The 61,258-nt window shown below is 40.5% G+C and overlaps 2 protein-coding genes across 2 annotated transcripts; one reads left to right on the plus strand and one right to left on the minus strand.

Annotated features, from left to right (window-relative positions):
- Window positions 1–2,314: 2,314 nt before the first annotated feature.
- LOC123827410 (soma ferritin-like) lies at window positions 2,315–12,049 on the minus strand. Its single transcript, XM_045851900.1, has 5 exons — window positions 11,984–12,049; window positions 10,460–10,516; window positions 5,024–5,167; window positions 3,937–4,062; window positions 2,315–2,608 (listed from the first exon to the last, which is right to left on the minus strand). The coding sequence occupies exons 1-5, from the start codon at window positions 12,047–12,049 to the stop codon at window positions 2,456–2,458; spliced, it is 546 nt and encodes a 181-aa protein (XP_045707856.1). The 3' UTR covers window positions 2,315–2,455.
- A 9,831-nt stretch (window positions 12,050–21,880) lies between these two features.
- CPOX (coproporphyrinogen oxidase) lies at window positions 21,881–35,826 on the plus strand. Its single transcript, XM_045852016.1, has 7 exons — window positions 21,881–22,822; window positions 25,033–25,176; window positions 25,443–25,553; window positions 26,680–26,821; window positions 28,733–28,951; window positions 31,978–32,082; window positions 34,375–35,826. The coding sequence occupies exons 1-7, from the start codon at window positions 22,312–22,314 to the stop codon at window positions 34,460–34,462; spliced, it is 1,320 nt and encodes a 439-aa protein (XP_045707972.1). The 5' UTR covers window positions 21,881–22,311; the 3' UTR covers window positions 34,463–35,826.
- The last annotated feature ends 25,432 nt before the right edge of the window (window positions 35,827–61,258 follow it).

Below are 61,258 nucleotides of genomic sequence, written 5' to 3' on the forward strand. Positions count from 1 at the left end.
AGAATAAAGTTGAAGGAATCATGCTGCCTAATATCAAACTATACTACAAGGCCATAGTAATCAAAACAAAATGGTACTGGCATAAAAACCAACACACAGATCAGTGGAACAGAATATAGAGCCCAGAAATAAACCCACACATTTATAGTCAATTAATGTTCAACAGAGGAAGCAAGCACATACAATGGGCTAAAGATAGTTTATTCAATAAATAGTGTTAGGAAAATTAGACAGATATGTGCAGAAAAGTGAAACTAGAGCACTTTCTTACACCATACACACAAATAAACTCAAAATGTATCAAAGACTTAAATGTTAGCCCAGAAAAAGCATTAAAATCATAGAAGAAAACATAGGCAGAAAAATCTCAGACATTGCTTGTATAAATTTTATATCAGATATATCTTCCCAGGCAAGGGAAGCAAAAGAAAAAATAAACATATGGGACTTTACACAAAAAAGTTTTTGCACAGCAAAGGCAATCATCAACGAAATAAAAAGGCAACCCACAGAATGGGAGAATGTATTTGCCTCTGATAAAGGGTTAATATCCAAAACTTATGAAGTGCTTAAAAACTCACAAAAAAAAAAACCCAATTTAAAAATGGGCAATGGGCCTAGATAGACACTTCTCCAAAGAGGACATACAGATGGTCAAGAGACATATGAAAACATATTCCATGTCCATATTCATCAGAGAAATGCAAATTAAAACCACAATGAGATGCCGTCTCACACCTGTCAGAATAGCTATCATCAATGAATCCACAAACAACAAGTGCTGACGAGGATGTAGAGAAAGGGGAATCCTTTTGCACTGTTGGTGGGAATGCAGAGTGGTGCAGCCACTGTGGAAAGTAGCATGGCGATACCTCAAAAAATTAAAAGTTCTGCCTTTTGACCCAGCAATCCCACTTCTGGGAATATACCTGAAGGAACCCAAAACACTAATTCAAAAGAACATAAGCACCCCTATGTTCATTGCAGCATTTAGAATTACCAAGATATGGAAGCAGCCCAAGTGTCCATCAATAGATGAGTGGATAAAACAACTATGGGACATTTACACAATGGAATTCCACTTGGCTGTAAAAAAGGAAATTTTACCCTTTGCCACAGTATAGTTGGATCTGGAGAACATTGTGCTAAGTGAAATGAGCCAGTCAGAGAAGAACAAATACCATATGATTTCACTCATATGTGGCATCTAATGAACAAATTGAACTAACAAGCAAAACAGAGACAGACTCATAGATAGGGCAGATGGCAGCTAGTGGCAGGAAGGAGGTTAAAGGGTTGAGGAACTGAACAAAAAAGAAAAAGGACTCATGGACATGGACAACAGTGTGGTGATTGTTGGGGGTAAGGGGGTTTAAGGGGTCTAAATGATAATGGAAATAATATAAAGATAATTTTTAAAAAAGATTAAATGTTTTAAGATTCTGTCTCAATTTCAGTTATCTATTGTCTTAATGCAAATTCCATGTATTGGCTTTTCTCAAATTTAAGAAGTGGCACTATCATATAAACTATAATATGTAATCTGAACAGGTGCTGTTCTAGATACTTTACATATTTATTTACTTAATCCTTTTGTTATCATTATGAACTAAGTACTATTAACCACACTTTAAGGATGACTAAATTGAGTCAATAAGTGAGGTAAAAACTTTGTGAAGGCCATGGAACTAGGAAGTTTTGGAGCCAGGACACAATCCTACAGAGCCCCTTTCTTCCCAGGTGGTACTAGCCCCCATGCTTGTGTGCTCATTTCTTACCCCCGAAAGCAATTACCTGAGTAGCTGCTAGTTTGCCCACAGTGGAGGGGACAGGTACATCCACACATGTGTTCACTGTCTTAGGTGCCTGTGTACCCTGCTATTCCCTATGCATCCCTTGGGCTATGAAAGGGCACTTGGGTTGCAGCTACTTGTCCACTGTTAATCTTCCAGGTGAGTCACCAATTCTACACTAAGATACCTTGTTTTCAAGTTTAGCTTTACACTAATTAGAAGAAAATCCCACTATTTTGTAAACTTAATATATGTAGTACATAAGTTGAGGGGGCAGAAAGCATTAGTGAGAACTAAGGTTTCACTAGTTAATTTCCTCTGTATCTACCCTGGACTGGTTGAAATTCCCAAATCCTGACTCTACATCTGAGTGTTGTTGGGATCAAGAGGGTGGCAGGGGCTCTGTTTTTTTTTTTTTAAGTCTAATGCACCCACTGTCCTCAAGAACCTTTCTCCAAACCCACATTGATAGAATTAACTGTTTTTTATGTGTGCTCCAATAGTAATCTCTTTACACACAGTTATAATGCAAAAACAGATTTATTTGTATACACAACAATGAAGAAAAGCAGTCTTCTGCCCAATGGAGAAGATTAAGATTCTTAAGTAGCTGATTTGGGGATCTACTGCAGTGGGAAGACTTGCTTTGTTGCCTTCAGATGTTAGTCTTTACCTGACACTTCAGCTGGCTTTTTAAATGGGTCTTCTTTCTGCTGGGCCTTCTTTTCTTCATGCTTATGATATACAATCTGGTGTTCCAGATAGCTTGTGTTCCTCTTCTGTTTATCCAGGTACTTTCCCAGGAAGCGTACAAGCTACACAAATAAAATAGGGAAGGACTCTTAAGGACATTGTCTGCAACAGGAGGCCATCTAAAATCTTGCTACCTTTTCCCTGGCTGGTGTGGCTCAGTGGGTTGGAGGTAGGAGCATTGTCCCAGATGCCGAAAGGTTGTGGCATGCCTAAACTGCAGGTTCAGTCCCTCGTCAGGGTGGGTGTTAGAGGCAATCAATCAATGTTTCTCTCTCCATCCCTTCCCCTCTCTCTAAAATCAATAAGCATGTCCTCAGGTGAGGATAAAAAATTAAAATAAAATAAAATCTTGCTACCCAAATTATAGCTCATGGACCAACAGTCCTGGGAGCTGGTCAGAAGAACAGAATCTCAAGTTCCATTTCAGACCTTCTAAATCAGAACCTGCATTTTAAGAAGGGACTAGGTAGTTCATATGCACCTAGGCATTCAAAGAGCACTGATCTAAGACATTCACAACCTCCAGGTAAATACAAATATCTTTTTTCAGTGAATATGAGTGTAAGGGCAATTCATCAAAAGCACAGATTAATTTAAACAGGCTGCTACTGAAGTGGTTTTCCACCCTGTTTTTGTTTGTTTGTTTGTTTTAATCACATTGAGCTTTCAAGTAGGGGTCCCGACTCAATTCCCAGAGATTAAGTTTTAAGTAGCCTGGCATAAGGCTCAGGCATTTGTACCTCTTCGCAGCTCCTAAAGAAGTCCAATATGCATCATAACTTGTACAAAGATGCTAAGGGGTTACTGAGAAAGATGTTATAATTGCAAGGTGGAATGTTCTCTGTTAACCTGGGAAACTTCAGAGAGGTCTATAGAATAGTAAGTCACCATTAACATTCACTTTTGCAGGGGCCGTCTAGGACAGTGGTTCTCAAAGGGTGGCCCTTGGCCAGCAGCATCATAACCTGGAAACTTGTTAGAGATGAAAGTTCTTGCATGCCTCATGAAACTAGTTGAATTAGAAACTGGAGGTGAGGCCTGGTTTGTTTTAGTAAGCCCTCCAGGTGATTCTGATACCATTAAAATGTAAGCACTTCTTGTCTAGGAGATTTAAAAGCTAGCAACGAGAGTTATTTTGTTAAGTTGTTTAATTATCCAGAGTGCATTTTTCCTGGGACATCTCCCCCATCTTGCGTTGAGTTGCATTCCTTTTAACCGGGGCATCTACTCCTCCCACCTCTAATCTACTCCCAGCAGTAAATTCATATGCTTCCTTGGGGGAAAACAAGCACATGTTGGATGGTCCACTGCCTTAGACCCACTTCCCAGAAGCAAATCCTAATCCAGAAGTGAAAGATGACACTGCGCTCAGAACCATTTAACAACTTACTTCCTTCTCACTCTTCTCATAAGCATTATTCTTCAGGTCTTGCAGAAGCTTGGTTAACTCTTTCTCCATCTCCAGAGCAGACTCTAGAGCCTTTACGCCAGTTGCCCAGTTATCTATATCAGGCCTCTGTTGAAGAGAAACAGGGAAGTCACCTCAGGCACAGCCTTATTACATCCTACACCCTGGGTGGGCTTATGACTAGGTTTCTATGGCCCAATTGTTTGTAAACTTTGTGGCAAATGGAATCATCCAAGCATCTTCAATACTGATGTCTGCATTTCCCTTGCAGACATTAGAACTTAAGTGATATGCAGTACAACCTTGGCATCAGGATTTTTAAAAGCTCCCCATGTAACTTGAAAGTGTTTACAAGTCATGGGTGCCACCAGCACAGTTACGTGCACGACTCCATTAGCTTTGGAATTCCATGAGGGTGCTTTACTTCAGTTACTACCAGACATTTACTAGTTCTCTCTATAAAGCTAAAGTTCAAAGAATCCCTCAGATAAGTGGGGGTAATTCTAGATGTAATACCCCCAACTAAGGTTTAAATTAGTTCTTCTAAGTGTCTGTCCCAACGAACAAAAGTTTGTTTCACTTCACTGAAGAGATAGCCATTTTAAATACCTGAACATGCACCCAAATTAGACTAAAGATCTGATATAGGATGTTAATTGTTTTAGGAAGAGGCCATTACAGTTGTGCTTCTCAAGCTATGCAGAGCATCAGAATCACCTGGGGAGCTTGTTAAATTACAGCTCCTAGGACCCCACACCTACAGAATCTGATCCGGTTTGACTGTGAATTTGCGTTTCTAATGAGTTCCTAGGTGATGCTGATGCTGCTGGTCCAGGGACCACACTATATGTAGCTCATTGAGAAAAGCTAAATGAGCATCTAACGGCTACAAGTTACTCAAAATGATATGAAGAGGCTACAGAGAAAACATACGCTTGCCCTCAGAGTCAGTTAGTATAATCCCATGTATACTATGAGTGACCCAACAAGTTCTATAGCAACTAATGACTTACTTCTCTGGACCTGGCAAAGGCCCCATGGAAATCGTTATGACAAATTACATAGTCACCTTAATCACCGGAAGGCAGATTTTACACTCACGTCTTCTTAGATATCTTAGGAATTGCTTCCCATGTTCCCTCTTCACCTCAGCTTGGTCTTCGAAGAATGCGGCAAAGAGAGGTGCTCCCGTGTCTTCATTGTAATAGCAGGCCTGGGACAGGGGTGAGAATGGGGAGAAATTGGAGGTGAGACACGCTGACTTTTAAGACTAGAAATCATTTACAAACTCACTTTATTGTCTCTGTGCTTGCCCGAGAGAGGCCTTTGTTCAGCCTGGGGTCCTTGGTTTGTCCTTTGACTTCCAGAAGGCCCCAGCTGTCTTTCACACCCAGGACACCTCAAAGAGAAGCCACCCAGATTTTAAAATGCTGAGGCCTAATCTTTGGCTCGGAGTTGTGAAGCCCATATGCTAGCACTTATATCCAGTAGTTGTGTAGACACAGCAGAAGTCCAGCATAAATTGACCTTTTAAAGCCAATCTATCGTACCAATTCTAACATATGTATATTAACTCTAAAAGAGAATGCGTGTGAAAAATTATTTTTTCACTCTACCATCAGTGTCTGATGCCCATATAGTTTTGGGAACCCACTGGAAAGAACTGTAATTCTTCCTATCTTAGCCCATACTTTACAATCATAGCTCTAAATCATTAGGCCACAAAGCAGCAAAATCCTAGCCACCAAGCTGCTGTTACATCTAGCATCATAACACAAACGTGGCCAAAACCACCACTACTAAGGATGTACAAGATATATATGTCATCACCCAGATCAGAGCTGAAACCTCCTTCACAGTGGCTGAAGAACCCATACTAACCATAGATAAATAAGCATCACTGATGTGCAGCTCATAAGATGCCACATGATTAATAGCAACCTGAGATGCTTCAGAGATGCGGGCCTGGGATGCCATCTCAGCTCTAGAGAAAACCAGGCATAAACAGTGCTACCCAGCAACCTATAGGACTTCTTAAATACTAGTAGGCAGCCAGCCCACTTTCATACAGCTGAAAACTAGATGAAATTCCATACAGCTGAGATTAACAACTACTGACCCACTAATGAGGACATTGTTGCTGTGTGAATGAACCAATCTGACCAGGGAAAAAGGTGAAGAAAAAAAAGTTAATTCTCCTAAATATCCCAGCCAGTGTGGAGTACTCTCTCATGTTTTCTCTGTCATTTGAGAAGACTGATCCACTTTCTGAATAGAGAGGCAGTAACAGAGTAGATGCATTGGCTTTAATTTATTCCTTTCTTCAAAAACTATTTATGGCACACCACGCCAGGTCCTCCGGAGAATCTAAGACTAAAATACATTCTTTGCCCATAGGGACATATCTCCCACCCCATAAAGCTGCAACACACATAATTGATCTTAACACAGGATATGATGGGAGTTCTGAAGTGTCAAAGCATATTTAGCTGAGGGGATTAGGGCAGATTTTATTGATAAATTGGCATTTGGAATTGACCTTGGGAGGAGGGAGAGAATGTAGATGAACAGAAATGGAAGAAGGGAGTTCCACGTGGAGAATGCCACACCCAGGCTGCAGGGAAGACCTAAGAACGGTTTCTCCACGCTGCGGTGAGACTGCTCCACGTGGGGACCTTCGGGCTCCTTCCTCAGTTGGCCTTCCAGAAGTTCTCAGTGGCCTCAACATGCACCTTCTCTGAGAAGGTAGTCCCACAGCTCATACATAATAGGTGTGGACTCAACATCTGTTACATAAAAATATAGTTTACGTGTACAGCAGTGTGATTGCCCATAGCCTGTGAGTCCTTACATTGAGCCTAAGCCATGTCTGGCTGAACTGAAATAGAAGTGGCAGGTCTCCAAAGTGCATCCCTTGGAGGCGGTGAGGAGTGAGGAGGTTTCCCGAGGCCCAGCTCTTCCTGAGAGAAGGGGCCACACATTCTAACTTTGGCCCAGTCACAAATTAAAGTCATCAAAAGGAAGAGATAATTACAAAAAGTCCTATTATTAGTCACTTTTGTTTCTTGACCCAACCCTGCCATTGTCCCTAATTGAATTCATGCTTTTAGTCCCTGAAGGTGCTTTAAGTAAGTGTTTCCCAAACTGTAATTTGTATATAAATCACTGGCAGCTCTTGTTAAGATATAGATTCTAAGATATATAGTCCTGAGGGTTCAAATTTCTAACAATTCTGCCAAATGTTTCTGGTCCACGGACCAAATTTTGAGTAATAAGGGTTTAAGTATGGCTTTTAGTAATAAGCCATTTAGTAATATGGCTTAAGTAATAAGGCTTTTAAGTATCCTAAAAAGTTATTTGACTAAAAGTTTGGTAAGACATGGGACACAAATGGTACCACTGGGGAACCCTCTCGTAGGGGAGGAGAGGAGACCCATCTGCTGCCTCTCTACGGCCGCTGCGCCGCTTGGCTCATCGGAGCCCCCAGGCCACCCTCCACACTTAGTACCTCATATAATTACTTGCAGTTCATCCTGATAATTCACGATAATCTCCCTATCCTAAATTCAGCAGATTGTTAACCTTGATTCCATCTTTACCTTAACTCCCCCTTTTCATATTACCTAGTATGTCAGTGGCCTGGGGTTTGAGACATGGACACCTTTTACTGACTGTATCTCTTAAAAATGGCCGTGGCTCTCTTCCTGCTTTAGTTTTCATGCCAAAGACCCCTTATGTAAACTCTCTTTGTTTCAGAAGGGATTGTTAAATCCTCAATTTTCAAGAGGACAAACAAAACACCTCCACACATTTAGTTATACTCATGGCCTCTTTTATATTGGAAAAAATGAAAATATAGCAAATAAAATATAAAATTTGATGAATAGAAAATAATCCTGTGTAAAATGTAAGATAGGTGAAATTTGTCCTTTAGTTCTCCGGATGCCTTTTTTTCCTAAATTGCTTCCTATGGGCTGAAACTTTATTACATACAATTCTGGTAAGAGTATGTAAAATTATAGCTTTTAAAATGAATACAGTTTTTGTGATTGAATAAAAGATCACTGTATAAACTTAGTGTATCCTACAGAAATTATAAAGCATCTACTTTCAGTGGGCCCAAGAAAATAGCAATAAGCAGGTATTGTGATTGATATGATAATGGCTGTATACATAAATATACTTCATCAGAAATGAAATGCAGAATGAATAGGAATACATTAGTATTTGAGACTGCATAGTTTCCCTGGAGACATAATCACAAGTGCCAAAAGAACTTGTATCTAAAGTCACTATAATAGGCCCTGGCTGGGTAGCGCAGTTGGTTATAGCATTGCCCCAATACACCAAGGCTGCGGGTTCAGTCCTTGGTTGGGGCACAGACAGGAGTCAACCAGTGAGTGCATGGGTAAGTGGAGCAACGAATTGACATTTTCCATTCTCTGTCTCTCAAATCAATAAATAAAATTTTAAAAATAAAGCCACCATAATAGCCACTTCTATTATCTCAATTGACAAATCTGTGGTCCTTAATTTAAATGCATATTTCAATGAAAAATAGAAATAATACTTTTTAATATTCCTCTCACCCACCAAAACAACCTGGCCACTTTCCAACAAAAGGGCAAGTGTGATTTCTTAAAAGAGACTTTAGTGTCTTTATTATATGAAATTGTACTCTAATCATTTTTGTTAAAATGAGAGCACACCATTGCATGAACTTTTCTACATGGGTTTTAAGGACACTAATCATTAATCATCATCATCATCTCACCACCACCACCACTAGCACTACGACTACCAACAGCAACAACAAAAAAAAACTTCTAGACAATGATCTCTAGTCTGGACAATGCATTTCTTGATCGGCATCCCTGTGCTGTGAGAGCTCCTGGCCTGCGGGAACATGATGCTGAATATTGACTATGAAAGCCTGGCTGTCTGTTTCTTGGAGGAATATGTGTTTAGTTTTGATTTCAGCTTAATATGACTCAGTGCCTGGAAATACGGCTGCTGATCTTACAGCCAACACTTAAAGCTTGCCTTTCAGCTGGGAGAAGGTTGTGCAGGGATTAGGCATGGGTGTTGGGAGAAGGGTTATAAGGTGGGTTTCTGTAATCTATAAAGTTCATTTGCAAAAGCTAAAGTGTTGACTGTCGATGTCAGAGATATGATCTTACACAAACCTAGTGGGGAAGAGAAGTATTTTTAAACATTCTTCAGGTCTTTGGTTCCCCCATCCCTTTTTACTCTAAGAAATATAGATTAATGAATAAAATTTTAAAATTAATGTTTATTTTACTATACTTTTATTAGCTTTATTCTTCTTTAAAGAAATTTTATTTATTTATTTTTAGAGCGAAGCAAAGGGAGAGAGAGAGGGAAGAGAAACATCAATGTGTAGTTGCTTTTCGAATGCCCCCTACTGGGGACCTGGCCTGCAACCCAGGCATGTGCCCTGACTGGAATCCAACTGGCAACACCTTGGTTTGCAGACTGGCACTCAATCCACTGAGCCACACCAGCCAGGGCTATTGTCTTTATTCTTATAGCCTGGACCTGAATATGGTATTTGAAATTAATGAGTGACATTATGAGCAATAATAATAATGATAAGTCTTGGTTAAGAAAGCAGGCTTTACTAGAGAGAGTGTGGGTTTGAATCCTGTCTTTGCCACTTTATTTAGTTAAGAGGTACTTTTCTAGGCATTAGGAATGTAGCAATAAACAAAACAGACAAAAATCCCTCCCTTCATGAGCAATACTTAGTAACATTAGGACATTAACTACTCTGTAACTCAGCTTCCTCCTCAGTGGGGATACTGTGATAATTTAAAGATAGGTAATATGATCATGAGCATACCACTTTAAAAAAAGGCAAAGAAGTATAGCTAAAAATGCAGTTGAAAATTAGAATATTAAAGTTGTTTATAAATTCAAAAAAGGAAACAAAGTTTCCAGTTCTAGGATTTCCACTTCATAACAGATTGATTTCAGCTGGATTTCAGCTGGATCGACCATATGCTTATCTGCAGAGATACTTACACTTGGCCAGTGCTATAAAATTTATTATATAAAGATAAATTTTCTTTTAGGGAAAGCAATTTTTAAAATTTTACAGCTAAAGGCAAACTATGGTAGTGAATATGGGTATCTGATTTATTTTCCACTTTTACTCTCTTTTTGAGTTAATTACCACATTAATGAAAGTTGATCATAGTAATTTCAGAATAAAAAGAAAGGAAGGTGGAGGGAAGAAATAAAATATAACAGAGCCAAGAAATTAGAGTGGATTCTAAAAATAAAAAATGAAAAGACACCTAAAGAGAAATTTAACCTCTTTCAAATTCTTACGAATTTGACATGGTCTATTGGAGATCCATGCCAGAAAAGAAACTGATAGTTTTAAAATAATTGCTATGTATCAGGCACAGTGCTAAACTCTTGATATCTTATTTCCTCTCATTCATAAAAAAAAAAAAACTTGAGAAATCTTTCTTCTTACCTGTGCTTTACAGGTGAGGAGCAGAGGTTCGGGGAGGTAAGTGAAGAACAGAAGCTGCTAAGCATAATAATGAACCGAGTCAGGTGGGTAGATATTAGCTGGACCAGGTAAGTCTTGAATTTGATTTTGAGCACAGAAAGGAAAGAAAGTTTGGAACTGAACAGTGTTTCTCCCATGAGTCACCGGGGAGTTGCTATGCTGTTGTCTGCCTAAACTATTGATTTGCACAACTGGTGTCCCAGGGTTGGAAAGCCCCTGTGTGTTTAACTTGTAAAGTCCTTTAATGGGTGTCTGGCAACGCCAAGGATAATGATGACTAATGGCTGGAGGGTTGAAGGTCTCCACCTCCAGGCAGTGTTGAAATTAAAAGCTAGCTTTGATTCTAGACAGATAATCAGCTTGCTACATTGAACAGATTCCAAGCCACAGACTTTGAAGCTCCAACATTTGCACCCATTTCTATTGAAATCTATCTCTGGATCTATGTTAAATCTTCTTCTCGCCCCCACACATTCCAATTTCACAATGGGAAGGAAGAAATAAATGTGAGTGTTCTGCACTCATGGATCTAACTGCAAAGAAACCATGAAGAAAATCTGTTTCCAACTCTGTTCACTCCCATCACTTTGAATTGTAACCTTCAATTTAATTACTAGGCATCCTCCAATTGCTTTTACACTGTGCTCAACTAATTATTAACCCTCAAACTCATTTTTGTTCCCTAAAAAATGGAAGAATTGATTTAATTATACCTTTCAGACTTTGCCCCTCTAGGTATTCATAGATCAATTCACTTGGTAGGCTATCAGAGGCAAGACAAACAGGAGGCATTGCTCAGTCAGAAACATCCTTGAATGGAGGCAAGTCTGCTTTCTGTTCACATGTTAATTGGACTTCTTTGCTGGATTTTGTTTGAAGGGATTTGGTAATAAAACAAATTGGCAAACCATTGGACTAGTTTCTTTCTACCTCATACAGTCTAAGGTAGTGATCCCCTGTGGTTCTGCCACCTTAACAACTCTAACAGAGGCAAGAGCTCTTCTATCTATTTACATTTTGCATGCATTCAGAGACTTAGAAACAGACAGGTACTAAGTGACTTAGAGACATAGAGGCCAGATCTGTGGGTGATATGTAACACTCGGCTGCATGCACGCACAGGAACTGATTCTGGTAGAGGGACCTCCAGGGATAAATTCCTTTGTCATGAAGTCATTCATAGGCACTTCTCAGGTACTAGGGAAAACAAAATAAAACAAACAAAAAAACCCCTCATACACCTATTTTCCCTGGCACTGTTGACCCTGCTAATTTGATATCGCAGAACAGTGTTGGTGAATTCTAAGCAGAGCCCAAGAGCAGCATATAACCTTAGCTCTCCCCTGCTCCTCCGCCCTCCCCTGCTCCCTTGGCAGCCTCTCCCATTCTGCCTGAGCACTTGAGAGAGCAGAAGTTTATTTCAATAGGTCTTAGGTCAGACACTCAAAGTTACCATGGTTAGTGGAAATCAACTCCAACGCCTACAGGATCACCGGGTGAGGCGTAGAATGTGCCCCTCCCAGCTTCCGAGGCTGTGGAGAGCAGCCCCATGCTTGCTTGGTGGCTGTGTAGCTCACAGGAGGCCTCCCTGCTGCCTCAGTGCCTAAGGAGGGTGCCTGCTGGGGACCTGTGTATAGATCAGGGTGGAGTTGGGGCAGGGTGTTCTAGTACAAACTTGGTTCTACTTTGAGCTCCTAAAAAGAAAGAGTTTAAAAGGTTCAAATTGTTAATAGAGTCACTAATGTTGTTACAGAACAAACAAGGGGGGCCTGGGATGATATACTATTATTGAAAGAAGCCCCTGGGTCTGTTATGTCTGCCGCCAGCGCAAAGACGTCTCTCAATGCCAGAGATTCGTGAAAAGGAAAGGAAATGTTTATTTAATGCTATACAAACTTAAAGTAGTGACCTGATGTCTTTATCAAAAATCCTAAAGTCCCTTAAAACACCCACAAACAGAGTCCTTCCTTCCTTCCCCCTTTGCCCAGTCCAGAGTACTGTATCTCAGGAAAGGAAATAGAAGTCCATGGCTCAGGCAGTCCTCTGGTTATTCCCAGTTAGTACTCCATCTCGACTGGGAGACCTCCCTGGGTTCCCAGCACCCTCAGCTGAGTCGCCAGGATCTCTGCTAAAACCAGGTGGTGGTTCCCCCTTCTAAAGCTGTGGGGGTCCCCACTCTGGCAAAGGCACGTGGTCCTCTCTCCCAGGGCCACGGGAGTCCCCACTCAGCCAAAACCGAGTGCTTCTCCCCCTGCGCAATGGCTGCAAGGAGGGGTGGGGGCGGTTGCCAACTCTGCCAAAGCCAAGTAGCGGTTCTCTGCTAAAGCCGCATGGTGATTCTCTCTTGCAGGGCTGTGGGAGTCCTCACACTGCTAAAGCTGCATGGTTCTCCCCTCAATGGCTGCAAGGGGGAAAGGGGTGAAGACATCTTAAAATCTCCTGGACACCTTAAGTTTTGGACCCCATTTCAAATGCCTATTTGGGGTTCCCCCCTCTTGGCTGCACCCTGTAACAATGTGAGTAATTGGAATGCTTTCTGGAGACGTTCAGAGGGTGGAAAAGGTGTGACAGTGTATCTGCCCAAGCTGTCCTATCCATCTGCTTCCAGCCTCACCCCTCATATTCCATCCCCTGCTTACAAAGTGACCTATCTCAGATGTGAACTTGATCACGCCATCTTCTGCCTCAGTGCCTTCCATGGTGTTCCATTCACTCCTGAATACAGTTCAAGGTTTATGGCACAACATACAAAAGAGCAGCCTCATCATGCTCTATTCACTCTGCACCTTTGATTCCTGCCATTCCATTACCACTCCAGCTGAGGGTCAGGACCCAAAATCTTAGCCTGGCTGGGTAGAGAAGACTGTGAGAGTACCTTCTTTTTTACTTTTAAAAATACTCTGTGTTTCTCAAGTCTCCCTGCAACAAGATCAATGAATGCCTCTATTAAAAATAATGTTTGTGGGGAGGGCTGGGATCAGAGTAAAAGGCAGAAAACTGTACTTGAACAACAATTGAAATTCAAAAAAATATTTCTGGCATACGAAGAAAAAAATAATGCTTGTAAAAATAGAGTGAATATTCATTGCCAGGCACTACTGTATTCGAAGTTAACTCATTTAATCATTACAATAATCCTAAGTGATAGGTACTATTTCTAACTTAATCTCTTGGATGAGGAAACCGAGGCACAGAAAGGTTCAATAGTTGCCCAAGGTCACAAGTCCCAAAGCCAGCTTTCAGACTCTGGCAGTCAGGTTCCAGGAGTCATCCTCTTAACCAAGCTCGAGTACAGCCTCTCATTAAAAATGCAGATTCACGGGCCCCTCCACAGCCCAAGGGTACACGTTTTAGACGAAATCCCAAGGTGAGTCTTCTACACAGGAGTTTGAAAACTATTATTGTAAACGTGCTCAAATAGAAAATGGTGGAAGGTGAGTGCCCTCTAGTGTATACACATGAGTGCCACACATTTATTTGTTGGTGTTGAACTAGATCTTATATTTATTTTTTAATAGTTTATTTGTATTGTATTTTTTCTATCACCAATTATCCCCCTTACACCCTCTTACACCTCCTGCACTCCCTTCTGTTCCAAATCAGATCTTTCACCTGTTCCTCACAAACAAGCCAGATTTCATGCTGTACAAATCGTAAGGGCTGTATCAAGATAATTTCCATATCAATGGCTTAACTGATTAATACTAACTTAAATTTATTTTTGTCACAAAAGCATTATATGAACATAGCCAGCTAACTGTCATTCTTCACACCTCAGCAGCCTCTGCAGATTCAATTTAAATATTGGAAGACTCCATCCCAACAAGTCCAGTTATTAGGGATGCAGGCTCGTATCCGTAGTATACAATAACTGCTAAGTGAGAAGCACCAAATCCATCCTGTGCAGGTGGCAGACTTTAGTCATCTTACCTGTGATGGCTGCCTTACAGTGTTAATTGTCTTTGATAGGTGCTGCTCAATTTACTACCTCAGAAGGGAATTAGACTTTCAGCCTTCTGTTCTCTTTAAATGAAAGCTGGAGGGGAGGAGAATCCATTAACTATTTAGTATGACGTGTATAAATCCTCTATGTTACTATGTTAGGCTATTGTTATTTCCCAAACAGCAAAACATCCATATATTTTTGAGGTTGCAGTTAAGTGTCTATAGCAAAAAGACCCCAGAACATAGTGGATAAAACAAGATTGAAGAGTATTTTCTCTGATATAAATGTGCAGAGACAGTAAGTAGTCCCAAGAGTAGAGCTCTTACATCTGCACTCAACACACAGATTCCATTTCTGGGTTCAAAGTGGCCGCTCTACAGCCTGCTCTCACATCTGTATCCCAGCCAGCAGAGAAAAGGCCAGGGAAGGGCATGTCCATTCCTTTTAAGAACAAACTCAAAAGTGGCATGCAATGGTGTTGTTCACATTCCACTGGCCATAATTTGGTCATATGTTTCAAGAGAGGGTGGACATGTCTTTAGTGAGACAGCTATATGCCCCCACTGAAAACTGGAGTACCATGATTAAAGGAAGAGAGGGAAAATGGATTTTCAGTGGACTGGCTGTCTCTGCCATAATCCATTTTATATATTTGGACATGTTAAATGTGATTCTCTAGGCAGCCAGTACTTCACAGAAAAGAGACAAGAAAATAAGTACCAGGAATTTCAAGAACACCAGTTAATGAAATGATAGAAGTTTTACACAGATGCTGCTGATTCAGTTGAGAAAGTTATTTTTTTTTCCTTTAAGGTCCTTCATGGTAGGGACTTCTGAATTATGGATCTAGACAATTGGTTGAAAATGAAGTACAGGCAGTCCTTGCACTGCATGGTTTCAATATTTACAAAGTTGAGTGTTACCATGGTTTAGTTAAATACCACTAGTTCCCCAGCACCACAGTTCACATTTCCATGACCACGTTATGTAACCGTGGGTAATTGCATCAAGCACAAACGTTGTGCTAGCTCTTCAGTCCACAGATCACTACAGAAGTAACAGGAGCATTTAATGGTCACGGACCAATCATGTTACTGTTTTCAAAGCCTGTCAGTGATTGGTCACTGCACATCCGTTATTCAGTTCACACACAGAGAGTGGTGTGTAGCTATCTTGCTTCCTTGTTTACCAGTGAATAAACCCATGTGATATTTTTAGAAAAGTGAATAACTGAAACAAGTAATTGGGCAACAAAGATGAAAGTGCAGCAAGGAAAAAAGTGCTAACAATGGAAATGAAATTCTAATCAAATATAATGGAATTATAGAAGAAATAGCTGACCACAGAAATATCAGCATTGTCATCTTTTGAGGCAATTAAATCTTCAGTCAGAGGAACTGTATTTGTCGGGGTTCTCCAGAGAAATAGAACCAACAGGGTGTGTGTTTGTGTGTATGTATAGAGAGAGAGTGGGAGGGAGAGGGAGAGGGAGAAAGAGAGAGTCATAGACAGAGACAGAGACAGAGACAGATGCACACACACACACACACAGAGGGAGAGAGTTGTTTTAAGGAACTGGCTCACATGTTTATGGATGTTGTCAAGTTCAAAATCTGCCAGGTCGTCAAGCAGGCTGACTGCCCAGGGAAGAGCTGATGTTACTATTCAAGGTTTGACCAAAACTCTAGGCCCCATGGCCCAACCAAGCTGATACATAAAATTAAGCATCATGGGAACTTAGGGAAGGTGAACTTATTGACATAAATGAAGAAAGTGGTTATGACAAGCCAGATAAAGATGTCCCAAAGGAAGTGATGGTGGTAAAAACAACAAAATTCACATTAAAGGAACTTTTGGGGTGTTGCACAACATTTAAACCACAAAGAATAGAATACTGGAAGCTAAGACAGGTCACCAAGGCGTAGACAAGATGCTCTCCCACATCATGAGTTATACAATAATAAGAGGAAGGCAAGCACTGTTCAAACTATTTTGACAAGGAAAAAGAAATAAAACACTTTAATTCTGAATGTTCCTAATTCTTTAAATTTCAGTATACTTAATTAGTATTAGTTTTGATATTTTTTCATTTTGGACAGAAATTTCAAAGATCACAGAATGATCATAATTATTTAATATTGATGATTAAGATTTATTTGTCAGCCCTGGCCGGTGGGGCTCAGTCATTGGCGTCTTGTCCCGTAACTGAAAGGCTGTGGGTTCAATTCCCTATCAGAGCACATGCCTGGGTTGTAGGTTCATCCCTGGTCTGGATGGGTATGACCCCCATTTCCCATGTGGATCCCTGGCCTGGGCATGATGCCTCTCTTGCATCGATGTTTCTCTCCCTCCCTTCTTCTCATCCCTCTTTTCTCTCTAAAAAAAGCAACTTTTTATCCGTGGACAAGGATAAAAATAAAATTTTAAAAAAAGATTGATTTGTCTGACTTCAGTTTGCACAGTCATTTTTACCATCCTTAAGTATCATGCAAAGTGGGACAACTTGTATATTTCATTTAAAGAGATTATCTGGTGGCCCAAATGAAAACTCTGTTTCTAGGAGAATAGGAGAAGGGTGGTACCTTCTTTGTGCACTCTAAATTCCTAGTAAGGTGTTGGTGTTTAGAAAATACTGGCCTCATTTTTTTGGTGGACAATGACTCTGAGTCAGATGAAGAACAGGGGGGTACTGTTAAGAGACCATCAGAAACAAAGTCTATACTTGGTCTGTGCCTAAACCCCTAACCCGAGGCTTCAGTTTCCTGATCCATCACATGAGGGTAATACTAGCGGTCCTGTCTATGCTACGGTTGTTATGGACACAGCCCATAGGAAGTGCTAAGTAAGTGTCCATTTGACCAAGACTAGTTAATCCCCAAAAGTTCTCATAACCTGTTGATTACAGTTGAGACTAGGACATTAAGGCTGCCTAGGTTCTGGCTAGGGTGAGGCTAAGCGTGGGGGCCAATATTTGGACCAAGAAAGCCAGGTCCTTCAAAGGTACGTACATACATACATTCGAACCAAACATATGTAATACTTTGCCCCAATCCTCATTCCCATTCCCCTTGACCTTTGTGCTCTCTAAAGGGAGGCTGAGTGGCTCCGTGCGGGAAGAGGAATAAAGAGAAAAATCTTAAGTCTAGTCATGGCATCTCCTAGTGGTGCATTGCATATTCTTGCTGTTTTAGTTTCTCTCTGTTGTCTATACTCCTTACCACTAAACAAATAAATAAACAAATAAATAAAACTAATAAAATAATAAAATAAAATAAAAACATGCTCAAGTCTCCACCTCAAAAAAAAAAAATCAATCCTATAACTAACTGCCCACCTTGAGCCACTGTTGTTCTATATATTCTGTCAATTTCAACTTAGCTGCCACCTCTTCCAGTTTTCTGAAGCTCTTGTCTCAGAGGTAGCAGTAACTTCCTAATTTCCAGCGTCTGGGAGTTGGCACTCAGATTCTCTGATCAGAGAGTACAGCATTCTAGTCTCTGAGTACACTGTCCTCCTTGACCCCCTCTTCCCCCAGGCTTTGGTGATATAGCACCAAATGTCCTAAGACTTCTTGTTTCCCTTGTCCCCCAATGTCTCTGGTGTCTGGTCTTCTGAATTTGAGCCCTTTATCATTTTGTTCTAAATGTTCTTTTATGTACTTTTCATCATTCCAGCTATGGGTATCTCACATATCTACCCTTCCAGCCCTCACCCCTCTCCGGACCCACATTTCTATTTATAGAGTCCACCAGCATCTCAAATTCAAATGTGCATCTCCCTCCTTATGCATTCATTCAATCTCTTCACTTTCAGAAACAGGTCCTGGTCCCAGATAAACAGTTATACACAGGGGGAAAGGTCACTCTAGATAGCTACAGAAAACAAAGGGAACTGACTTTTTACTCCTAAGTTTATAAAAATGTTGATATGGGTTTAAGTTAAAAGGTTTTAAATGTGTATGTATATTCCCAAAGGGTACTCTAGTTTACCAGATGAAATAATTCTCCATGACATGAATAAAAGCAGCTTTTCATCTCTCCTGCGAATACCACTGGTTGCAAGCACCATGAAGTCATTGTGGAGGCAGGTACCCAGGAGCAATGTTGAATGTCTTTGTTATTGCCGTCTGATGAGGACTGCTCCCAACACTAGCCCAATGCTTATTGTTCCTTGATTGCATAACTGAAGGGACTCCTGCATGTATCCCAACATCTTATTCCCAACATTTTTTTAAATGACGCCCCCAACCCCCACCAACCTTTTCAGTAGACCCATGACATCCTTAGGTCTCCTAGAACAGATGTTGAGAGCATTGTATAGCAGAGGGGTGGATGGCCAGGAAACTCTTGTATTCAGGCAAATGGACGACTGGAGAGTTTTTGGCTGTTTGGTGGAGATAATTTTTAAATCTCTGGATCACACTGATTACTTCTTGTCCCCCCTATATTTCGACTTCTTCCTTCTGAATCACATATTTCTGTGAATCTTAGATCCACAGGCTCAATACTCTGGAATCATCTTCAAAAATTTCTCTCTATAATGGGCACCTATGAAATTGCCTGCTCACCGTATTTCCCCCTTTTTTAGAAATGACATTCCACACTCACCACCCACCCTCCCCAACGCTGATTACAGTGGGATGTTCCTATGTTCTAACATAGTCTCATCCCTCCCCTACTCCTGGCCATTGTTGACTGGTTCTAGGGAGGGCATTTGAACCAACATGGAATAATTAGAGTATTAGGAGGACTTAAGTTGCAAGTAGAAGAAAACCTGATGAACAGTACCTTAATTTACTTCTTTCCCCATATAACATGAACTCCAAAGGTAGGCAGCCCAGGGCTGGTGCATCTGCGCAAGGATGCCATCAGCACCCAGCCTCCTTCTATCTTATTTTTCTACAGACTTTTTCACTGGACTTTTATAATCTTGATTACAAAATGGTTGCTGGAACTCCAGATACCATACGTGTATTACTGTAGGGAAGATTTATTTTTTGGGGGGAGGGGGAGGCTAAAGGCAGAGAAGGTAAAGAACTTAAAGGACTTACAAAGGCTCTCTTTTATAAAATGTTTCTAGAATAATTAGGTGGTATATATACCTCTATGAAAAATTAATTTTAAAATTACTTCATTAGAATTCATAACCCTCATTAGAATTTCTAAGAAATTGCCAGAAGTGTGCCAAGGCAAAGATATCTCTTTGGCAATACTTTGTTTATAATTAGCCTGAGTTTTTTATCTAGCCAAAAGTAACTGAGCTGAGTCACTATGATAATACATTTCTTAAGTTTGACTTTCAGAATTTGAGAATTGGTGAAAACAGTACAATTCAGTAAAGCTGGTGGGAATTATGGATGTGTGTGTGCGTGTGTTTAGAAGGTAGTAAAGCTATCTGTCAGAGGGATGTCAGAGTGCCTTTTAATTCTCTTTGGAAAAGGGCAAATTAATATACCATCAGCAGGCCCAAAGTCAGTTATGTTCAACAGGGCTTTGGAGAATAGAGGAGGGGCAAAGTTCATAAGGATTCTGAGGAGCATGTGTATTTTGAAAAATGATACTTAATATACCTATACCTCTTGAGTGTGTATGAGGCTAGTGAGATTCTTTTTGGCTGGTAGGGTCACATAGAACATAAAGCATTGTAGGAAACTGGGTTCAAAAATCAATGAGAACCCCTATCTTCTAGTTATATGTTTTATGACTTATTATAAACTTTTTACTTGTCCCTGCTAGCTTTCTGATACTTGAAATTGATTAATGGGGGATCCCTTTTACTCTCCACCCGCAAATCAGGCTTGAATACAAGTATCCTTCCTGTAGACAATTTCAACCCCCCAGGAAATGATTTAAACTCACATTAACCAGACTCTCAAGCTCTATTTTAAACACAGGTATCTGTGAAGGTGAAGGGAGGGAGAGTGTTGGAAGCCAGGGGAGGAAGTGAGAGAGGCCCTTTGTATAGAGCGGTTAAAGATGGGAAGGGATGGAAACCTTGAGACTAGTGCACAATTGGCTCAATACCAGCCTATCTGACTAGGTTCAGAATGGCCTATGCCTATCTTTCACTAACTTTATGGGTAGTCTTAAAATCAGAGCAATAATGAAAAGGGTTCTTTCAAATGGACCAGAGAGGTTTCTTCTTGATGAGATTCATGTTATCACCAGGCCCAGCCAAACCTCACCACAGGCATCTAGAAGAGGCAAAACGACACTCCTAGAGTGATAGTTCTTATCTTTCCTTTCCTTCCCCAACTCAGCCTCTCATCGAGCTACACCATGGTGAGAAGCTTCCTCCAAGGTAGTTTATTCACTTCACAGTCCAGACCTTTACTTTTCACTAAGAGTCAGCTGTGCCCATCCAGCTAACATCATGTCCACATGTGAGAGCTGTCAGGTGCAGTTGTAGACGGATAAACTACACTGTCCCGAACAGTTGGTCTGCATATAGCTGTTGAAGTTCCATCACTACATCTAGCCGTTAAGAAAAACCTGTAGAAACCACCACCAGTGACTTAAATATCTACTACTAGAAATTAAAATCAGCCCTTACCAATGTGGCTCAGTTGGTTGGGCATTGTCCACAAAGTGGAAGGTCACCAGTTGGATTCCCATCAGGGCACATGCCCTGTCTGTGTGCATAAGAACCACATGGATGTTTCTCTCCCTCTCTGTCACCTTCCCTTCCCCTCTTTCTATAAGTAAAAAAAATAAAATCTTAAAATAAAAAAGAAATTAAAAACATCCTGGAGACTGAAAGGGCAAATTAGCTCAGGACAATCACTTTTACACTTTTATGTTCAGACAACATGGAACTGTGATATGGTTACAGGAACAAAAAAAATCTGTCCATCAGATCTGCATTAGCTTCCTTTCTCATTTTTAAAAGTGTGTGTATGTGTGCGTGTTTGGGAGTGGGGGTAGAGGGAGTATAAATGTTTTTCCTGCCTAGTGTACAGGAATTGTTAGAAGTACTAAACCTGAGAAATAGTTGGCAGCATCCTACAACTGCAGGATGATGATAAATGTTTAAATCTTATTCCTTGTCCACCCAAACACACCAGGTCATGAACTTTATGCTGGTCTAGTAAAATAGTTACTTTTCCTGTCTTAATCGTAGGAAAAGCAAGGCCTGAGAATATTTTAATGATAGAACTGTGATATCAAGTTGATCCCAGGAAGTATATTCCTAGGAATTCTTAGGAAGCTTCCACGGTTTTTTTCAGACTTCTTTAGAAACTCGCCACTAGGCAAGAAATTTCTCGGCCACCCCCGCCCCCGCCCCGCCCCGCCCCCCAACCAATCCTACAAGTTCCACAAACTCTGCGGAACTAGAACCAGGTACCCAGGAACGAAGCGGCCTTCTATAGAGGAGTCAGGATTTGCAACCCTGTTGGAAAGTGTAGGTGGGGGCGGGGGGCGGGTCTTCAGGCTTTATTTCTGTCCCAGTCATTCCCCCGGGTCCAGTCCTCCTTGGTCTTCTGCCCGTGGCTGATTGAACGGCATACCAGGGACGTAATTTACAAGAAAGTCGCTTTTATCTCTCTGCTTACGCCCCCACTGTAATCTGGCACTTTCTGCGCCCCAGCTCTCTTTCCAGTCGAGCACACCCTGGTGCGGAAGACGGATTCTTTATCTTTCTCGGGACCGCTCCTGCGGGCGGCGATAGCAGCCGCACTACAGCTCCCAGAATCCCCCGCTCGCCAGCCGCGGCCCGCCGCCCCAGCCGGCCGCCCGGAACAGACCTGGTGGAAGGACTCCGCCAAAAGTTCGCCGTCCCATTGCGGCTCGTGGGCTCGGGACTCTTGGGAACGCTCAAGGGCCGATCTCCGGGACGCGGGCACGGCCCCGGGTGACAGTGCGGGAGCATGGCCTTGCACCTGGGCCGACTGGGCGCGGGCCCCTGCTGGCACTGGTCTCGTGGCGGCTGCAGGGAGCTGCACGCATGGTCCCGACGCTGCACAGCGGGACGCGTCTGCCGCCCCCCGGGGGCTTCCCGCACCGAGCAGAGCCGCGGGCTGGGGAGTGGCTGGACAGCCGGAGGAGGCTCCCGGCTGGGTACAGGGCTGGCGGTGGCCCTGGCGGGGCTAGGTGCCGCCGCCTTTGGTCACGTACGGCGGGCGGAGATGGTGCCCAAGAGCTCGGGGACGCGCGGCCCCTCTCCTGGTAGGCCGGAGGAGGAGGATGAGCTGGCCCGCCGTTGCAGCTGCTTCATGGCCTTGCCTGTGACCGACCTGCACGAGCTGCGGAGGAGGCCGGGCGACATGAAGACCAAGATGGAGCTTCTGATCCTGGAGACCCAGGCCCAGGTGTGCAAGGCGCTGTCACAGGTCGACGGGGTTGCCAGCTTCTCTGTGGACCGGTGGGAGAGGAAGGAAGGTGAGGTCGGCGCGTAGCTGGAGGTGAAGATGGGCAAAAGAGAGATTGGGCTTTAAGTTGCCGGCAGAAAATGATTCAGAAAAGAGGGTGGGAGTAGCAAAGGGGTATCTGCTAGATTAGAAGGGACACCGTTAGAAAGATTGACACTGAAAGTGGCTTCAGCCTTTTTCTTGCAGGTGTGGAACCAGATCTGCTGTCACTCTAGAGTAATGGACATTTCAAAATCTTTGCAGTTGTATAGTGGCGTTTTTTCATAGAACTCTCAGGGTTATTTTAGCCAACAGTGGATGTCCACATTTGTAACTGAGCGTAGATTTCCCCGATATTTTATGTCTTTCTTTTGGTGCCTTTATACCTTCCCTTCCAATGGAGATGGAAAGAGAAACTTGCCCGCTCTTTGCTAAGTGTCAGCCAGAGTCCTCCAGCCAAGGGTGTAATTGTGTCGCTTTCCCAAATTGCACAAGATATGTTTTATCAGTTTGTCAGTAGTTATACAAAATGCACCAATCTGTTTCCTGCTAGGGTAATCTTTCCTTCCAATGGCAAATACCTCATATTACAATCCAGTACTTACATATTCATGATCATTTTATTCCCGGTACAGTGAAACCCAACGTCTTGGTCCTAAACTTGAAGGATTTCTGACTTTGCTCTCATCAGCTGGTCTTGGGCTTTGATACACCCATATTCATATTAAGTGAAGTTTAACCTGGTTTTCCATCTTGTAATGTTTTTAAGTGAAGACCATTGAACGAGGACACAGAATCTCAAGTATTAGACTGTGTGATCTTCAGAAGTAACTTTTTCAGTGTCTCTGTTTCCTTAGCTATGAAACAAGATTAGAAATAACATATGAGGGTACTATAAGGATTAAATGAGATAAATAAATGTCAAGTGTTTAGAATAGTGTCTGATGCATATTGGATTGGCCAAAAAGTATGTTACATTTTTCCCATATGATGGCTCCAGAAACAATTTTGTTAGATTGTATTGTGACAGCTGTCACATCAGCATGCATTTAAAAAAACTTATTAAAATTGGTGAATTTTTGTACAGCCATTTTAATATTAAAGATGGAAGAAAATACACAACATTTTCAATGTATTATGCTTTACATTTCAAGAAAGGTAAAAACGCAACTAAACCACCAAAAAAACTTTTGTGCAGTGTATGGAAAAGGTGCTGTGACTGATTGAATGTGTCAAAAGTGGTTTGTGAAATTTCTTGGTACTGTTGACATTTTGGCCAAATAATTCTTTGCTGTGGGGTTGTCTTATGCATTGGAAGATGTTCAGCATCACCTCTGGCCTCTGCCCACTAGAAGCCAGTAGTGGGAGATAACCAACATACTCAAAATATCCAAATCAATAAAGTCATTGGTGAAAATGCAAAATATGTCTTTTATTTTACGGAAAAAATGTAACAGACTTTTTGGCCAACCCAATAGAAAACACTGAGGCAAATTGGGCCATTTGCCAGTTATGTGTTCTTAGATAAAGTGTTGGCCTTTCTGTGCATCAGTTTCCTCATTTGAAATATACAGGAGTTGTATTTGATCATTGTATGTCTTTTCCAGCTCATAAAAGTCTTAGAAATAAAACAAGCCAAACATGAACCTTTATGAAACAGTTGCTCATGTGGTACCTCTAGTGTCTTAAAAAACCAAGAGACCCACTACTAATAGTAAAGCTTATGTACCTAAATGTCACTGTGTGTCTCACCCAGTTTAAGGTTCCAAATCCCTTAAGTGATTGGATATTTACTGTTTTTCAGTTGCCTGTAAACAAAATTAAAAGGCAAACAGCACACTGAGAAAAAAACAGTTGAAACAATATGGGGCTCTTTAATTCGGTGATAATACAATGTTCAGGTATACCTATGCTGGTTTTTAACCTTAGCTTTCTCTCGTTGATTATAACAAGAGAACTAGTATTTGAAGAGAAGACATTCTGGCAATTGATTTTAGATGGCAGCATAAAATGTGGAAGAAATACTGATTTTGGTGATTTGGGGAGGTAATATTTGCCTGTGATCAGTAGCAAATGTTATAAAGCTAAGCTAATTATCTAATTTTATTGCACCTGAAAATCATAAATACTCAGAAATTATGGAAAATAACTCCTAATCCTACCACCCCACCAAGGGTTGTTTTCAATTTTGCATTTTGTTTTCAGTTCCATTCTCTCCTCATTTTACATTTCTGTGAACAGGAGGTGGTGGCATCAGCTGTGTGCTTCAAGATGGGCATGTTTTTGAAAAGGCCGGCGTGAGCATTTCTGTCGTTCATGGAAATCTTTCTGAGGAAGCAGCAAAGCAAATGAAAAGCAGAGGAAAGAATCTGAAGAGTAAAGATGGTAAACCAGTCTCCATAGCCTTTAATAGTTGCTGCAAACCATTTTCCCCTACAAGTTTTATTTGTAAAATAAATGTTCCTTCTGTAAAAAGCCATTTGGGTGCATATGCTCGATAAACATGTTCATACTTACTTTTCTAAAATTATATTTTAAGGAAAAATTAAAAAGCAGCTTTTGAAAATTGATCAGGAAACCATGTTGGAGGTATTTTCTATCAAGCCAGGTGGCTTGGCTTGATACAAAACACTCTGTGTTTTACTTTCCAGGTAAACTGCCATTTTCTGCTATGGGTGTGAGCTCCGTTATCCACCCCAAGAATCCTCATGCCCCTACTATCCATTTCAACTATAGATACTTTGAAGTCGAAGAAGCTGATGGTAAGTGTGCCCAGAGCTATGGAAAGTATAACTGTGCAAAATGTGTATTTTAAAACAGGTTTGTGTGCATAATACCTAATAATGTGAATGAATAAATACAGTTTTAACTAGGTTTTTCAGGCTTATTCCTTGGCAAGAAAATGGATTATGCACTGGCCATGAAAAGTGAAAATGATATTGGCTGGACTTTGTCCTCCTCCATATTTCCTCCAGCACAGAAGGAATGATTTAATGAACCTCAACATAAAGTGTATGCACACAGGGTTCTTTGCAAATACAAACTTATTGCACTGAAAGGAAAACCTCATGTGCAAGGTTTAAGTTGAAACTGAGAACTTGCTTTTGAAAAATATCTTCCACATGCACTGCCTTGTGAGTCACCAATGCATTATGAGATGGGGTGCAGTCGATCCTGCTTGGTTTTATACAAGTAGTTCCAGCCTAGGTCCCCCATCAGCTGGGCCAGCTCTTACCACCTGTCAGAGCATCTATGCAGTGCCACGCTGCACCTGTTGGTGTCTCTGTGGGTGAGGCATTTAGAGTCAATGTTTTTAGCTTTTCATTTTGAAGCCACTTAGTTTGGTTCAACTGTTTAATATTTAAAAATTGATAACTGGTACTGAAAACCCTAACTAAGCACATGAAGTAGTTATTCTCAAATGGTAAGTTGTCTCCCTCAACAAGTGTTTTTACCCTTTCCAGGGGAAAAGGGAGAAGGTGGCAATTGTTCTCAGTACAGGGAAAGAATCTCCTGGGTGGTGGTGGTTTTTTTTTTTAATTGTGACCTAGCAGAGGCATTTTAAGCTTCTCATGTGATTTTAATATGCAGCCAGAGTTGAAAGGCACACCCTGGTCCACTTGTGTGGTGTGTGATCATTCCCTTCCCTGTGCATACCATTTACCTGCCTGGTCTGCTCTCTCACTTTTTAATTTTCTACTTCCTCTTCTTTCCTGTCTAGGCCTTACTGGCCCTTCAGAGCTAAATTCAGGGGGTTTTGTTTTTATTGTTACCCATTTCATGTTTAATAAAATAAGCTGGTAAATTAAGTTTGCTAGTAACAGTGAACAGTGTACTGCATCTCAAAGTCCAGAGTCCAGATCACATTTACATGTCTTGATTTGGTAGGTAACAAGCAGTGGTGGTTTGGTGGTGGATGTGACCTTACTCCAACATACCTGAACCACGAGGATGCTGTCCATTTTCACAGAACTCTAAAGGAGGCTTGTGACCGGCATGGCCCAGATCTCTACCCTAAGTTTAAAAAATGGTAGGTAAAGATACTGAACTTGTCATGATACCTATAGTATATTCTGTTCCTCACTAAATAACTTTTTCAGCTAATGAAGGTAGAACTGTGTTCTTTGCCCACCAGAATTGGGATACCAGTCTTACGTGGTTTTCGTACATTATTTACTTAGGAATATTTGAATGTCTGCAATAAAAACTGGGTAGCAGCATCTTGTTGGATTCCAAATGATTTAGAATATAAACTTTAAGGTGATTTATGATTGTGAATCCAAGGCTTTTTAATACTATGATGGGGTATTCCCATCCTAGATGAGAATTGTCTTTTTATTGCCTCGGGAACAGATGAGGGCATAGGAGGGGTTGGAGAACTGCTAGGGGCAGATGCAAACATACCAGAGACTTTGGACAAGGAGAAAGGTGGAACTGGACACTTTGTGAAAGAAACTTCTATAAAGAAAAGAAAAACAAAGGAGTTGTGAGGAGACCCGGGATGTTTGGTGGATGTGAAACGGAGCCCAGGCATAAACTATTTGGAATGAAAGCACTCAAACTGCTTAGAGCTAATTGGCATTCTTGAAAAAGGAAGAACAGAAAGGTTTTACTTTTTTCCTTTGCTTTTATAGCTAATAATGTCCTTGCTTGATGTCTTTTATGTAAGAGCATGGGGTTCAACTTTAAAATACCCAGAAAGGTAAAGCATTTGAATATTCTTTTCATTTGATGAAGAGATGCACAGATGTAAGATGAAGGGCATTTTTTTCTCCCACAAATCAGCATCCTTCCAGGAGGAGGATTGGTAGGGTAGACAGTCGCTGGTTTTGGTTTTCTCTTTTTTGTCATTTTAACTGGGTAATAGTAATATCTAGGATGTAGGCTAATTAAAAAGAACTTTTTAGTGTAAGTATGTAGCAAATTTCTTAATTTCATAAAGAGAGGTTTTAAAATGTGATTTGGTTAAAGCTGACTTCATACCCTTGCTCGGGATGTCCCTTAACTATGTTAACACAGTGCGTGGGGCTGGGAGGGGGAAGCCAACAAGTCACAGTCGAGGTGACTTACAGCAGTCCAGCAGTTCTGGGCATTTATAGCCTATTTTTGTTTAAGCTATTACAGTTATTTTTAAGAAACTTGTACATGGCTTTTAGTTTTTTTCTTGTACAGGTTTTTCCACTTAAGAGACCCTTATTCTATAAAAATTATCAAAAGAACCATTTCCCCAATGTAAACTAGTTTATAAATTTAACATTGAAGAAATGGCTTCTTAGGAAAGGTTCTCTAGGAGCCACAGACAGGGAAAGACATGAGGACAGACGGATAGTTTCGTGTGTGGGCTCACAGGGGTCGCCTTTAGCATGCTGAAGACTGTATGCTCTGAACATTTCCTTCCATCATCACTTCTCCCAGTCATGCATGCCATTAAGCCATCAAGTTTTATTGCTAAAAGAGACCTTAGAGATTATTTACTACACCTTCCTTTGGTTAATAAAGAACTTGATTCGGAGAGCTCGGGGTTGGTGCCCAGTGAGGAGCCTGGTTTTGGTCTTGTTGGTAGAAGAGTTCTGTCTTGCCTTCTTCAGAAGCAGCAATGCTTCTGAGGGCAGCAGCATCACTTGTTTCCAGAAATACAGCATTAATACTGGGCTGTTTTCTCTCTTTTGCTAAAGGTCTTAGAGTGCCATAGGCTTTAGATAGACATGTATTAAATTGCCTACTTGCTTTGCAGATAAAAGTAAAACCATATCCAATACTGGCACTAATGGCAGGAACTCTGTCTAAAGCCCTAGTTTTGTTTTTATAGTAGGACAAAGAGTAAGGACACGGTGCTAGCATTAGTCAAGGATAGTGCTCTGAGTTGAAACACTCACATTGATTTTCATGCCTTCAGTTTTTTTCCCTTTGATCCCTGATTTGGCCTTGCTCTGTTTTCCAGGTGTGACGATTACTTTTTTATAACCCATCGTGGGGAGCGGAGGGGTATTGGGGGTATCTTTTTCGATGACCTTGACTCTCCATCCAAGGAGGAAGTGTTTCACTTTGTGCAGAGCTGTGCCCAGGCTGTCATTCCTTCTTACATTCCCCTTGTGAAAAAGCACCGTGATGACTCATTCACCCCTCAGGAGAAGCTGTGGCAGCAGCTCCGGAGAGGACGGTGAGTGAGGAAAGGAGAATAAACCATGTCATTGTGTAACTGTGGGGGAGGTGGAGCAGCTGTGGTAATAGTGGGTGGTGTGTTATCTTGGGCAGATACGTTGCCAGCATTGTGTTAATACTCTTCCTAACTTCTTTTCGTAACTAGATGAATAGTAAATGAATAAAAAAAATCATTGTGTAAAATAGTATTACAGAAAGAGCAAAGTGTATTTCACTTGTCTATATGAGGAGATTCATAGTAGGCATGTTTTTTAATTCAGCCAGTTTCTTTTAGGTAGTCTTCTAGCAGTACCCTGCAGCCTTATGCCAAAATAACAGGTATCGTTTAAGGATTTGCTATTTCTTAAATTGGAATCACACCTTTTTTTCATTCATCAGTAAGGTTTTGTGGAAGTTGTTTTAATGAAAAAATCATTTTAGAAATTATTTATACCTAATGGTATTTACTAATTATGGCGTCCCTACTATGTGCCAACCAATATATGAGTCAGTTTGCATCTAATTTTTTCCACAAACCAATCATCATTTTCTAGATGAAAGACTTCTCATCTAGAAAGGCAAGTTCCTTGCCCAAGATTACATAGGTGGTAAATAAAGGATCCTGGGGGTGGAACCAGGTTATCATGACATCAAAACTTGCAGTCTTTCCCATTCATGAAAGAAGTGGCTGAAGTAGGTTTGTGTTTCTTCCCCTGATACCCACCTTAGCCTTCCTGCTCTGTGCATTGAGCTTGCTGAGCTCACTCTGGTGATCATCGTGAAGTTATCTTCACTGGGGTGTGCTTGTGACTCAGCTCTAAATTATCCACTCTGCCAGCTTGCATGTTTCTCAGTGCCATCTTCATTGCATATATATTACTGGTTTATAGCTATAAAATGGATTATCTCATTTGAGGTTGTTCTGTCTCAGGCATATGATACTTTGGGTTCTTCAGGAGGTAAGACTAGTGCCTGGAAAAGGTCAGCTTCACTAATGTCCTAAGTCTAAAGATAAATGTTTGTATTCTTCCTCATGACTGCCTGTGCTTTCTGAGTCCCTATTTATAAACTTGCGAAAATGAGAGCTGATTAATTTTTCTTCTTAAAAACTTCTTAAACAATTCATCTGTTTTGGAACCTGTTTGTTGTTTTTCCTGTAATTTCTCAAATACACCTTTACTTTGCCTTTCCTTTTCCACTTGACATTTCTCATATGCCCCCTAGGGCTGGCTACAAAGGTGAGCATAACATGGGCCTGTGAAAATAAGCTCACAGTTTAGTGGGGAAGGTACACCTAAGAGGATAACTGAAAAAGAAAAAAACAAAGCTGTGGAAAGTGCAATGTTCTAGTTTTGCATAAGATTTCATATGCAAAACTGGCAGGTTTTTTGAATGCTAAGGAAGTGAAGCCTTTAACACCTCTTGGACATAGGAATGATGTATTTTTGTGTGTTTTTTTTTTCATTATTTAATGACATTTTGAAGTTCCATTTGTAAATATCATCACATGTTGTTTGGTTTTTGAGTTAGAAGTGTGGGGTGTTAGATTAACTTTCTGTGGTGTGGTGGCGATTGTTCAGGCCACCTTCTACCACCCTTATCTCTGGGCTTCAGGCTGGCAGTAAACTCTGGGGCTAAAGATTACCCCAGCCCTTCACTGCATTTACCAGCACTGTCTGCGCTGTCTCACTAGGCATTTACAACCCTATCTGCTCCTATCTGCTCCTTCAGAGCTGCTCTTCCCCTCCTCCCATCCCAAAAAGAGTTTCCCCTGCAGTGATCCAACTGCATCCCTTCTTACTTCACAGTCTGTACTTGCAGACTCTTTTAGTCTCTTGCCCTCAGTTACTGTTATTCTCCCCTTAGACCTTGAATTTCAGTTAAAGTGTTAGTCTTTCTTTTTTCATAGAAGAGCAGAAACTAAAGATTAACTTTAATTTACTGTTGTTTTGTTGTATTTTGGGAAAGGGAAATGGGATAAAATTTAGGCATCAGTTAAATTGAAGGGAATGGTTAAAGTCCATAGTCCACTGGTACCTCAGAGAGGATTCATATATGGAAAGAATCAGAAAGGTCAGCTCTAAGTGAAACCTGGTGGGAGTCAGAGAGGCTAATGTACAGGAAGGAGCATCATTCACTCAAAAAAGAAAGCAGCAGGGGATCCTACAGAAAGCTTACTTAGGGAGCTTCTTACAAGGGTCTTTGATAAAGACATCAGTACACATCAGAGAACCACAGCCATTCTGTAAATACCATGTTTCAGAAAGGTATAATGAGGCAGGGGCAGAAAAGGGCTGAGAAGTGGAAATTCTTTTCTATGGTCTTAGTGAGGAAGAAGTTAAGATTCACTTAAACTATATTTTGCATACTAAATTATATTTTGCATAGTAATAAGATCCACTTAAGTAATATTTTGCATACTGATAACTATTTAATACCTTAAATAAAATTTGAGCACTGCAACTCAATCATTATTATTATTGCCATGATTCCACAGGAAGACTGAATTATATTACCATTTATTAATGCTATTTAAGTATTTAATAGAAGGAAATATCTAGAATATGTTGGTAAATATTAATAGATTGCTGTTATTTGCATGGCCTTTTAATTATAAGATTTTTACCTGGTAGTAGGACTTGTGAGTTATAGGCAGTGGAATGAAACTTTTGACTGAAGTACCCCAGACCGTGGGAGGGCCCGAGGAGCTGCACTGTCCTCACCTAGGGTGCCATTTCTTTTCCATGACTGTTGTGCCTTAAAGTTCCCAGCTGTGTGTTCATGCTTTTTATTTGTTGGAAAACAACCTTCTTATTTTATAACTGCCTTGTGTTGGGACCAAATCTGTATCCTTTTGTTTGTTGAATAGAATACCCTTTTATGTCCGCCTGTCCAGATGGAGAAAACACAACTGGCTGTAGACGGGTGTTCCAGCTGATGGGGGTGTGCAGGAAGAAGTGCCCCCTTTAAGAATTCATTATGGACTACCTTTAAGAAAGATTTTATTCAGCTGACCCTTAATACTATTTGATATCTTTATGTCAGGTATGTTGAATTTAACCTGCTGTATGATCGGGGCACAAAGTTTGGCCTCTTCACCCCAGGATCCAGGATCGAGAGCATCTTGATGTCTTTGCCTCTAACTGCCCGGTAAGAATAACTGATCATAAAGATTACTCCCCCTGGCTGGCGTAGCTCAGTGGATTGAGCACGGGCTGCTAACCAAAGTGTCGCAGGTTTGATTCCCAGTCAGGGTACATGCCTGGGTTGCAGGCTACGGCCCCCAGCAACCGCACATTGATGTTTCTCTCTCTCTCTCTCTCTCTCTCTCTCTCTCTCTCTCTCTCTCTCTCTCTTTCTCCCTCCATTCCCTCTCTAAAAATAAATAAATAAAATCTTAAAAAAAAAAAAAAAGATTACTCCCCCACCCCCAAACCCGTCCCACCAAACAGGAATGTTTACATTGCAAATGTCTTACCTAAAGACTTCTCTGGTTTTGACTTTGCAGATTTTATAAGAAAATCGTAGTCAAATAATTAAGGAAAATCAAATTGGGTGTCTTTAAGCAGTAGGGGGATGAATGATACAGCTTTGTGTTCGAGAGCAGGGAGAGGACCCAGGGGGTAGAAGGATAGGAGGTGACGGTGTCTAAGGGGCCAGATCAACCTTCCCTACTTCTTGTTTTCTAGGAAGACCTATTTATTTGAACATGTCAGCTTTTTAAACTTAATTTCATTAGAAATTACTGCACTTGTGAGGAAATGTCGTACTCTCCATTATGGAGTGTTAAGCTTGTTTGAAAGTATGAGAGATCATTTTGGGTGCTTGGCAGTCTTTCTTTGGCTTACATGCTGCTGTGAGCTTCCTGGAGGTTAATTAAATCTGTGTGGGGAATTTTATTTTATTTAAGTTTTTTTAAAAATTTTTTTATTTTAATTCTTATTTTCTTTTTATCCTCACCTGAGGACATGCTTATTGATTTTGATTTCAGAGAAGGGGGGCGGGGGTGAGGGGGCAGAGAAAGAGAGAGAGAAACATTGATGTGAGAGTGAAACATCTATCAGTTGCCTCTTGTATGTGCCCCAACTGGGGAGGAACCCACAACCTAGTCATGTGCCATGAATGGGAATCAAACCCGTCGTTTACTAGATGGGTTTGACCCACCAACTGAGCCACACTGACCAGGGCTCTGTGGGGAATTTTAAAGACATATGTTTATACTGGTGCTATTAGGTTAATAAAGAGCTACAATGGACTTTGTTGCCTTTAAGAAAATGAGAATCATGTGTGTCCAGACTGAAATAGAAAAGATCAGGAAAAAACCCCAAAATTGTTTGCTTTACAAGAGCTAGAATGTTCTTTTCTCCGTGAATTTAAATGTCCAAATAAGAATGAACTACTGGATGACATTGGCCTGCATTGTGTCATTCTGCCATCCAGATCGAGCCTTGTGAGATCAGTGCCCTCTGTGGTTGTCACTGCCTTCACAGTGGCATTGGCTCTTCCCTTGTTTAACCATTATTTTGCATAGTAATGTGTGTTTTCATACACATCCCTGTGAGGTGTTTCTGCCACTGTGGAGAGGAGGTGTGATTAAAAAGTAGAGATGAATTCTTAAGGCCTCTGGCTCCTAATTATAATGCACATTCCAAGCAGATGTGGGTAGATTAGAAGTCACTCCCTTGCTCATTGAATAGCATTAACGCAACAGGTTCCCTTTAGTTTCCTATAGTCTGTACCAAGGAGGCTGCAAACTTAAGGCTGCGGGATAAATCCAAGTCCACTTGTGGTCTGCCTTTGTACTGCCTTTGAGCTAAGAATGGATTTTACATTTTTAAAGGATTTATTAAAAACAGAAGAATGTGCAAGAAGACCATATGTAGCCCCACAAAGCCTGAAGTGTTTACTATGTGGCCCTTTACAGGAAAAGAGTGCCGACCACTGTTTGCCAGACTTCATACTACAGCTTAGCCATTTCGACCATATTTGTATGTTGTCTGATGTATTATTTACTTTAACTTTATACTCTTATTATTTTTCTGAGAAAGAATTTATTTAAAAAGGCAAACCAATATTTCAATAAATAGAAAGTAACACAAAATAAATGTGTAAGTCTGAAGCTAAAAAGAGTTTGCCCATGGGTCGTCTCAGGTTCTATACTTCGTAAAACCATGGCTTAGAGTAAAAGTGCATTTTTTGGCGGGGTGGGGGGATATTAGTATTAATCAAAGTATGCTCAAGAATTAGGAAACTGTTTCTTTAGCAATAAGTGTTTTTTAAAAGCCCACTGTGTAAAAGGCATATTAGGCACAGTGGAGGCAAGGAGGTATACAACATTTTTTACTCATTTAGAAGTTTAGTTTTCATTTATCTTAAGTAAAAAGGTATGTATGTCACTTATTTTTATTATTACATTTTCTGCTTCTGTTTTGGTTGTTTTAGCTGGGAGTACATGCATTCACCCTCAGAGAACTCCAAAGAAGCTGAAATTCTGGAAGTTCTGCGCCATCCAAGGGACTGGGCACACTGATGCAGGCAAAGAAGCCTTCCTGGGGAGTGAGGACACAGAACGCCTGCCCCACGCTGTCCGGCACCGTTGCCACTGTGTGGCAGTTACCTGAGTCTTGAGCCCCAGCCTTCACTCTGGAGTCTGCCTCCTTGGCAGGTGGAGAACTGTGTTTTAAGCCCCACAGGTTTCCATTGGATGTTGTCAGGGTGGTGATATGGCAGCTTGTCAGAGTCCATAGGTAGATATAAGTCTCATCTATACTTTTAGAATCACTTTATGTGACTGGTTTACAAAGTATGACATGGGGTTTCCTGTACTGAGTTAAGGGAATCCAACTAAATACTACAATTTGTATCAGGGAACTTCTCATGTTATTTTTATTTTATATATATTTTTAAAGTTTTAGTTTCAGCCACAAAAATCCATCTTGGGATAAATTTAGTTTCATTAATTCAATGAAATTGAGCTTATTAGTAATTGTAGAAAGCAACTTGAAGTGAAGGTAAAAGTTTTACTTTGTTATTACTGAAGTTTCTTTAATCATAAGGTTTGTATTCATGTATCTTGCTGTAGAAATCATAATATTATACCATACTCACTTTTTCATAATGATAGATATTCGGGAACATTTGAAATTTTCTTAATCTCTGCATAGGTTACAATTCAGTGATTACCTGTAGTTGTTAATTCTATATCACTGTTATTTAAATAAGGAAGATCTAAGTTGTAACTGAATTTTGTAGAACCCTAATTTGCTAGTCTTGGGATTCTCTGCACTTTTAAATGTGAGTCATTATAACCATTGATTCTGCTATTTAAAATATTCTATTCCAGACAGTTCTATATGGAAATTTAAACAATCCTGGGGATGCTATGAATATAGGAAATGTTTCTCTATTGGTGATAAACATTTTCCTTCTTTAATTGAAGCAAACATAATGTAAATGTTATGAGGGTGACAAGCATGTAGACATTTTATAAATACATTTTTCTTTCATGGGAAAATCACAAAAAAATTCTTAATATGGTTTATTTGTTTATATCGTATTAGGAACATGCTTGGTTTTGTTTTGGTTTTTTTTTTGCATCCACAATACATTAAGTTTGTAAGGAATAGTGTCTTCCTACCTGGTGTGAAGCATCATCTCGGAACATGTCGAATGTGTGTAACTACATGTGACTCTTTAGGGCTGGAAAATGATTATGTCTTCAACTGTCCAACACCTGGTCTGCTGATTAAATTTATTATGGAATGTGTTTGTATTTTTCACTTTTGTTCAGGATAATCGACAAAGAGAAGGCAAGTATTTCTTAGTTCTAAAACCTTAGTTCCTCATTCCTAAGTGTTTTACCACCCAAAATAAAATAAAACTTTTGCAGTCAAATTTTCATGGCACCTGTTTTCACAATAGCCAAAAATTAGAAATATCACAAATGCCCATTGGCAGGTGAATGGATAAAGAAATTGTGATATATCCATATGTTAAAATACTCAGTAATGAAAAGGAACGACTACTGATAAACAGAACAACGTGGATGAGCATTAAAAAAGCTTAGTGCCGAGTGAAAGAAGCCAGACACAGGAGAGCTGTCCCTGTGTAAGGACACCGTGTGCAAACCCAGAAAAGTCAACTCCAACAACAGACAGCAGATCAGTGGTTGCTAGGGGCTGGGGCTGGGAGGTTGACTGGGAAAGGGAACAGATGAGTATTTTGAGGTGTGGGAAATGTTCCATATATTGATTGTGTCAGTGATTACCAAACTGTATACATTTACCAAAACTCACTGAACACACTTAAAATCATGGGATTTTATTGAGCATGTAATTTATACTTCAACAATAATGATTGAATTAAAAACCCATCATATAGGCATATGAATGGGTGAATGAATGTTCAGATAAACCTCAACTTGTCATTTATAATAAAAAGTCCTGGGACTTCCAGCCAAGATGGAGGCATAGGTGGATGCACCATACCTCCATGCACAACCAAGATAGGGACAACAACAACTTAGGAACAGAATAACATCCAGAAGTGACAGAAAATTGATCTGAATAGAAGTCGGACAACCAAGAAATTGAATAAGACCTGTGCATCCAGACCGGGAGGAGGGGCAGAGACGTTCAGCCAGGTGTGGGTCGAGGTGCGGAGAGCAGAGAGCGGTGGGACTGGGCACGTAAGGCATCCGGGGCACGCGAGACCGCAGTGGGTGGACCCCAAGTGTATAGGCGGCAGCTGGCAGACCCCGGCCCAGGGGTGGCAACCGGCAACCCGCAGACCCAGTAAGGCAACGATTGTAAAGCAAGGCAGTGCACGCAACCCAGGATCGCAGCTCTGGGAAATAGAGCCTCAGGACACTGAGGAAACCTGTGGGAGTTGAGGCGAATGGAGAGACACTCAGCCTCACAGGGGAGGTCCTTGGAGGGTCTCACAGTGTGCACAAGCCCACCCACACGGGAATTAGCACCAGAGGGGCCCAGTTTGCTTGGGGGAAGTAGCAGAAGGGACTGAGGTCCCACAGAGAATGGAACAACTGCCATTGTTCCCTCTCGACCCCGCCCCCACATACAACATCACAACCCAGCGACAGGGGGACCCTGCCCTGGTGAACACCTAAGGCTCTGCTCCTTACTGTAACAGGTGCAACGAGACCAAAAAAGGAAAAAAAAGAGAGATGGTTCAAACAGAAGAGCAAATTAAAGCCCCAGAATCCATCCTTTTGAGCAACCGAGAGATAGCCAACCTATCAGATGCACAGTTCAAAACACTGGTGATCAGGATGCTCACAGAATTGGTTGATTTTGGGTGCAAATTAGATGAACAAATGCAGGCTATGATAAGAGAAGTGAAGGAAAATGCACAGGGAACCAATAGTGATGGGAAGGAAACTGGGACTCAAAACAACAGAGTGGACCAGAAGGAAGAAAGAAACAACCAAACAGGAAAGAATGGAGAAATAAGAATTCAAAAAAACAATAAGATGCATAGGAACCTCCAGGACATCTTTAAATGTTCCAACAGCTGAATTACAGGGGTTCCAGAAGGAGAAGAGGAAGAGCAACAAGTAGAAAAGTTATTTGGACAAATAATAAAGGAGAACTTCCCCAAGCTGGCAAAGGAAATAGACTTCCAGGAAGTCCAGGAAGCTCAGAGAGTCTCAAAGAAGTTGGACTCAAGAAGGAACACACCAAGGCACATCATAATTACATTAGCTAAGGTAAAAATGAAGGAGAGAATCCTAGAAGCAGTAAGAGATAAGGAGACAGTAACCTACAAAGGAGTTCCCATCAGACTGTCAGCTGATTTCTCAAAAGAGACCTTACAGGCAAGAAGGGGCTGGAAAGAAGTATTCCAAGTCATGAAAGGCAAGGACCTACATCCAAGATTGCTCTATCCAGCAAAGCTCGCATTTAGAATGGAAGGGCAGATAAAGTGCTTCTCAGATAAGGTCAAGTTAAAGGAGTTCATCATCACCAAGCCCTTATTTTATGAAGTATTAAAGGGACTTATCTAAGAAAAGAAGATAAAAAAAAGCATGAATAGTAAAATGACAGCAAACTCACAATTATTAACCACACCTAAAACAAAACCAAAAGAAACTAAGCAAACAACTAGAACAGGAACAGAACCACAGAAAGGGAGATCACATGGAGGGTTAGCAACAGGGGCGTGGGAGGAGAAGAGAATAGGAAAAGGTACAGAGAATAAGTAGCATAAATGGTAGGTAGAAAATAGACAGGGGGAGGGCAAGAATAGTATGGGAAATGTAGAAGTTAAAGGACTTATGGCACATGGACATGAACTAAAGGGGGGGAATGTGGGTGGGAGAGGGTGTACATTGTAGAGGGGAGTGAAGGGGGGAAATGGGAAAACCATAACAGCATAATCAATAAAATATATTTTAAAAAGCCCTTTATCATAAATCTGCTAGCATATTTAGTTGAGTTTTGGGCTTTTGGGTGTGAGCATTGAATTAAGATAAAATTTTAAATATTTTCTGTACCTATCAGTTTTTCATGCCCTTCAATGTATTTCTGTCACAGATGAGACTAGGGAAGAAAAAACATAATTGCAGAACTATTGGGAAAAGGATCTTGTTTGAATATGCTGTTATTCAATTGCATAATTTGGGAAAAAAGATCGTTCTGCTGTTATTCAAAGTAAATTTCTCTAACTACTAGCTTCCTATCTATCAGTGCACTCTGCCTACCCACCTATTGAACTGAATGTTTGAAATAGAGAACTTCAGCATGCTACGGAGCATGGGATTAGAAGACCAAACCATCTGTTCCTTTATGACTACTTATCCTTCTATGTGCCTTTTCCTGTTACAGTTCATCGAGGCTGGAATCATCTACAGGTTTTTACTCATATGTCAGTGCTCAGACTAGGACCACTCGAAGGCTAGGCTCCGTGTGGGTCGGAGACCACAGGGTCTACAGGCTCCTCCAAACTCTCATTTCCACAAACAAGGCTACCTTCTGACCGGGCCCCAGACTTTCCATTAGTTGAGTGAGTCACTAAGCCACCTACAGACTCAAGGGGAAAGGAATAGATGTTAATTGAGAGGAGTGTCAAGGAATTTGTGGTTGTCTTAGAAACCACCACGCGGCCTTTCACACTGAAAACCACAAAATTGACTCTCCTTCACTGTCCTAATCAAATCTTGTTGAGACTAACTGACATGTTTCTGATTTCCTTCCTCTGTTCACTGCCCCACATTCCCTCCTACTGAATTTCTACAATACCATCAGTGTAAGAAATGTCCAAGCCTGTACAAATTCTTACAACTTTGAGCCAAACTAATAATGATTGCCTGAAAGCAAAACCTCGATGGATCAAGAAAATGCTCCAGAAAAGGGCAGTTTTGCACGTTATTTTATACATTTCAGTCAGAAGATGTAAGAGGGTTACATGAAATCCACTGGTGATAGATTAGGGAGGTGGGAGAAAGCAAAGTGAGGAAACGGGGATAAAACTCTGGACTGGATAAAAAGTAGTGATAGACACATACTTGTTTTACACAGGTGGGTACAGAATAGTTAACAGTCAACAATTAAAACAATAACAACAACAAAGGGGATTTGTGGTCTCCCTCTGGTGTGTCTGTGCTTTGAGGGATCTGGATCTGGAAAAAGGAAAGATGGCATTCCAAAGGTATGTTAATGATAAAAAGGCTCAGTTAAGGTAAAAAGTGTGCAGCCTAGGACATGACTGCCTGTAATGACCTGCTCTTAGTGATTAAGTTTTTAATTATATTAAGTCTCTGAGTTTGGCGTCCCCTGAGCTTGTCAGTTTTACTACATGGCCCCTTTTCATCCACACATCCCTGTTTTGGTCATCAGTCAATCCAAAGGATGCATTTGATGGCCAATCTTTTGGTTGATTAACAAGTCCCATGGTTCCCGGAAGGCTCTATGTCAGTGTTTGTCTTGCTGAACGATGGACCACTAGGGATGGGGCAAGACCGTAACTGTGGTTGGAAGTTTAGGCTGAATTTTTCTTAAAAGTGAAAAAGAGGTAAATGGGAGGCAGTCAGGTCCTATGGGCCGTCATTAAGGAAAACCCTCTGGATCATTTCTAACCTATGAGCTATGATGATTCAAGTTTTGTTGCCTGTCTTACTTTTCTGTGTTTTTCATCTAGTAGAATATTTATGTAACAGGTTGCAGCCAAGTTGGGGGGGGGGGGCAGCAAATAGGGATTTCGAATGCGGTCCAGATTTCAGGGTGTTCAGGAAATATTAGAAAAAAATATATATACGATATCCTCAGCCCCACCAGTCTGAGCTCAGGGATGGGGCACATGGAGCAGGGCCATTGAGAGCTGTTTTGTACAGCAACAGCTTTTCAGTTAACTTCTGGCATGGTCATTTAACATATCTATAATCTTTAACTGGTTTCATGAATATGCTAAATAGCTGTGGCCATGCTTTGAACCAAGGGGATGGGAGTGACTTCAACCCAAGATGTAACTGGGAAGCAACTCCCCCTGGTTACAGTGCCTGCATGAGAGCTTGGAGTTGATTGGCTCCACACCATGGGGCCATGCCTGCCCAGACTTACTATGACAGCCCAGTAAAGCTGGAAGAATACAGGAATGCTGGCAGGTGTAACTGGTTGTAGGAGGAGTTGGAAATGGGGCTGCAGAGGAAGATTGGTGCAGTGATTTAAACACAGGCATTGCGGCCATACCAAGGGCAGCACTGCATAGTTTTGGCAGAGTAGGTTGGGACCATGGGGCTTGGGTGTGAGTTAGGTCCATGTGGCTTTGGGGTGCTCCCTTTTGCCATGTGGCTTAGGCAGCAGGAGAGACTTTTCCTGGAAGAAAAGGGGAGAAAGGACTCTTGCTGATGGACCATGAGAATGTGCCACATGGCTCTGGATTAACTGGAGATCATGGTGTTGACACAGCAGGTGGTCCCAGAACTGAGGGGCTGCCTGAACCATGGACTTCTACTTCTTTTTCTGAGATACAGTACCCCAGGCTGGGCAAAGGGGAAAAGGAAGGACTGTGTGCGTTTGAGGGTATTCTAAAGAACTTCAGTATTTTAATGAAGACATTAAGTCATAAGTCTGTATAACTTTTAAATAAATAATTCCTTTCCTTTTCACCTGTCTCTGGCATTGAGAGATATCTTTCCTCTGGTGGTGGGCAAAGTGAACCTAGTAGGTGGGAGGGCCCTCTGGAGAAAAAAGGGGGAGTCCTTTTGGTAATAGTATATCATTCCCTCCCCACCAGTGTCTGTTCTGTAACATTTACTTATAGCTCAAAGGCACACCATACATATACCTTTTCAGTTTTTACAATATGACCATGAAATATGCTCCTATTCACTATGGCCCAACTACTTCCTATTTTAAGCACTCAGGTGCTATTATTAATCTGATTCCTGCTAGCTATGCAATTAGAAGCTGTAGGGCCAAGGCAATAAGAACACAATGCTGTGAATTACAGTTATCATCAGGAGGACAGTAAGAGTTTCATAAGTGAATTTCCTGTGCCTCAGCGGCAGTTTTGGAGGGCCTTGTTTTTAAAGCCATCTCAGCTCCCATCAGAGTTAATATAGTTGTCTCTCTTGGGTTAGGGGGTAAGCATATTTCCATAATTGGGTTCTAGTGTTCATACATAAAATTCCTTACTTCATAGTTCTTTCACTAACTTTCTGCAACTTCCCTTGTTCTTAATTTGTCTTTTTTTCTCATTTAGAAGTGTCCACCTTATTAGGAAAAACTACTTTTAACTTCTCTTAAAAATATACACATCACACCATAGCTAGTGTGGCTCAGTTGGAGCGTTGTACCATAAACCAAAAGGTCACAGGTTTAATTCCTGGTCAGGGCACACGCCTAGGTCGTGAGTTCCGTCCCTGTGAGAGGCAACTGATCAATGTTTCTCTCTCACGTCGAAGTTTCTCTTTCTCTCTCTCTCCATCCCTCTCTCCATCCTTCCCTTCCTCTCTCTCTAAAATCAATAATCATGTCCTTGGGTGAGGATTTAAGGAAAAAGAAAAATATATGCATTCTACCCTGGATGGTGTGACTCAGTGAACTGAGCACTGGCCTGCAAACCAAGAGGCTGCCATTTCGATTCCCAGTCAGGGCACATGCCTAGGTTTCAGGCCAGGTCCCTAACTAGGGGCATGCCAGAGGCAACTGATTAAAATATCTCTTGCATATCAATGTTTCTCTTCTTCTTTTTCTCCCTCCCATCCCCTCTCTCTCTAAAAAATAAATAAATAAAAATCTTTAAAATATATATACATTTCTTTCCTTCCTTTCATAATAAAATTTATTCTAAACTTCAAAAAACAACCACAAAAAGAGTATTATTGATAATACACCTAGATTCATAGGGCAGCTGGTTACTGTTTCATTAGGAGAAAGTCTATCTTTATCTTAGATTTCAGGTTGAGGAGTACTATAAGGAGAGCTTTTGGCCAAGGGAGATTAAAAGCTGAAAATTTACCTAGTAGAGTTTTAATTGTACATTTACATGTTCTACCTATCCAGAGAACTGGGGGTGATAGGCATAAGAAATTCTGTAGAATAGGCCAAATATTACATATGATTGCATTATTTGAGTCACTGTGAGCTAAGTAAAATGAGTCACTCTAATTAAGAAGGGATTCCCCCACTGGAAATCATTTTTTCCTTTTTTTAAAATTATATTTTATTGATCATGTTATTAGAGTTGTTCCAGTTTTTCCCCCTTTGCTCCCTCCACCCAGCACCCCCCACTACCTCAGGCAATCTTTGTTCATGTACATGGCTCATGCATAGGTTCTTTGGTTACTCCATTTCCTATATGGTACTTTACATCCCCATGATTATTCTGTACCTTCCTATTAGTACATCTTAATCACCTCACCTCTTCACCCATTCCCCTGTACCCCTCTCCCATCTGGCAACCATTAAACATTTTCCATATCCATGATTCTGTCTCTGTTCTTATTTGCCTCGTTTGTTTTTTAGATTCAGTTGTTGATAGATATATATCTTTTGCCAACTATTGTTCATAGTTTTGATTTTTTTTCTTAAATAAGTCCCTTTAATATTTCATATAATCATGGTTTGGTGATGATGAACTCCTTTAGCTTTTTTTTTTTTTCCCCCTGGGAAGCTCTTTATCTGCCCTTCAATTGAAAATGATAGCTTTGCTAGATAGAGCAATTTTGGCTTTAGGTCCCTGCTTTTCATGACTTGGAATATTACTTGCCAATTCCTTCTAGCCTGCAAAGTTTCTTTGGAGAAATCACCTGACAGTCTTATGGGAACTCCTTTGTAGGTAACTCTGCTTTTAAGATTCTCTCTTTATCTTTAACCTTTGGCATTTTAATTATGATGTGTCTTGGTGTGGTCCTCTTTGGGCCCAACTTGTTTGGGACTCACTGTGCTCCCTGGACTTGTATGTTTATTTCCTTCACCAAATTAAGGAAGTTTTCTTTCATTATTTTTTTCAGATAGGTTTCCAATTTCTTGCTCTTTCTCTTCTCCTTCTGGCACCCCTATGAAGTAAATGTTGGGCCTCTTGAAGTTGTCCCAGAGGCTGTTTATACTACCATCATTTTTTAAAATTCTTTTTTCACCTTGTTTTTCTGATTGGTCATTTTTTGGTTCCTTATGTTCCAAATCATTGATTTGATTCTAGGCTCCATCCACTCTACTGTTGTCTCCCTGTAAATTGTTCTTTATTTCAATTACTGAATCCTTTGTTTCTGAATGGATCTTTCTTATGCTGTTGAGGTTTTCACTAAGTGCCTTGAGCATCCTTAAAACTAGTGTTTTGAACTCTGCATCTGATAGATTGCTTATCTCCATTTTGTTTAGCTCTTTTTCTGGAGTTTTGACCTGTTCTTTCATTTGGGCCAGCTTCTTTGTTTCCTAATTTTGGCAGCCTCCCTGTGTTTGTTTTTATGTATTAGGTAAAGCTGCTATGAATTCCCTGTCTTGGTAGCATGACCTAATGTAGTAATTGTTCTGCAGGGTCCAGTGGAACAACATCCCCTATCACCCAAGCTATGTACTCAAGCTGTGCCCTTGTGTGGGCTGAGTACATCCTCCTTTTGTAGTTGAGTCTTGATTGCTGTGGGTAGCTCAATGGGAGGCATTTACCCAGGGAAGTCAGCCACAAGGACTGGCTATGACCACTTACCACCAATCTCTACCCTCTGTGGAGGATCATCATCCAGGGGTTCAATGGTGGTGCTTCAATGTAGTCTATAGCTGTCCAATAGGTGTACAGGCTCTGGGGTTTCCTGGATGGTGCAAGCCAAGGTCAGTCCCCACCTGTGGTTTGGCCAGGGTCACATTTTCTAAGCTATAAAGCAATCTGAGATGGCTACTACTTGTGCTGGGCTTGGAGATTCCCAGGCCAAGCCAAGCTGTGAATCTAGGCTGATTGCTGCTAGTGCCAGACCTGGGGCCACTTAGCAAGAGGCTGGGGGATCACTGGGGCTTACTGTTGCTTGTTTCATAGGATTTAGAAAGTTGTGAAGCATGAGTGTAGATCAGGCATTGGGAAAGCAGCTTGGGTGGGCCTGTAAGTTGGTTAGGGCAGAGTCACTGCAGATCTCCAGGGAAGGGCAAATAGTGTTAGCTAGGTTGATAGAGTCTCAGCTATGACACCAGCCTGCCAGCTCTGTGGCTCTGTTGGGGGGTGGTTCAGAAAAGAGCCAATCGTCTCTGCCCATCTTTCTGTCTGGGAGAAAGCTGTTCCCCAGCTGTCATCTTAATGCCAGATACTTCAGTTTCTCCCTGTACACCACTGGTGCCTTTCAAGCTGCTACTCCAGTGCTGGAGCTCAGAGGGAATGAGGCTGAGTAAGTCTATATGTGGGTTCTTTAAGAGGAATTGCTTGGGACTCCAGAAGTTTCTTCCACCAACCCCATCCCCACTGGTGTTTCCAGCTGGAAATTATGAAGACTTATCTTGCTGGCACTGGAACCCTCAGCTGGAGGGCCTTGTGTGGGTCTGGAACTCCTTGCTCCCAAGATATCCCTCTTGAAGTTTTACCCACCACACATGGCTGTAGGACCAGTCCTTTCCACATCTCTTCCCTTCCTACCAGTCTGGATGGATGTGGTTTCTTTTATTCCATAGTTGTCATACTTCCATTCAACTTGATTTCTAACAGTTTTGAGTGATGGTTGTTCTATATTTTAGTTCTAATTTTGATGTGGCTATGTGAGGAGGTGAGCTATGTTTGCCTATGGTACCATCTTGACTAGAAGTTTCAATTTATTTTTTTTTCTAATAATTCACTTATCATTAAAGCTGTTGTTCTCTTGCAAGGGAATGCCTTAGCCCATGCAAAATTATAACTAACGCATATCTGTATTCTTGAGATGGTGGCACTTAGATAAAATCCCATCACCATACCTTGATTTAAAGGAAAAGGGAAACGTCTCTGGGACACATGGAATGATTTTCCAGGGTTATATCCAATAAATAGAACATGTGTTATACACTTTATGAGCCACACTAGCAGTAATATTATTTACTCCATGAAATCATCTTTTAGGACCTTAATGTTTTAGCTCATGTACATGTTAAAATATAGGCAATTAAGCCTCTATAGGTAAGATTAGTTTTCAATTGGGTCCAAGCCATGTCTGTTTGCCTGGGACAAAGACTCCCCTTTTGTTGCCATATCCTCTTTTCCTCTGCAGCAGGCCCTCAGACAATCCAAACAAGCTGTCCATCTTGTTCTAGCCCAAGAAACATGTACAATTGCTGGTTCCCCTCTGCCTGAGACCAGCTTTTCTCCAAAAGCAGCTGCTAAAATTCCTGGATTATCCTTGTCTGAAATTCCTATTTCCTTTTCCCCCAGGTCAGTAGGGAGTGGTAAGTGGAGGAGATATAGAAGAGATAAGAGGAGAAGGTGAAAGGGAGGGGGAGGGCAAGTCTTGACCAGGAAGCTCAGAGAGCAAATATAATGGAGGAACTGGAGAAGCGCAAGCAATGAAGAGGTTGCATTTATCAGTTTCAGAAGCCTCCTTTATTTCAGAGGCAGTTTCTAAAATTTCTTATTAACTTCTTTTTCAAAAATAATTTATCTGTACTTTTCCTAGAAGGTTTTAATTTCCAAATCAATATATGCTTCCCATTTATTCACTTTAGTTTTAGAGCTGGCATTTTCTAATTTTGTGTGCAAAAACTTAATTTAGGTGCTGAACGAAACTGCATTTTGGCCATTCTAAGTTATTATTATTTCCAGTTAAATCTTCCCATTTCTGTAAAGTACTCGTAACTCAAGGCTTCCTGCCAGGAGTACTAATGAAGGCTGAGGTCTGGGAGTTTCTGGCCATGGAGGCACAATTTCTTATGTTAATTTTACTTTTATGTTGGGATCTGTAGAGACTGCACTTCAGGCTTTCAGAAAGCAATTTCAACTGAAAAGCCAAAATTAAAACCCAGCCACCCATTTTTTTCCTGCAGTCCCACCTTAGCGTGGGTTCTTTCAACCCTTGATATTAGTTCCACTTTGAGGATTTTAAAAAGACAGCTCAAATAGAATCACAGTAGGTTTGATTACAGGTCAGGGCACATGCCGGGGTTGATGTTTCTCTCCCTCTCTCTTTGTCTCTTCCTTCTCCTATCTCAAATACATAAATAAATAAATATAAAAATTTGATCCTTCCCAAAGAAACACATGTGTAAAATTCCAATTTCATAATAAACCTAAATCACCACTTTTAAGTTAGTGATGCTTAAACATTTTTACAAATGTCTTGACTAAATCCTGAATTTAGTGTTGTTACCTAAAACCAAATCGTAGTTCATACAATATAGAACCTCACAGACCTGTTTCTGCATGTGGTTTAACACCAGATGCACATCAGCATATACTAGCAGAGCAAGGTAATGAAACTGCATTCCATCTTCCAACCAGAGTACTTGGTTTTGAGTCTAGAAGTTAAACTCATTAAGTAGCATTTTAAAAATCCTTCCTTTATTAATTCCCATTTATATTTCAACACACACTTGAACATAAACTTATCATAATCTATTACAGTTTCAGTGAGTTTAATGAGTTTCAATGAGTTGACACAAATACAGTCATTTGGCTTCGTAGTCATCTACAGTTGCAGCGTCGACTGTGACCCTGTCACGGATTTATTTGCTTATGAAACGGTTGGGGAAATATAAATTGAAGTTCACAAATAAAGTTGTATCAGTTGAATGCCTCTATTGCTTAACAACAAGTGAATACTGAATCACTAAATAAAAGTCTTCATAGCGATCTATGCTCAGGTCTGGCCAAAGTGGTTCCCATTTTCTGATTTGGTGGGGCAGCCTGAGGCTTTTAGAGTGTTCCATGCCTGCTGCTGACATGCTTCTAGCCATAGAAACAATATGCAAACTTTCAACCCAACTTATCAATTTCTTATAGTTCAAGTTATAACTTAACTTAAAAATAATTCAATAGATATTTTCAAAGAATAAATAATACTATTATTTAAAATTTTAAATAATATCTATATCAATACAAATAAACTTACTAACTTCTGCTAAAAGTTTTAATTCAAGTGTATTTGATCTTACATACTATTCAACATGAATAATGTGAATATTTCTAGAAAACGACAAGATCTTGCTTTTCATCTTCACCTCCCTCTCCCCTATCATTTTAGTAATGTGAGGGAGATATTGTATCTCCCTTGAAACAGCACAAGTCTTCTTACTGACACTCTAGCATGCAGAGCAAAGACAGAGCCATCCCTGCTGTGCCAACCAGAATTCCAACATACAGAGTTTGTGAGCATCGTAAAGTGATTGCTGCTTCATGTCAGTAAATTGGGGTGGCTTGTTAAATAACAGTAGATAATTGGAACAAGTTAGAGGCCCTTCACAAAAAAAGAGGAGAGCAGTTTTGATGAGCTTTATATGCCTGCGAGCTGTCTATGACAGTATTTGGAGATGTGAGGCTAAGGCTCAGGGGAGAAGTTAGGTCTAGGAACACATATTTACCAATTACTTGTGTAAAGGTGATCATTGAAAAAGTAAGAGGTGAACCACTCAATGAGGTTCATATAGTTTAATAAGAGAGGAAAGTCTTTCCTGGCCAGGCTTCTCAGTTGGTTGGGGCATTGTCTCTGCACACCAAAAGGTTACATGTTTGATTCCTGGTCAGGGCACATACCTGGGTTGTGGGTTCAATCCCCAGTCATGAGTGGGTATGGAAGGCAACTGATTGATGTTTCTCTCTCATGTCGATATTTCTTTCTCTCTTGTCTTCCCTTTGTCTCTCTCTAAAATCAATAAACTTATCCTTGGGTGAAAATTTAAAAAAAAATCAAAAACAAAAATGAAAGGATAGTCAAAGACTGAACTTGGGGCAGAGAAATCAGCATGGGAAAAGGTGTCAGGGAAGGAGGCCAAGAAGCAGCTCATTGAGTAAATGGAGTAGAAGAGAAGGAAATTAAAAGGAACAAGTTGGATGTGATTGTAATAAGGGTTAAAACATTATAATAGCCATGCTTCTACAGACAGGAGAAGATACAGGCCATATATAATACATGCTATATATTAAATAATACATGCTATATATAATATGGTGGATAGATTAGGCATTCATTTTGTATTTTAAAGATATTTATTTATTTATTTATTTATAGAAAGAGGAGAAGTGAGGGAGAAAGAGAAGGAGAGAAACATCGATTGTTTGCCTCTCCCACACACCCAGTTGGGGGCCTGGCTTACTACCCAGGCATGGGTGCCAAATCGGCAAGCTTTTGGTTTGTAGGTCGGTGCTCAATCCACTGAACCACACCAGCCAGGGCAGGTTCATATTTTAGAAGTGATCCTAGTCTTTAAATTACCAAGGTCTTCTCAGGTACTAAAATTTAGGTAGTAAAATTATTTCCACTAACGTGTCAAGTAGTGTCTCCAGTTTCTCAAATTGTGTTTAAATATGAAATTCTTTAAATAACCAGCAGGTGGAGCACATTTACTCAAGAAAATCTAATTCTGGGTTGTTGGGTTTTGTTTTTTATGGAGGGTGGGGTGGGCATGGAGGAAGAGAAAGTGAATGGGAAGTAGGGAGAGGGAGAAGGAAGAGGGGTGAGAGAGAAAAAGCCAGAAAAAAAAAAAAACGAGGCAGGGAGGAGAGAAGATGAGAGAGAATTGTTTGAGGTCTCTCCTTCATTGTATTATGGTATTGTTGGAGAGATTATCTAAAGGAATTATCATGTATTTAATCAAGCACTATTAACTTGACTATGATATTTAAATCTTGTCAAATGTCAAATGGCTTATGTTTCATATCTCCCTTTATTACAGACAGACTCTGAAGTTGGTATTGTTTATAACCCCAATAATGTTGAATGTCTAAAGCAGGGATTTTCATTTGAATTCCTAGGGAGTTGCTGAACTATGAATTAGTTGCCTGAAATCATGAGAAAACAAGTGCATTTTTCAGAGTCCATGTTGTTAATTTGAGTCTGACAAGGATGAATGATGCTGAAAAATTGAGGATTACTTTATAAACGGCAAAGATGCCTACACCCTGGGGGCAGCATGTGATGACTCAGTGAGGAAAGGTAAGAAAACATTTTTATACTTTCAAAGTTCTAATTTTGTGCATAATTTAATTACTTGTTCACAATAAATCAGTACATTAATACCTATATTTAATTCACAAATTAGCAAGGGTCCTTGGGGGTAAAAATTAGCAGAACAATAAAAAAGCTTCAAAACTTAATTATCCAAATAAACATTGTACATTTGTATACTTTTAAGGACTAAAAATGAAAGCAGAGAAATCAGAAAGCAGAATATCTTGATAAGTCAGAGAAAGAAAACATAATAAAGCTGGAACGTCTTACCTTTGGTTAAAGTTACAGAGCAGGAGATGGAAATAAGCTTATTTCTTATCAGTTTTAGAGGGAGCTAATGGATACTGTCTAAAGAAATGGAGAACAAGATGTTAAATACACATGTGATAATACAGGCATGCACTAGAGTAGAAATACAAACTAGAATTATTCACAAAACTAACAAACATGGAGTGAAGAAAAGCAACCTGCTGAGTAATACATATAGCATGATTCCATTTGTATAAAGCTCAAAGGATGCAAAACTAGGTCATAAGCTGTTTTAATTTCTTATTTTTTATATATTTAAAAAAGTTTAATTTTTTATTTTGAGAGAAAGAGGAAGAGAAACATCAATGTGAGAGAGAAACACCAACTGGTTGCCTCTCATACATGCTCCATCTGGGGACCGAACCTGCAACCCAGGCATGTGCCCTGACGGGGAATCAAACCAGTGATCTTTCCGCTTTGTGGGACAATTCCCAACCGAGCCACAAGGGTCAGGATGTACAGACTATTTTTAGGTAATGAAACTCTAATGAAAAACCAATGATAAACACAAATTCAGGTGAGTGGGGAAAAGGATTGAGGTAGGGCTTTAAGGTTCTTAATGTTTTTTTCTTGAGCTGGATTCTGGTACACAAGTGGCATTTTCAACATATAAATATATAAAAAAATAGTTCTTAATATTCTACTCATATATTCTAAATGTTAATATATTAAGTACTTAATTATAAACCTTTTAACCTAGGAGCAGAAAAACTCGTTGTCATCTACATGCACTTCTGGGCTTCCTTGTTGTCATCCTAATGTGTATTTCTCTAAAAATCAAGTATTTTTCCCTATTATTAAATTAATGCCTATACTTCGTAGAAATTTTGGAAAATAAGCAAAAGTGTCAAAAAGAAGGTAACCATCACATTTTATACCTCCACTCATAAATAACTGTAACCACTCAATATTTTGGTGAATTTCTTTGTAGCTCCTTCATGCATATTTGAATACGGATAAATCATACTGTATATATAATTTTGTATGCTGATCCCCCCACCCTTAAGTTTATATATTAAGCATTTCCCCTTTTATTTAAAACTTTCAAATGCAGAGGACAGGCTGGATTGAAAATAGGGTGTTTTTTGAAAGTGAGCTACATACCGGCAGATCTATACACCATTGCCCACCCTCCTCCTCCAAGGGAATTTGGCTTCCAGGTGGGCAGGAGATTCAAGGGCTCTTTTCTAGAAAACTGTTTCCAGAATAGTTCTAGAGAAAAAACAAAGTTACCCCTGGAAGCTTTGGTGTTTTCAACAGGAAATGATTAGCTCTTTAGTTTGCTCCCTTCTCATTCCACCCCAGAGTTTCAATCTAATTTTTAGTGCCTTTTTAAAGGAATGGATTATCAGATATTTAAGGGAAAATCTCCAAATATAAGAGAAAGGCGGGAGGGTGGTGGTGAGGGGGAGACTGAGATAGCAAAGAGACAACAGGCCTACCTCTAGTTAGTATCCTTAGACAAACAATGGATTAAACTTATTTAGAAATACAAATGTAAACAGAAGATAAACTAATAGATTTTAAAATGGTTGTTTTTGGAGAGTAGAACTGGGGAGTGGATACAAATGGGACAGAGAATTGCTGGTTTTCTTTATAAGTCTTTACTACTGTTTGATTTTTTTTAAACTGTAAGCATTTATTAGATTAATAAAATATTAAAACATAAAGGCCATGGATTTTTTTTAAGATTTCGAAACATTGTTTTGATTGTGCATATTTTCCCATCACATTGGTTTTTATTTAATCTGAAAGAACTTTCCATTCAGTTACATTATTTTTTTATCACGAAGTGCCATTACTTTATCACTTTCTGAAAACCTCTTCCTGTTTTTAACCTTATTGTTAAGATTAATTAAATGCCGAATCTAACTAGTTCTAACTTGAAGAGGTCACATACGCTTAGAGAACTACTTAACAGATTCTAATAATTCTTCAAAATTCACACTTTATGTGTGGCACTCAAGTATCTTTTCTATCTATGCTAATAAGTAAAGTTATTGTTCCTAAAATTCACACTGTCTAGTCACAGATTTCATACACATCTGGCACATGGGGAGGGGATTTCAGAGGGTGAGTGCTGGACAAAGTCCCATGCGTGTGACCTCTTAAATTTCCTGTTTGGCAGTTTAGAAGTTACATTGATCACTGACCACCTAACAACTTGACCACCATTCCTGGGGTTATGTCTTTTAAACATAGCAGCCCTCTAGCTCAACCACAGAGGCATCTCATGAGTTATAGAGGAATTTGAGCATATTTGTGCTAGTGAAGAAACCTATAAAAAATACCAGTGTTAGAGCTCTACTTTGTGTTTTTTAGTGACTCGAAGGACTTACTACCAATGCTGAAAAACCTCGATGTGGCTTGGAAATCACTAGAATAGGGAAATGAAAGGAGAGTTACCCAATTAAAGTAGAAAAACCCACAACCCCTCACTGTTTTCCCTCCATCCCCACCAAATTAGAGGAAGTTCAGTGGAAGGATAAGCCAGTCTGATGCCTGGAGAAGCTGTCTGGCCTCCTCCACAAGCTACTCACTGCCACTGCAGTGTCATCATTGCTTTGTGGTCAGATGGTGAAAGATACAGCACAGGTGAGCAAAGAGATAAGATTAAAGGACACCCTCTGTTCAGGACCTTTGCCCACTTTTTAATTGGATTGTTCGTCTTCCTGGTATGGTGTTGAAGGAACATGTGTAAAGGACCCATGGACAAAGACAATGGGGAGGCAGGGCACGGGAGAACACTGAGGTGGAGGTGGGTAGGTCAGGGGAGAGAAAAGGGGGGGAAATGGGAGTACCTGTAATTGAACAACACTAAAAAAATTTAAAACAAAACAAAAACTAAAGGATACTTTCTATTTAGCAAAAATGAGTTACCAGATGGAGAATGGTTCTTCCCCAATGTTGTTAAATGGTTTGGTTTTCAACTGGCCAAGTTATGTGGGAAGATAGGGTGAAATCCTTTCATTCTTGCTCTACTTTTGTGTTGGGAACCGCCCTGACTGGTATTAGAAGCTGAAACCCCCGCCTAGCTAAGGCTAAGGGAACGCCCTTGGAACCGTGAGCCAGCAAGGAGACAAAAGCTTTTCTCCCTGGCAGGAATGCTGCTTCTGCTGCTTTATTCATGACTGAACCCCCAAAAGCTTGGTCGGTTAGCCAAAGACGGGTAAGATTCCCCACGGGGGAACAACCCAAGCCAGGCACGATCACTTTGGGAGGCCCCCCAAAAGAAGGACTTGGGGGGCTGCAGCAAAAAGGGGGTGATGGACCCTCACTCCTCGGCTTTGACAAAGTCTGAGTTCTCAGCGTCTGGAAGAAAATCTCCTTATCTCTCGGTGGCCTTAGTTCCCGCGCTCCACCTAAGCCTGAAACAATGACGGGGAAGTACAGCTCGGTACTGGGAAGTGCAGATTTCCCGGGGTGATCAGGCCTAAGAAAGAACATGTAAATTACTGTGAAACCTTCTTTGTTCAAGAATGCTCTCAGTTGAATGAGGAGGGTCTTAGGAGGAAGCTAGTTTGTTCCTCAGCCTTACAGCTCTTTGACCCCCAACTCAATAGACCGGCAGAGCTCTTTGTTTTCTATATTCCTTACTTCCCCCTAATGAGTACTGTACTTTACCTGAATTATTATGCAAAATGAGCCTAATAAAAGCAGGTATGGACGGTAAATCAGCGCGCTCCCCCACTAGGGGGGGGTGGCCATTCTGTCCCTACTTCCCCACAGAAACTAGTTTGTCTCTGTGCATGTTGTTATTTCTCGCGTGTTTATTGTCGAGCCATCCACAGCGTTCCGTGGTCACTGCTGGCCGGTGACCCACGCGCAACACTTTTGGGGTGTAACTTTCTGAGTTCACTATTGTTTGTTCCTCATAATTTTTTAGTGCCTTGCGATAATCTTAAAGTCAGAAATGGATTAACTGTTCTTATTGATATAGTATGAAATTATACCTGAATTTTTATTAATTCAAAATAAATTCAGAGTTAGAGGTATACACATTTTGAAAATTATATGTACAAAGATGACAGAGCATCACGTTTTCATTACTTATATGTCTTATCTTTGAACCCTTTAATTTTCTCCTATCAGAAAATACTTTAATTATATAATTCTCATAAAAATATATAATTCTCATACTAATACAAAAGTCCTTTTTCCTCTTTTTCAGTGCACAGTTTTCGACTCTCGCTCACACGCTGTAGTTTGATGTTTTATCCTCTGGATTAATTTGAACACTTCCTGTTCTGTGACTAAAACACATTCCCTTGCGCAAACACTTGTACATCTACTGCATATCTTTTAAAATTTCAAGTCATTTATTATCTAAATCCCCTCATCACTTTCTTCTTAGCTTTGGGTAATTCATATGTTCTTTTCTCATATGTAAAAATCTAAGTCTACTCTTACATAATTGCTTCAAATGATGAGAAGCTATTTATTTATTTGTACTTCTAACATATTCTAAAAAGGAATTAAGGTGATTTATAATAACACATATAATATAATGGGATGAATTCAGTTAAAGTAAGAAAAGTTAGAAAAGGGAAACTACTATTGAAAACCTAAAAGAAATCAAGAGTGAGTTCAGTAGTCAAATGCTTTTCAAATAAAGCCACAGTTTGGTCTGGCGCTATATCCCTGGTTTTTGTTTGCCAGTTTCAAGTCCCCTCATTGTAGCCTGAAGGCTACAGTTCCCTGGTGTTAGCCAGGGTTCTCCAGAGAAACTGAACAAAGAGGTTATCTATCATTTATCTATCTATCATTATCATCATCATCTATCTATTTACATTAAGGAATTAGATCACACAATTATTGAGGCTGGCAAGTCTAAAATCAGCAGCTAAAGACCTGAGGCTGAGAGGGGCTGGAGACCCAGGGAACAGCCGAGACGCTGCAGTTCAAGTTCTAATGAAGGACAGGTACTGCAGAATTTCCTCTTGCTCAGGGGAGATCTGTCGTTTGTGGTTCAGCCCTTTAGCTGATTGGAGGAGGCCTACACACATTGTGCAGGGCAATCTGCTTTACTCAGTCTATTGATTTAAACATTAATGCCATTAAAAACCATCCTCACAGAAACATCCAAAATAATTTTTGACCACATGTCTGGATACTGAGACATGGACTGTTTCACATATAAAATTAATCATCATACTGCTGAAGTCTGCTCTTTGCCTGTACCCTCCACTGGCCTGGGTTTTTTTTTGTTTGTTTGTTTTTGTTTTTTGAACATGCCCCTTTTCCATTTTTTCCTATTCCATGAAGCTTCTCTTGATCCTTTTTTCTCAGGCTGAAGAAACAGAATTCCGAAGAGGCCATTAGTCCACAAGTTTGTATTCCAGGATTGGTTGAAGTTCCCTGCCTTTTTGGTGGTCAACAACTGCTTACGAGTAGGCACATGGGTTATCTTGGGTTTCTTTCTAACCTCTCTTTCAAAGACCATGCCCCCACCCCCTAGTCCTTTGTAGAGATTCTTCACATTGTTAAAGGCTATCATGAACCACCACTTCTGCTAAAGGGTTCCACAGTAGCCAGTAGCTTTACTAGCCCAGCCCACATTTTCTGGGTGCTAATGATGCCAGTATATAGGGTTGTGGCTTTAACAAGTTGCTTTAATTCCTAATGAGGATGACACAATAGGACAGGTCCTGGGAAAAGTCTCCCAGGACCTAGCAGTCCAGTGTGTCTCTGCTACTAGAAGGGATCATTTTCCATTTCTTCACCTCTTGATTCTCTGAAGAATAGAGTCAAACTACAGTCAGGGGCTTGGGGAATTAGCTGCTCTTTCTGTCAGGGTTCCAAAGCTTGTGAGGAAAACTAACTCTCTAGCTTTCTTTCAACAGGGAAAATGAAAACAAAAATGAAGTAAAAAAATAAGGCAGATAAGTGGCAACATGAAAATATTATAGACAGAGACTCAGTTATAAGTCTCCTTATTTAACTAGGCATCAGAGAACACATATATGCATAACATCCAATTCTGAAACCTTTTAGAATATTTCCATATGATCCAAGCCCAGATCTCAGACCAGTCACACCGGTGTGACCCAGGGGAAGTTACAGAGACTCTACTCTTAAGTTACCCTGTTGTAAAATCAGAAAGGAGAATAGACATGCTCAGTCAGGAAGAAGAATTTAGTCATTTGCACATTTATGCTTGTTCCCCTTCTGGTGGAAAATATAAATGTGCATGTATGTTTATATTGTGTAGCTAGGTACATCAGTAATCTGTTTTCCACTTTCTTTGGTCAACATCAAAAATAATAATACTTTTTAAGCTAAGAAATTTGAATATTGTAATAGAGGAATTTGACTGGAAATGTGGACAATTATTGAGTGATAGGTATTTACATATATGTAAAAATATTAAGCCGTATAATTTTATATGTATATATGTTGTATTTGGGAAGGAAATAAAATGTTACCCTCTGTGTATTTTAATTCTTTTATTTACCATTGACTTCCTATCTACTGTTTAACTTTTTGATTCTCTTCCTTTTTTTCCTTTGTGGTTAAGTGTACATCATCTACCACCTTAGCTTAGCTGAGAACATCATACTTGTGACAGCATTTTAAAGTACCTGTACCACATCAAAGGTGGGCGAATTTCTTTCCTGGCCTTGCTGAAGTCTGCTCACCCTGAGAGTCTGCCCCAGTGGCCCCAGCCGCTCCCACCCATGACCATTGTGTCCCACTTTGAACCCAGCCATGTTTACTATCTGGAACTCTATCTCTTTGTAAGTTTAGATTACCACATAAATGCTCCATTTTCCCTCACGCTAGCTAATGTTAATAGCTGATGTTGATCAGGAATTTAGTATGTGCTGGGCACTGCTCTAAAATTACATGAGTTAACTTACTCCATATTTGAAATAATCCCATGGGAGAGGTACTGCTATCCCCATTGCAAATGTGAGAAAAACTGAGTCACAGATGGATGAAGCATTTGTTTGACACCACAGAGCCAAGTGCCCAGCCACAGGGAGTCTGGCTCTGAAGCCACACACTGAACCACTGCTGACTTATGAAAGCTCAATAGGAGTTGAGGTTGCCTCACAGCCAGGAACCTCCAGCACACGACCTTGACTTGCATTCAGTAAGGGACCTGGAAATGTCTTATGCTTGTTGCTCTGTGAAAACAAATCCTATTGTTATGGAAAAAATACAGAAAAAATCTAGGAAACTTTTATTCTACTAGCTTTTATTCTACTTTTACTTTATGCTATTTTTACTTCTTTTTTGAACAAATCCTGCCTCAGATTTATTTGTACAAAGAGCGCAGGAAACACTAGCTCCACACAGACAGCAGCCCAGGGGGGGTCACACCAGTCCTTCTGTTCTCACATCAGCAGACAGAGGCCTCTATTGTGGAGCTTTGGTGGAGTCCTGGGCACCTGTGAGAACCTGAGCCAGGGCTGCAGCTGCAGCCTAGGGCATGGTTTGAGCCTTGGTCTTGGCCTTGGCCTTTGTCTGGCAGAGCCTGAGACCCTTGGCGATGCAGGCAAGAACATGTTTCTGAGCTTGGGGAGAGCAATGCAGGCAAGTGGATTGAGCGTAATTACATCTGCTGCCACTGTTTGAGATCTTGAGCTTGACCTCTTTCAGCCTTAAGAGGACCTTGGCAGACTTAGCATGTGCATTCTTGTGGCCTTGGCATTGTTGGCTTGAATCTTCTTCAGGACCTTCTTGTTGTGCTTCTTGGCAAAGCACATGTTCTTCAGGAACTCGGAGTCTACTCCTTAAGAGATTTGCGTCTTTGTGATCTAGGTTTCTTGATGCCATTTCTGTGCCATTTTCAGGGCGTGTGAGTGGTGTGATTGTCAGACTTGGCCGTGTCTGCACTGAAGCCTGCAGCTCCCAAAGCCTCTTTTTTCCTATGCTAAATTAAAGATTTTAGAGTAAGCTGACTTGTAATAAGTTCAGACTCAAGGAATATTAATGGTATCAAGGCTTTTCTGCCACTGATTTTTTTGTTCTAAGTATCAACCTGTGGTTTGCTGACTTAACTATAGAAACATGGATAGAAACTCCCTGTTATGCAACAAACCACTTCCTTTATCTGTTTATTTATTTATCTGCAGTGTTTTAGCTAAACTTGTCTCCACTTGCAGTGTCATGTGATTGTGACTGCCTCACTACATGGAGCATAAATGTCTCAGATATGGACTTGGTGGCCAGATTCAGAGGTTAGAATCCTCTGTAAATAATACTTCATTAGGGTGGCATGAAGGATTACCTATGTTAATATATGTAAAGCACTTAAAACAGTTCCAAAGATTTAGTAAGTGCTTTTAATAAAGTGTGATTATTATTATTATTAATCAAACTCCTACAATCTTAAGAAATATACTTAGTCCAGCCTTCTGCATTCAGAAGCTTCAACTCAGTTCAACCTGAAGGATAAGAAAGTAGAGGCTTCTCTAGTTTCATAAGAACATAAAATCTTAGATTTGGAGGGAAACTCAGTGGCATGCTGCTCACACTTCTCTACAATATACAGAACAGGTGGTAACCGTGGTTCTGTTTGAATGTTTCCAGTGATGGAAGCTTACTGCCTCCCCGGAAATTTCATCTCATGATCAGACAGCTTAATTTTGGAGGAGTTTGTACTGTACATTGAACAGAAATTTACCCTGCCATAAATTCCACATTGTGGTTTCAGTCGTGGATTAGTAAAGCAGTGTTTCAGGGGTCATTAAACTATTTGATTCAATTTTAATTTTTAAAATACATTTTTGAGTTACTTGTTAAAACTGAAATTCCCAAAAAGGGAGTGTGTAATACCCTTGGGAAGATGCTTAGCTTTTCTAATTCTCAGCTTTTTAATCTATAAAATGGATAATTAGTAGAAAAATAATGAGCACTCAATAGATATTAGTTGCATCTTTAAAATCATTATCATTGTGTTACTGACATTTTGATAAAGCTTCCTTAAATCTCTGTGATTCTGATTTGTTCTTGCTGCAGACAGTTCTCAGTTATTTTCTTCCTTAACCCCATGAAGGACTTCTTTCAAACTTGGCCTTGTAATGAACTAAGCATGAGCTTTCCTGGGTCCACCTCTTTTTCAAGGTAGTCCATCAAGATGAATCACTCAATTTCCCACAGTTAGTCCCTGAATATCTTCCAATACAGGTGTTTACATGCCCACTTTTCCTTGTAGCAGGGATCCCCTGGACCTGACTTTTGCTAACACCAGTGCTGAGAATCTTCTCATGGCTATGTGACCCAGTGTAACTGCTGCCTACTGCAAGCCCTGTCATTTCTGCACAGTGTCAGCTGCCAGACTCCCCAAAGGACCTCATCACATTAGAATGGGGAAAATCCATCACAACAGCTTTCTGCTTTGGGGATTATTCCTGTCACGTGTTAATTCAGCTTTGTAGAGGCTAGAGACCTGCAGGCTAGGGAGACTTGGTAGCACTCAGTCCTCATTCAGTCTTCAATTCAGAAAACTATCTTGTGTTTCTCCTGCTTACCACACAGTTCCTCTGAGCAGAAGACAGAGTGAGGAGGAAGTCTGCCTGACCTCAGCTAAAATGATACTCCTCTTTGGCTATCTGTCCTGTAAATATCTGTGGAGCATATTTTAAACTAGTTCTTAAAATTATAAATGTGATATATTGTTGGGAACTTCCTTGCTTGGTATCAGAAGCTGTAACTCCCACCAAGGCTAAGGCTGAGGGAGTGACCTTGGACCATAAGTCAGCAAGGAGACAAAAGCTTATCTCCCTGGCAGGAGCGCTGCTTCTGCTGCTTCATTCACAACTGACCCCCAATGCTTGGTTGGTTAGCCAATGACAGGTAAGATTCCCCAAGGGGGGAATGACCTAAGACAAGCACGATCACGTGGGAGGCCCCCAAAAGAAGGACTTTGGGGGCTATAGCAAAAAGGGGTGATGGACCCTTGCCCCTGGGCTTTGACATAGGCTGAGTCCTCATCTTCTGGGAGAAAATCTCCTTATCTCTTGGTTGCCTTGGTTCCCTTGCTTCACCTAAGCCTGAAACAATGACAAGGTGATGCACCTCTGTGCTGAAAAGGGCGGGTTCCCTGGGTGATCAGGCCTAAGAAAGAATATGTAAAATCCTGTGAAACCTGCTTTGTTTAGAATGCTCTCAGTTGAATGATGAGGGTCCAGGGAAGAAGTAAATTTGTTCCTTAAAGTTTTTTACAGCTCTTTGACCCTGACTCAAAATAGGCCCTCAGACTTCCTTGTTACCTATTGTTTGATCCTTACTTCCTAGCAATGAGTAATAAGCTTTACCTGAATTCTTATGCAAACGAAACCAATAAAAAGCCTCTCCGGAGGGGGAACGGCACTCTCTCCCCACCAGAGGGAGTGGCCATTCCGTTCCTACTTCCCCACAGGACCTGGTTGTCTCTATGTATGTTTTTCTCATGTGTTGACGAGCCATCCACAGCATTCCACGTTCACTGCCAGCCGGTGATTGCGTCAATATATGCATATGTTCATAGTAACATTTTTCAGACGTTACCACTATATGTATAGAACATAAAATGAGTTATATATCCCTAACCACTATCACTCCAATTCCCCTGTCCACCGATAGCTCTCCTTATACATTGTTGCAGGGTTTCATGTTCCTGTGCATATAATTATGCATGTATGCCTGTTTTTATAAGAAAACCAAGGAAATTATAAACATATAAATATGTGCCTCACATACTTTATTATGTATTTGGGGAGTTTTTCCATAGCAGCACATAGAGGTTGCTTTCTTCTTTTCAGTGGTTCTATGACATTTCAGTAAGTTAAAAATTTTATTTAACCAGTACCTCACTAACAAATATTAAGTTTTTTGTTGTTATTCTGAACTGTGGTAACAAGGTTCAAAAGGGCCTCCAATGAGTCTCGTCTCTCAATATTTATGCTCTTGTGTATTCCCTTCCCTCAGTGAATTGGGCTGACCTGTGTCACATGACAATATTGTGGTGATGTATGACTTCGAGGACCAAGTCATAAAAAGCATTGTAGTTTCTGCCTTGCCCTCTCTTGGATCACTCACCCCCACGTCACAGGGACAGAACAACAGTTCTACCTGAGTAAAATGTCTGTGGGGTAAGGAACTGAGGCCTCCTGAGCCTTGCCAACCCCCTGAGTGAGTAACTCTAGAACTGGATCTTCAGCCCCGGTCAGATCTTCAAACAATTGCAGCCTTGGCTGACAACCTTGACAAGAGCCTCATGACACACCCACCCAACTATGCTGTTCTGTAGTTCCCGAGACACAGAAGCTGCATGAGATAATAAGCTTTATTAAGACTTTAAGCTTTTGAGTTTTGGGGTAATTTCTTAAACTATAGTTGATAAGTATTACACAAAAAATTCCACAATAATCATCCAGGTCCACTCATTTTTGTGAGACTATAGAAGTCTATAAAACAAGTTCTTAGAAGTACAATTACTTTCACTTTGAGTTGAAAAGA

This window comes from Phyllostomus hastatus, unplaced genomic scaffold (assembly GCF_019186645.2).
Source record: "Phyllostomus hastatus isolate PE091 unplaced genomic scaffold, TTU_PhHast_1.1 phas_contig_86, whole genome shotgun sequence".
Classification (NCBI taxonomy): Eukaryota; Metazoa; Chordata; class Mammalia; order Chiroptera; family Phyllostomidae; genus Phyllostomus; species Phyllostomus hastatus.

Excerpts from the sequence above, each read along its gene's own strand:
- LOC123827410 (XM_045851900.1), bottom strand. The coding sequence starts at position 12,049 with ATGGGGCTGCTCTCCACAGCCTCGGAAGCTGGGAGGGGCACATTCTAC. Across the intron at positions 10,517-11,983 it reads ACGCCTCACCCGGTGATCCT|CAGCTTCTGTTCTTCACTTA; the intron begins GTAGGCGTTGGA and ends TATTATGCTTAG. Across the intron at positions 4,063-5,023 it reads TCTGCCTTCCGGTGATTAAG|AGGCCTGATATAGATAACTG; the intron begins GTGACTATGTAA and ends TCTCTTCAACAG.
- CPOX (XM_045852016.1), top strand. The coding sequence starts at position 22,312 with ATGGCCTTGCACCTGGGCCGACTGGGCGCGGGCCCCTGCTGGCACTGG. Across the intron at positions 22,823-25,032 it reads CCGGTGGGAGAGGAAGGAAG|GAGGTGGTGGCATCAGCTGT; the intron begins GTGAGGTCGGCG and ends TTCTGTGAACAG. Across the intron at positions 25,554-26,679 it reads TGAAGTCGAAGAAGCTGATG|GTAACAAGCAGTGGTGGTTT; the intron begins GTAAGTGTGCCC and ends TTGATTTGGTAG.